Source organism: Gigantopelta aegis, chromosome 6 (genome assembly GCF_016097555.1).
Source record: "Gigantopelta aegis isolate Gae_Host chromosome 6, Gae_host_genome, whole genome shotgun sequence".
NCBI classification, from domain to species: domain Eukaryota; kingdom Metazoa; phylum Mollusca; class Gastropoda; order Neomphalida; family Peltospiridae; genus Gigantopelta; species Gigantopelta aegis.
Window position 1 is genome coordinate 21,405,405 of NC_054704.1, and position 60,154 is coordinate 21,465,558.

The window sequence follows — 60,154 nt, forward strand, 5'->3', positions numbered from 1 at the left end:
GTTATCCACTTTCAGCGCCAATCGCACCTTTAATAAGTGGGGTTTGCCACTACATGATGCTTATCAGGAAAAAGATAATTAAAAATAAATACATCGCATTTAAAATAAAAAGTTACTTTAGTTAAACATCGGCCTTGGTGGTGTCGTGGTTAAGCCATCGGACATAAGGTTGGTAGATACAGGGTTCGCATCCCGGTACCGGCTCCCACCCAGAGCGAGTTTTAACGACGCAGTGGGTAGGTGTAACAACTAGCCCACTGTCTTGGACAGACAGCTCAGATAGCTGAGGTAGTGCCCAGGACAGTGTGTTTGAACCGTAACTGGATATAAGCACGAAAATAAGTTGAAATGAAATGAAAGTTAAACATCGCATACGTTTAATGTTTATTCAGTAATCTTTGTCGACTACCCATGCAGCGGGACTGGGGGAGCAGCAGAAAAGGATAATCTCATTTATAATCAGAGAAAAGTGAGAGAGAGAGAGAGAGAGAGAGAGAGAGAGAGAGAGAGAGAGAGAGAGAGAGAGAGAGAGAGAGAGAGAGAGAGAGAGAGAGAGAGAGAGAGAGAGAGAGAGAGAGAGAGAGAGAGAGAGAGAGAGGGAGAGAGAGAGAGGGAGAGAGAGAGGGAGAGGGAGAGGGAGAGAGAGAGTGAGAGTGAGTGAGTGAGTGAGTGAGTGAGAGAGTGAGTGAGTGAGTGAGTGAGTGAGTGAGTGAGTGAGTGAGTGAGTGAGTGAGTAGATAAGGGGTTTGTCTCTCATTCTGTAGAATTCACACACACAGGATAATGCATAAATCGACCTTTGGTCTACCAGTAGTGGGAAACTGAAATCTGAATCCGAGAATGGGTCCACCGAGAAGGTTCGGTGACTTGTTGATTCTCTTCATGTTCCAACCAATGAACACGACGGGTATACCCTGTTCTGTCTGTGTGATCGTAAAAGGCATGTTTTAAATTTCTGTTATAGATTCATTTCATCTTCTTTTTTTTGTATATAGAATATTTTCTCAACATTAACTGTTATATATCAAATGTTTTAGTATTATAATTCTAACTATTTTATATTGCCCTGTGCTGTTACAAATAGTCACTTAAAACACCCAAAGAAAACCCCCAACAAAACAACAACAATTTCTGCTATAAAAGTATATTGAGTAGCGGAAACGAGGTAATTGTTTTTCAACCTTTAGTCTGGATGACACATTTTAGTGTGGTAACTTTGATAGGAAGAATTCGTTTACTGATAGCGGTGGAGTGGAACTATCCTAAACGTTCGACGACCTGTAATATGCACTCCATCATCACTATGTAGAACAAGTTGTTGTTAACGAATCCACAGGTGTAAGCGGTTTCTTCCACACACACAGGAGCCAGTAATCGGAACTGTACGCTACGTTGTTGGTTCACGTATATATATATATATATATATATATATATATATATATATATATAGGCAGTACGTTATATACCTACGTTCCCCGGTAATACTAAAGGAACACTATTATAATTGTGGGAATAACCTTTCGGGTCAGTTGCTCTGTTCATTGGAGGGGCTCACAATATTTGATCACGTGGTATCAAACGAGGAAGTGAATTATTCCGAAAGGGGTGTCAATTATCTGAACACGGAAGAAGCATAAAATTGTGTCGTAGGTTTTTTGTGAACCAACACAACAAACAACAAGAAATTAAAAGATTACATGAAGTTTTTAATAGGACTGGAACGTGGATGTTTATAATGAAAGTTGTTATTGTTTGTTCAGGAATAATACAGGCGATAACATTATTCTTTCTGTAAGACTGTTTGAAACCTGTGTCTGGGAATTTCTTTTTCATTTGTGTTTGGACAGGTTATGAGAAATGAAGCTATCAATGAACCAGAGGTACTGGTAACATCATTTTAGCACCACATCGTTGTTGACAGAAGCAAAATGTCGGTAAGTTATATTTACGTTTGATGTTGTTTGGAATCTTGACAGCCCTGTGTCTCTGTTGGGAGCGTGAATCTGTGATATAACTACCTGCTGAGTACAGAGAATCACAGTACGGTGCAGGTTACCACTATGTAATATAACTGATAACACATGCACCGTTAAATCTCGTCTGTGCATTATTACCAGCAGTTAAATCTCGTCTGTATATCATTTACATTAAACATTGTATTTTCATTTCAAAAGCAATAAACACTTGCTACTTTTGCTATGATTTAATGTTAGTATTGAATATGGTACATACGTTATAAAGTTTAACGACATTACTAGAGCTTATTGATTTATTCATCATCGCTGTTGAGATGTGAACCACTTGATAATTATGACATTGTTATATAGTCTTGGTTGTGGAATGATGGATTTAAAAGACCATTGCTACTAATGAAAAAATTTAGCAAGTTTCTTCTCCAAGACTATATCATAATTATCCAATAGCCAATGATTAATAAATTAATGTGCTCCAATGTTGTTGTTAAACAAAACAAACTTTAACTTTATATAGTCTTGGAGGAAACCCACTACATTTTCCCATTAGCAACAAGCTAGGGATCTTTTATATGCACATTCCTGCAGACTGGACAGCACATACCAAAGCATTTGATATACCATGGCATTGGCTGGGATTGGGAAAACCCCCATCAGAGAAAGGGTCCACTGAGGGAGTTTACCAAAGCACTTCAGGCATGCGCTGTACCGACTGAGCTAGATTCTACCCAATGAGAGAGAGAGAGAATGCCCCTATACCACTAAGGTTTTGGGCATGTCTATCCTAGGCCGGGCCTCTGAATAGCCAGTAGTCTGGTCTGGGACAGAATCTATCCAGTGAGAGAGAGAGAGAGAGTGCCCCTATACCACTACGGTTTCGGGCATGTCAATCCCAGGCCCAGTAGAGAGAGAGAGAGAGAGTGCCCCCTATACCACTAAGGTTTCGGGCATGTCCATCCCAGGCCCGTCCGGTATCCCCCGTAGTGCTGGTTGCTGGGACAGAATCTATTCACCTGATAGAAGAGCAGAGAGAGGCCTCTGAATAGCCGGCCTCTGAATAGCCAGTAGTCTGGTCTGGGACAGAATCTATCCAGTGAGAGAGAGAGAGAGAGAGTGCCCCTATACCACTAAGGTTTCGGGCATGTCTATCCCAGACCAGGCCTCTGGATAGCCAGTAGTCTGGTCTGGGACAGAATCTACCCAGTGAGAGAGAGAGAGAGAGTGCCCCTATACCACTAAGGTTTCGGGCATGTCTATCCCAGGCCGGGCCTCTGAATAGCCAGTAGTCTGGTCTGGGACAGAATCTACCCAGTACATACATTATTAGGGTGAAGGGGCGGGACATAGTCCAGTGGTAAAGTGCTCGCTTGATGTGCTGTTGGTCTGGGATCGATCCCCATCGGTGGGCCCATTGGATTATTTCTCATTCCAGTTAGTGCACCACCACTGGCATATCAAAATTCATGTGGTGTTGTTAAACAAAACAAAACTGTTATTAGGGTGTATAACATAAGCAGGTGCTGTGCAGGGAATTGTGCAGAGGGAGTGTCTATTGTCCAAACCAAATTGTTAACAACTACAAAAAATTACTCTCCTACCTTTAATTGCCGTTAGATTTCCTCCAAAGTTTGTCCAGACACAAATCGCAAAAAAAACCCACTACAAATATACAGATTCCACACACGAGACTGCAATGATGTCGCCGATATTGTCTTTGCTGAGATTGCATAGGGAAAAATACATGCAGTTTTCTGCCGTCTGCCATGTTGTTTGTTTATGGAATACTCTTCAAGAGGGGTGAAAGCCTCCAAAGTATGTGACACAATTTAATATGAAATCGATGATCTCTAGTGGTATCATTAAAATAATAATAAAAAAAAAAAAAAAATATGACGTCATCACGTTTGCTTTTATTTCATAACATGTTATGACGTTGTTAGATTAAGTCCTATCCTTTCACCCCTCTTGAAGAATATTCCATAAAAAGTCAAAATGGCAGCTGATACAAAATTACATGCTTTTTTCCCTATGCGCTCTCAGCGAAGTCGATATAGATGACATGGTTAGCATCTGGTATGTGGAATCTGTGTCATTGTAATGTTTTTTTTCAAGATATGTGTCTGGACAAACTTTGGAGGAAATCTAACGGCAATTAAAGGTAGGAGAGTAATTTTTCATAGTTGTTAACAATTTGGTTCAGACAATAGATTGTGGTGAGTGAAGTTTCATGAGAGGTTTGGATGATGCTCCTCCCCCCCCCCCCCCCCAAATATATTATATTGAAAAAATAAATTTTGCTTTGAGCATATCATTGTAGATTGATACTCATGTATGGATGTTTTTCCCATTCCAGCCAGTGCTCATGACTGATATATTGCCTTTTATTTTATTTTAGCCTGATTTTTATGCTCCCCAAAATCCTTTGTTTTTTCAGTGTGCTTGGGTGTATTGTTTTCTTTCAAGGTGGGAGTAAGATGTAACTGGCAAAGTGTTTGATTAAAGTATAAAGCATTGTTGACTCTGATATCCCATGTGGGGATGTTTTTCCCATTCCAGCCAGTGCTCAAGACTGCATGTATATTGGGGTTTTGTTTTTGTTGGGTTTTTTTAGGTGGGGTTTGTTTATGTTTTTAGGGGTGTGGGTTTATTTTTTTTTTGGGGGGGGGGGGGGGGGAGGTGGAAGTGGAGAGGGTTAATACAGTACTACTAATGTTTTGTAATTAATTATTTATATTTTTTTTTTAGCATAAGCTATGATATGTCTAGAACAAGGACAGATAGACTGGGAATATACAAATTATGGGATACATTTTCAGTATTACGTCACAATTCACTATGCAAGTTTCTGAGATCACTACGCAATTTTCTAAAATGTTAATTACTATTGCTACCAATATCAACTTTAGATTAGTTAGCAACAAAATGTTCACTGTATATCAAGACTTGTATGTCACCTGGGGCAGGATGTAGCCCAGTAACGCGCTCGCCTCATGAAGGAAGGAAATGTTTTATTTAATGATGCACTCAAGACATTTTATTTACGGTTATATGGCATCGGACATATGGTTATGCACCACACAGATATTGAGAGAGGAAACCTGCTGCCGCCATTTCATAAGCTACTCTTTTTGATTAGCAGCAAGGGATCTTTTATATGCACCATCCCACAGACAGGGTAGTACATACCACAGCCTTTGATATACCTGTCATGGTGCACTGGCTGGAACGAGAAATAGCCCAATGGGTCCACCGATGGGGATTGATCCCAGACTGACCACGCATCTAGCGAGTGCTTTACCACTGGGCTATGTCCCGCCCCTGCTCTCACCTGATAAGTGGTTGGTCTAGGATCGATCTCCGTCAGTTGGCCCATTGGTTTACTTCTCGTTCCAGACAGTGCAACATGACTGGTCTATCAAAGGCCATGGCATGTGCTATCCAGTCTGTGGGATGGTGCATATAAAAAGATCCCTTTGCTACACTAATGAAAAAATGCAGCAGGTTTCTTCTCTAAGACCATATGTCAAAATTTACCAAATGTTTGTCATCCAATAGCCAATGATGAATAAATCAATGTGCTCTAGTGGTGTCGTTGAACAAAAGAGAGTTTAACTTGTGTATATGACACAGGTTTCTTTTCTCAACTTAACACAAGTTGTACAATGTTACACTCTTAATAACCTCTGAGTCTGATCATTATAAATGGTGGGTGTCGTTCAGCAGCATGCATTTTCTTTCTTTCAAAGTAATCCTGAATGCAGCACTACCGAGTTATAGCCAAAGGCAAGGTGTTTTAAATATAACCCAGTTATAATAGTATACATAGAATGACAGATCTCTAGTAATCTGTTACTAAATGCCAGAGGTGCGTTACAATGACAGAATGTTAACTAGTACTTGTACATGTTATATATCACAAGACGATCCCACAGCATTCAGTTTGTTTTGGTGAAGAAGTAACCTAGTATATGAAGATGGTGGCATCATGGTTAGGCCATCGGTCAACATGCTGGTAGGTACTGGGTTCGGATCCCAGTCGAGGCATGGGATTTTTAAATCCAGATACAGACTCCAAACCCTGAGTGAGTGCTCCGCAAGGCTCAATGGGTAGGTGTAAACCATTTGCACCGACCAGTGATCCATAACTGGTTCAACAAAGGCCATGGTTTGTGCTATCATGCCTGTGGGAAATGCAAATAAAAGATCCCTTGCTGCCAATCAGAAAGAGTAGCCCATGAAGTGGTGACAGCGGGTTTCCTCTCAAATCTGTGTGGTGCTTAACAATATGTCTGACGCCATATAACCGTAAATAAAATGTGTTGAGTGTGTCGTTAAATAAAACATTTCTTTCTTTCTTTCTTTCTATACATACCCGATCCTAAAAATGTATTATTCCAAACCACCATAAACACTACACCATTTTCTCTGCAATCTGCAATATATCTTCAGACAGTCGTATCATGTTTTGCTGAAAACTGAATTTGAACATGTGTTTGTCTATGTGTGAACAGTGTCTGGGTGGTGTTCTCACAATGAAACTCTTCATATATACTATCACTGGATCAAATTTAATAGTTTGCCTTGTTTAACAACACACTAGAGCATATTGATTTATTAATCATCGGCTATTGGATGTCGAACATTTTGCAAGTCTGAACTGGCCTCGGTGGTGTCATGGTTAAGCCATCAGACATAAGTCTGGTAGGTACAGGTACCCGGTTTCCACACAGAGCAAGTTTTAACGACCCAGAGCGAGTTTTAATGACCCAGAGCAAGTTTTAATGACCCAGAGCAAGTTTTAATGACTCAGTGGGTAGGTGTAAGACCACTACACCCTCTTCTCTCTCACTAACCACTAACCCACTGTCCTAGACAGACAGCCCATATAGCTGAGGTGTGTGCCCAGGACATAATACTTGAACCTTAATTGAATATGAGCCAAAAACAAGTTGAAATGAAATGAAATAGTAATTCTGAAATAGTCTTAGAGAGGAAACCTGCTACATTTTTCTATCAGTAGCACGAGATCTTTTATATGCATCATCCCAAAGACAGGATAGCACATACCACATCCTTTGATATGCCAGTCGTGGTGCACTAGCTGATTGAGAAATAGCCCAATGGGCCCACCAACAGAGATTGATCCTAGAACAACTTCGCATCAAGTGAGCGCTTTACTACTGGGCTATGTCCTGCATCCCCCCACTCCCCCCCCCCCCACCCCCGATCAAAGTTTGAAATGCAGCATGTAACAAACATCTTGCTAGTAATTTGTGTAATTTTATGTCAGTTAATGTCATGTACCAGATACTATTGTGCTTGAAACATGTACAGACTTTCTGCTAAGATGAAGATGACACTGTTTATGCAGACCTACTTGTAGGGTAATCAGGCCCTCTAACTTATGTGAAACCACGGGCCTAATTCACTAAAGCTGGCCGCACACTGTCCTTGCGGGCTACGGTTTTTGATCGGCACCACGAATAGCAGAGCCACAAGCCTTGGTCTGGGGATAATGTCATAGCCATGTCGCAGTGATTTCATGCCGGCGGTCCTTGGTGCAGCAATGACAGCAGAAATCAAAATAATTTCGGAAGTAACTTACCGTATCGAATGTGATCTTTGCAGACTCACCCACACACCAGGACGCTGCCATATTCAGGTTGGCGTCATTTGTAAATGACGCCGGCGAATAAGGCGCTGATCAACAACCGTAGCCCGCAAGGGCAGTGTGCGGCCATCTTAAACTCTCGCGATCTTGCAGTGCAATGCTAAAAGACTTATAAAAAGGATGCTTTGTTGTCTAGCAGAGCCTAAGAGAGCTTTGTGAATTAGGCCCCAGCAGCTTGATTAACCCCTGGTTTTTGTGTTATTTACTTCAAGGGTGGGGGGTTGTAGTATAACTTTATATCTGTGGTGATGTGTAGGTTGTAGTATAACTTTATATCTGTGGTGATGTGTAGGTTGTAGTATAACTTTATATCTGTGGTGATGTGTAGGTTGTAGTATAACTTTATATCTGTGGTGATGTGTAGGTTGTAGTATAACTTTATATCTGTGGTGATGTGTAGGTTGAAATGTTGCATGCATGTATGTAGCATCTTTAGCCATGTGCTAAAATTGTCATCTATGGGATCTGTTTTGGTGACCCTGGTATGTATATGTATACACTTTAGAAGAGCAGATGTTTTTGTTTCTCATCCATGGCCCTCAATATTTTAATGTCTTTAATACTCTCCATATTAACCTAGCTAGTTTAGTTGTAATGTCTGCCCTCCCTCACTTTTCTAGATGGTGAAAAAAAGAACTCACCACTGCTTTCATTCATTGTACGTTTTTTTTTCATGCTTACATCCATTTAAGGTTCAAGTACTGTGTCCAGGGTACACACCTAAACTATATCTACACAGAGCTGTTGAAACTCACTATCATCTATGGGTAGAAAGCATTTTAATTGCAGTCCACTACTTCACAGTTCTTAATATTAAGCTTTTGGTTAACAGCAGGGAAATGCTCACCTGATGTGCACTCACTCTAGGATCAATCCCCGTCAGTGGGCCCAATGGGCTATTTCTTATTCAAGCCAGAGCACCACAACTGGTATATCAAAGGCCTTGGTATGTGCTATACTGTCTGTAGAATAGTGCATATAAAAGATCCCTTGCTACTAATGGAAAAATGTGGCGGGTGTCCTCTCTAAAGCTGTATCCTAACCGGACGCAGGCGATGCAAGCAATTTTTTTAATAAACCATTGATTTCAACTGCTGCATCCTAACCGCATGCATACGGCACGACAGATTAATTTAGTCGAGAGTGCGACACAATACCGATAGGAATTGTTTCTATTTTTCTCACGCGACACTGCTGACAGACATATATTAACCAATCAAACAACTTTTACTTGGCAGTTTCAACTGTTGATAACAAGTTTAAAAAGAAGACTGTTGTTATGGTCGCGTCTGGTTAGGATATAAATATTATCACGACACATGCATCTGGTTATGATACAGCTTTAGACTAAATCTTAATTACCTAATGTTTGACATCCAATAGCAGATGATTAATTCACGTGGTGTCATTAAAAAAACCTAACTTTAACTTTGTGGTAGGGGTTCATTCATATGCACTTTCTCATAGACAGGTTAATATAAAACATGACCTTTGAATCTGATGTTCCATTTATGAAACTGTATTAATTGTACAACCCTTGCCTTTGGCATGTTTTAAAGAAGGCAATCAGTCCTACTGGTACGGTAAATTATCATATTTATATACATCTAATAGTGATTTCCCTAGAAATTAGGTAAGGCATGGTAGACCAAACACTTTTGGGGCATTTTCACCATTTTCAGGGCACTTGTATTTCATTAAAAATAGACAAAAATTAATTGAAATAAACATTAATGTAATTTATGTATTTGCTTGAATAAATCAATGGCAAAAGATATAAAAGGCATATTTTATTAATTAATAATACCTTTTTGGGTGTTTTATAAGGGCAATTTTAGAATTAATTACTGAAAAAGGCTTGTTTAATCTCAGGGCAGCATGTGGCGCTAATTAAGGCAAGATGGTGCTAGACTACTGAGGCATGGTGCTGCACCATGCTAAAACAAGCTAGGGAAAACACTATCTAAATACAAGTAATAAGTCAGTGTCTGTTTTAGTGACATTTAGAAAGGATGCATGTTTAACACATTCAAAATGCTGCTGATAATATTAAATACAATAACTTGCTCTTGATTAGATTCGACATAATATGGACAATGAACCTATTTGAGGTAGGTTTATACAGTGCTTGTATTTATTTTTAACTTCACTTTTAATTTCAATTCTTTATAATTATTATTGTGTGTGTGTTTTGTTACACATATATTTGTTATTTAACATGTTACAATATTGCACGTGTCGTTAGTGTTGAATGTTATGCATACTCATGACTGAATATATATGATCAGTTCAACTGTCTTTATTTCTTCAGTATCACTTCACTTTGTCAGCAACATTCAATTCAGGGTCAACTGTACATAGCCCAATGGTAAAGCACTGATGTGCTGTCAGTCTAAGATCTAATGGGCTATTTCTCATTCCAGCCACTGTTCCACATCTGGTACATGTATATATAAATAATAAAGGCCATGGTATCTACTATCCTGTCTGTGGGATGGTGCATATAAATGATCGATTATTGCTATTCAAAAATAGTAGGTTTCCTCTCTAGTTATCTGTGTGGTCATGTGAAAGATCTACCTCAATCGGTAGAGCTCTCACTTGAGGTGCTTTGGTCACAGGATCAAACCTTCATGCAAGTGACACATTTTTTTTAAATTTGGGACCAATTCAAGTCTTTTGAGAATCAAACTGCACATCAATTGATTGACATAGACAAATAAACACGTGCAAAAACAGCAAGAATTAACTGATAGGAATTTGTTCCAATAATAGAAATTGGCAGGTACTTCAGACTGACAAGAATGACAAAAATGCAAAGACATGTTTTAAAAATAATAATTTCGGTCTCAGAGATCTTGAATTGGTCCCAGACTGGAAAAAAGGGATTTTGCCCACCCCTGATATCAGTACAGAATTATATACTTAAGGAATAAAATTGTAAATTATCTCTATTAAGGTACCATAACATTTCAGAAAATGTTTCAAATTATGTTGGGTTTTTTAAGTACATATGCCCCTACTACACAACAGTGTACATGTAGACTGTTCTTGTCCATGTTGTTTGATGAAATCTCACGGCTTCTGGTTTGTCCTAGATCTTTTCATCTCGCTTGTATAATAGGAGAACATGTATGTTACTGTACATGTTTTCAACGTATTATGCAGGATTGGGTGGGATTGTCGTTGAGATTGTGAGTGTCAGTTTGTTATTATACTAGAATGAATAACAAATGTTTGATTTCAATTCTTGCTGGATGTAGTAGAGTTCTTTCTCCTTTCACATGCAACCAAGTGGACTCTTTCTCTGTTCATTGCCATGTGGTCAGCTTCATATTCTTTCAGTTACTAAATCATAAAATTTAATGGGTTTCAATCAGTAACTGTTTGTTAAAATGACACCACAGCACTCATTGTTTAATCAGCATTGAGTGTCTAGTGTGTGTGTGTTTGTGAAAATGACACCCTAGTACATTGTTTAACCAGCATTGGGTGTCTAATATGTGTTTGTTTAATGACACCCCAGCACATTATTTAATCAGCATTGGGTGTTTAGTTGAAATGACACTCCAGTACATTGTTTAATCAGTATTGGATGTCTAATATGTGTTTGTTTGTTAAGATGACACCTCATTATAGGCATTGAAATAAGTCAAGAAGGGTCGTTCAGGTTACCGGGAGGTTACCACATGTAAGAAAAGTCAAGAACGGTGTTTCGTTCTCGACAAAAATTTCAATGTAGTTTCGTTTCCGAACTTAAACCAGGCAATGCATTCCGGACTTTCGTGTTTCATTTTCTCGTACGAAATTTCACCGATGTTCGTGTGCACTTGTGCAATTGCAAGCAATTTTGGCAATCCACGTTTAAGCAGCACCCACTAGATAAATTTACTTCCAGATTTCGTTTCTCGTACTAATGTGGTAACCTATAGCAGGGCTTGCGCTGTTGGTAGCCAAATTAGCCATTGGCTAATTTAAAAAAAAAAAGGCTAATAAAATTTGCAAGTGGCTAAAATTTTGGCTAAGCCATTTTCTGTCTTCTGGTGTGAACAAATGGTTACATAATCTATCCGACACCTCAAACATAATAATACTACCAAATATTCAATTAGCGTAATAGCGATCTCGTGACCGGTAACGAGAAACGGTGTCATGCAGAATACAGCGTAGGCCTTATAATGTTTGCTTATTTTAATAATCACGGTTATTAATTTTAACGGCATGCATTCAACATGTATGACAGCAATGTCTGGAAGATCTGTAACTTGTTATTTTTACTTTATTCCAGTTTGTACACAATTAGCTGAAAAAGATACATTTTCATATATAAATACTCTATACAGTACTGCGTAAAACAAATTTGGCTAAAATATTTTCAATATGGCTAATAAAAATTCCATTTGGCTAATATTTTGGCTACAGGTATTTTTGATCCAGGGTGAGCCCTGCTATAGGTTACTAGGCTATATTTTGTGGTAACCTATAGGTTACCAGGCTATATTTTGTGATAACCTATAGGTTACCAGGCTATATTTTATGGTAACCTATAGGTTACCAGGCTATATTTTGTGGTAACCTGTAAATGGGTTACCAGACACAATGCTTATTTTGATGCCTGCCATTACACTGTTTAATCGGAATTAGGTGTTTGTTTAATGTCACATTGTTTAATCAAATATGTAATAGCAAGGCTTAAAATAGCAACCCACAAAAAGCAGTCAATTTGTTGCAAGTAAAATAAAAATTCACCTGCTAAACCACTAAAAAATCACAGGCAGATAGAGCTGTGTGTACAATTATCTCATTTGCTATTTAGCCTGTGATTCTGTTACATTTTAATTCCATAATGCTCTCAAATACATCTCTGGGGACCTAATTTTTCACACATTATGAAGTCTTTCTATACATACATTCCTGTTTGGCTACTGAATAATTTTATCTCTTTGTTGATAGTTTGCATTTATTGTCATCAAAAACAATTTCATTAAGACAGCAATAGTGTGATTACCAATGGAAAGTTAAAATATAGTTTGAACATTGTTTTCAGAGAACCAGGTTAAATCAATGACTTTCCGTTCAACCTAGCTGCCGAGTAACATAAAAAACCCTACATATTTGAAGACAAAAAAAAAAAAAAAAAAATGCCAACAATAATAATGTTTTGACAACTACATGTAGGAAACATGTTTATAATGCATGCACAATCCAAATGTATGTGACACACACATATTATTCTGACCTGTATTTGAACTTGTTCATGTATAATCACAATATTTGTTAATTATACAGTGGATTAACATGCAAAATGGTGTCTAGACTGTGGTGAGTGAAGTTCATGGGGAGAGGGAATCAAACATTCTCCTCTAGAAAATGCATTTAATTTTTTTTTTAGCTTGAGCAGTGGGTGTGTATTTCGACACCAATAACATTACCACGGCACATGCACCAGATTAATCCACTGAATAATTATCAGATATTGTGGTAAATGAAAATAGCCTTTTGGTTTGTAGAATTTGTTTTAAGTAGGTGTAAGCCTTTCATTGTTGAATTTGTGTTAGCTAATTTTAATCCTTAGTTAAGTACTACAAAGCTCATGTTTGACAAGGCACTGAAGTGAAAGGAATGTAAGGTTTAACAAATCACATGTACATCACATATTTTAACTGGCAGGTCAAACATACAGTAACCTTGATCTAGAGAAAAGAAAAAAGTTGCTGTTACCACATAGCTATCTTGATTAATAATGTAATTTGTTAAAAATATGGGAAAACCCAAATGGCTCTGTCTGTCATAAACCATACCTACTTAGGTTACCACTGTCTATCAGGGGGGGGGGGGGGGGGGGGGTGTCAATTTTATAAGTCATCAGACCTATTTAGGCAAGCATTCTGCCACTGTCTATCAAGGGGAATTAATCTTATAACCTGCAATACATACATAATCAGGCAAGTATTCTACCACCGTTTACCAATGGGGATCAGTTTTAAAATTCATCATACCTACTTAGGCGGCAAGCATCCTTCCACTGACCTGTCACCTAATTACTATTGGATTACATTTTTTTTCAATTGTTAAAACATTTTAAAGCTGCTAATAAGGGTTCTTCATATTGTTGTTGACCGTAGATATATGACACATTTAAGCTGGTAAATTGCATGCCTCAGTGTTTGCAGATTATCTCTCATCCGAGTAAGAACAGGAGCTGAAGACTATTTATTTTGATATCGGGGAGAGTCAATGTTTCAACGTGCTTATCACTGTAGCTACTGTGGACTTTGGATCGTTGATTTATCATGTTGTTGCTTTCATCATGGTAATAGTCACTGAACCTATCCCATTATATTTGGCATTCTAAAAATCATATATACTGATGGAATGAAATAAAGGATCACACAGATACACATGTAGCAACAAGAAATAATGACTGCATCAAAAATCAATTCATATTGTCAGACGTTGACTGGGAACATATAGGCAGCACATTCAACACTACAGACATTCAATCCCACATTACAACTTGGTATGAAATACAGACACTACTACGCTAGTTGTGAATTAAATTTGGTCTACAATTCCATGTGTTCCCTTATTTCTTTCCATCAGTATATATGACAAGCTGTTTAATTACTTTCAGGCATACCTAGCTGTATACAATAAACATGTATGCATATTTAGATTTATTCTTTGTATATGCATGCATAGATAAATATATATACATGTATATATCTAAGGCAGGATGTAGAGCTGTCAAAGGTATAGGACTTGCCTTGAGTACATTGGGTCATAGGGTCAGTGCCCTATGATAGATGAACGTCTGGTTTCAAACAATTCTCCGTGTGCTGTTCTGTCTGTGGATAAATGCCCATTGTTATTAGTTTGACTATAGGTCCTAGTAATGAGCTACTCTTGGAAAACTAAGTTCCAAATCCATATATAGCTCCCCCTTTCCAATTCGGTGGACCGATCAAAAAATGCGCCAAATTTCCTTCATTCAAATTGAACACTTTTTTCCCTTTGGCATTAATCCAACAGGACATTCCAAATTCCATAGCACCAAAACCAATCCCTTCACCTGTTACCGACTCTGGTCAGGCTGCTGGTGCTCTCTTGCACCTGCAAGTGCAGGCGGTCCCTTTTCTGTCCTGGACGGAGGAGCTGGCCGAGGCCAATACCTGTGCCCATGACAGGTGTGCGCTAAAACAGCTTGTTCTGAATATGCACGTTAATCCATATACCATACCATACTATAGTTTGACTATTACTGAGGCTGGCTATTATTGTTAAAGAGGTTGATTGTGAAATGTAATGCATTGAAATATATATTCACTTTTCATAGAGAGTGTAAAATGAAAGTGGTAATCATTTATGGGAAGCTGTGTAATGGTTCCAGATATCTATGATTTGCTTATAGCAATATCCATGCAAAGCATAAATAACTGGTATTAGACATGTTTCCCTAAACATAGTTTTCAGATATCTATGATTTGTTGGTAGCGATGTCAGTGCAATGCATGAAGCACTGGTATTAGACAAGTCTTCCTAAACATAGTGGATCCCAGATGTTTTACTTGGCCCCATAGTTGTCCTATTTGAAGGGATTTCATTGTAGATTCACTTGGCCCCATAGCTAGTTGTCCTATTTGGAGGGATTTCATTGTAGATTCACTTGGCCCCATAGTTGTCCTATTTGGAGGGATTTCATTGTAGATTCACTTGGCCCCATAGTTGTCCTATTTGAAGGGATTTCATTGTAGATTCACTTGGCCCCATAGTTGTCCTATTTGGAGGGATTTCATTGTAGATTCACTTGGCCCCATAGCTAGTTGTCCTATTTGGAGGGATTTCATTGTAGATTCACTTGGCCCCATAGTTGTCCTATTTGGAGGGATTTCATTGTAGATTCAAGTGGCCCCATAGTTGTCCTATTTGAAGGGATTTCATTGTAGATTCACTTGGCCCCATAGTTGTCCTATTTGGAGGGATTTCATTGTAGATTCACTTGGCCCCATAGCTAGTTGTCCTATTTGGAGGGATTTCATTGTAGATTCACTTGGCCCCATAGTTGTCCTATTTGGAGGGATTTCATTGTAGATTTACTTGGCCCCATAGTTGTCCTATTTGGAGGGATTTCATTGTAGATTCACTTGGCCCCATAGTTGTCCTATTTGGAGGGATTTCATTGTAGATTCACTTGGCCCCATAGTTGTCCTATTTGGAGGGATTTCATTGTAGATTCACTTGGCCCCATAGTTGTCCTATTTGGAGGGATTTCATTGTAGTTTGTCTTGAGAAATTAGAAACTGGTAAAATACACCATTTACTACCTCACAGATTTAGGGGTGGGACGTAACCCAGTGGTAATGCGTTTGCCTGATGCAAGGATGGTGTGGGATTGATCCCCATCAGTGGGCCCACTGGGCTTATTCTCTTCCAGCCAATGCACCACAATGGTATATCGAAGGCTGTGCTATCCTGTCTCTGTGATGGTGCATATATAAGATGGGGAAAATGTAGTGGGTTTCCTCTCTAAGACTATATATCAAAATACCAAATGTTTGACATCCAATAGCCGATGATTAATAAATCAATGTACTCTAGTGGTGTCATTAAACAAAACAAACTTTAACCAGACAGATTTATTCTTAACAATGTGTTGATTTAGAATCATTATTTGTATTTATGTTCCCCGCCAAGTTTAAAATCCTCTACATTGTTGATTTAGAATCATTATTTGTAATTATGTCCCCAACCAAGTTTAAAATCCTCTACATTGTTGATTTAGAATCATTATTTGTATGTATGTCCCCCACCAAGTTTAAAATCCTCTACATTGTTGATTTAGAATCATTATTTATAATTATGTCCCCAACCAAGTTTAAAATCCTCTACATTGTTGATTTAGAATCATTATTTGTATGTATGTCCCCCACCAAGTTTAAAATCCTCTACATTGTTGATTTAGAATCATTATTTGTATGTATGTCCCCCACCAAGTTTAAAATCCTCTACATTGTTGATTTAGAATCATTATTTGTATGTATGTCCCCCACCAAGTTTAAAATCCTCTACATTGTTGATTTAGAATCATTATTTGTATGTATGTTCCCCACCAAGTTTAAAATCCTCTACATTGTTGATTTAGAATCATTATTTGTATGTATGTCCCCCACCAAGTTTAAAATCCTCTACATTGTTGATTTAGAATCATTATTTGTATGTATGTCCCCCACCAAGTTTAAAATCTTCTACTTTGTTGATTTAGAATCATTATTTGTAATTATGTCCCCCACCAAGTTTAAAATCCTCTACATTACTGACTTAGAATCATTATTTGTATGTATGTCCCCCACCAAGTTTAAAATCCTCTACATTGTTGATTTAGAATCATTATTTGTATGTATGTCCCCCACCAAGTTTAAAATCCTCTACATTGTTGATTTAGAATCATTATTTGTATGTATGTTCCCCACCAAGTTTAAAATCCTCTACATTGTTGATTTAGAATCATTATTTGTATGTATGTCCCCCACCAAGTTTAAAATCCTCTACATTGTTGATTTAGAATCATTATTTATAATTATGTCCCCAACCAAGTTTAAAATCCTCTACATTGTTGATTTAGAATCATTATTTGTATGTATGTCCCCCACCAAGTTTAAAATCCTCTACATTGTTGATTTAGAATCATTATTTATAATTATGTCCCCAACCAAGTTTAAAATCCTCTACATTACTGACTTAGAATCATTATTTGTATTTATGTCCCCCACCAAGTTTAAAATAATCTACAGTGAGCCTAATAAGTGACAAGCAATGCAGCCTGAGCCCATACTATAGTGTCTCGTTACACTGGCTATGACTTACATCTGAACAAGGAAGTCCTGTGCTGTCACAGCTATCTACACTGTTATGTCAGGTTGATGGACTTATGCAGTCACATGCAGACAGATACACTGTTTACAGCCAGAACTTTCCATAGGAACATCGTCATTCACTGTTAACAATGTGTTGATAATGGTTGCCATAGATACAGAGTTACTGGACAGGCTTCACTCCTTTTAAGGTTTTTTTTCTGCAAGCAGACATGAATTCAAATGTTTAGTGCGAACAGTGAACATCCTTTTCAGCTAACAGCATAATTCGCATGAAATTTTACAGTGAAATTTTGAGTGAGTATGGAGCAATGGGCAGCTAAACCCCAATAGTTATATCCAGTTTATTAGTATTTGTTTTATCTTTAAGAAAGTGTAACCACTCCACCACCACCACTACAAGCCCACTAAAAATAAGTAATACAAATCTGTATGCTGTATGATGAAATAAATATCTGGATATAGACATGGTGAGTTTTAGAAATTTAATTTTTTTTTTAAATTTTTTTTTCATATATTTAATACTTTGCTTTATAGATTAAGCAGATAATTAGAAAACAGCAGTAAATTCCCAATGGTATGTGTTTGCTTTTGCATTAGGTTTCCTCTGATGATTACGTGTCAGAATTACCAAATGTTTAACATCCAATAGCCGATGATTACTTAACCAATGTGCTCTAGTAGTGCTTGGTGGAAACCGACTGTTGGATTTCAGTAGAACCCATTCATTGCAGTTGGCACTATTTGTGTTCTATGTGTACAGTGGTAACTTTGTATATGGAAACCGACTGTTGGATTTCAGTAGAACCCATTCATTTGCAGTTGGCACTATTTGTGTTCTATGTGTACAGTGGTAACTTTGTATATGGAAACCGACTGTTGGATTTCAGTAGAACCCATTCATTTGCAGTTGGCACTATTTGTGTTCTATGTGTACAGTGGTAACTTTGTATATGGAAACCGACTGTTGGATTTCAGTAGAACCCATTCATTTGCAGTTGGCACTATTTGTGTTCTATGTGTACAGTGGTAACTTTGTATATGGAAGCCGACTGTTGGATTTCAATAGAACCCATTCATTTGCAGTTGGCACTATTTGTGTTCTATGTGTACAGTGGTAACTTTGTATATGGAAATGCTTCAGACACCAGATGAATTTTTCCTGTTAGAAATAATTAAAAGTCACCATGGATAATACAAATAATAACATCTCACTATGAGGAGTTCTAATTAATCTAGATAATCCTGGTTAATTAAAACGGCTCAGTTTTGCACTATTAATTAACAAAGGGCAGATAATCCCTCACCCCTCATGACTCATTAGTTCCATGTAATCTTTAAATCCGCCTTTTTAAATTACAGTGAAATAGTATTAAAGTCTGATAATTGGTGTCACTTGAAATTGTATTGTTAGAAAGGTTTTCTTGGTTAGATTTCCATGTCTTTGGTTTAGAACTGCAGTCATTACTGTTTCAGGAAGGAAGGAAAAGTTTTATTTAACAACGCACTCAACACATTTTATTTACAGTTATATGGCATCGGACATATGGTTAAGGACCACATAGATATTGAGAGATGAAACCTGCTGTTGCCACTTCATGGGCTACTCTTTTCGATTAACAGCAAGGGATCTTTTATATGCACCATCACACAGACAGGATAACACATACCACGGCCTTTGATATACCAGTCATGGTGCACTGGCTAGAGTGAGAAATAGCCCAATGGGCCCACTTGACGGGGATCGATCCCAGACTGACCATGCATCAGCCGAATGCTTTACCACTGGGCTACGTCCACCCTCCACACCACTGGGCTACGTCCACCCTCCACACCACTGGGCCACGTCCACCCTCCACACCACTGGGCGACGTCCACCCTCCATACCACTGGGCTACATCCCGACCTACATCTGTTTCAGTGACCACCTATTGAAAGCAGGCACCCAGTATAATAGGCTGTAAACATATTAGTTAAACAGGTCTGTGTGCAGAGCGGTGGGTTCAGGGGTTGAAAAAAAAACCCTATTCAAGCAATTTAAAAAAAAAAAAAATTCAGGGGAGACTGCATCACTTGAACCCCCCCCCCCCCCATAAACTTCATTCACCACTGTCTAGACCCACCCCTGCTAACATTCATGCCTGTTAATATCCTATTTAGAACTAAATACATTTGTGATTTGAATCTAAATGAAATTATCTGACACCGTATAACCACAATTCAAATATGTTGACTGTACATCATTAAATAAAACATTCCTTCCTTCTAAATAAAAATGATACAGCATTTATAAAATAACCCGTGGTTGGGCGTAGCCCAGTGGTAAAGCAGTTTGGAATCGATCTCCATCGGTGGGCCCATTGGTCTATTTCTCATTCCAGCCAATGCACCATGCCTGCTATATCAAAGGCTGTGGTATGTGCTATCCTGTCTGTGGGATGGTGCATATAAAAGATCCTTTGCTACATTAGGAAAAATGTAGCAGGTTTCCTCTGATGACTACGAGTCAGAATGACCAAATGTTTGACATCCAATAGTTGTTGATAATCAATCTAGTGGTGTCGTTTAACAAAACAAACTTTGTTTGTAAAATAACCCAATCATTGTTGTGTTTTGCATGTATATAGACAACCTGTGTTTCAACACCATACACTAGTGAATGTGAATGTATTTATACGCATGGCTAACCTATACATGTGACTGCTGTGTGCATGGTGCTACATAAATGTGTTGTAGATGTAGGGGAAAACGCAGGTACAGGTCTGAGCGACCTGTATCAAGTACACAGGTATTAGCTTTCATTCATGTACTTTTCTACCTACACTTATATATTACGTAAATCACAGGATCTAATCATATTAACAGGTCTTTTGGTAATGGGATATTCCTATAATGTATTCTGTAACCAAAATAAATATCTTATACAACTTTTTTAGCACCAAATTGTTATAATAATTTTGTTTTACACATCTGACTTTTCCAGCTGTCTGTATGCCAAGCAAATGTTTTGTCCATAGGCTACTATGGTTAGATATAGTTTACACAGGGTCAAAAATAGTGTGTGGGGAAGAGGGCAGGTGGCCCCTACAAAATAAAATAAAAAGTACCCCATCTTAGTTCCCTTTTTTGTCTACCTAGAGAAGACCCTTTTACTGTGCCCTAATTATGTTTTTACTTTCCCACACCCTTCCCCAACACCCATTATTTTTGGCTAGATATAGCTGTTTGGGTAGACTGTGCACTGTTTGTAATTAGTACATACAGTGAAACCCCCCTAAACTGGACATGCTTGTTATCAAGTAAAATATCTGGTTTTAAGGGGTATCCAGTTTAGAGAGGTTCTCTTTTATACTGATAATTAAAAGGGGACTGTAAAAAACATCCGGTTTTTCAAAGACAATTTCAGTTTACAGAGGGTCTGGTTTTGAGAGGTTTCACTGTATTATGTTTGTCTATGTATAGCATGCCAGGATAATGCTTTTCTTCATACTTGTAACCACCTTCAGGTTCATGGAGTATTAAGCAGTTATGTGCTCAGTGGATTCATTTGTATGGCCGTTGTTCCACATACAGTAGTTTATCAGTTGTTGTGAACTGTCTGATGTGGGGACATCAAGTGGTGCCTCCAAAGGCAAGAGGCTACATCACACAGGTAGTCATTGTTTTAACTATACACCTGGGGCCTAATTCACAAATGTCTCTTAGGCTCTGCAAGACAACAAAGTATCCTCTTTGCAAGTCTTTTAGCACTGCACTGCGAGATCACAAAGTTGCGAGTGAATTAGGCCTCTGCACTATAAGCAGCAATCAAAGTGATGTAAAAAAAGAGAAGTCCTCTATTAACTAATTCAGTGGCTACATAATGCAAATCAGTTTATGCTAACAGCAAGTTAAATTATTTTAGATGTTAGTAAGGTGGCCTCTAATGGCAGGTGGTTTCATAAAAAGGTGGGTTTCTGATCATGTTTAACTGGATTTTACTGATATTAACTACCATAATAATGTTATCTTTAGAAATGAGATTTAATGTGTAGTGAGTATTGAGTGGATGACATTATTATGACATACATCAACATGAAGTTATATTGTCCTTACTTTATACGTGTAATGTTATTAGTAAACAGATTATTACTGCCATTGCTATTATTACTGTTTATTTTTATTTATTTTTTTATATTAAGGTAGGTTGCTACAGAATAACATGCTGAATGAATTTATATCTAATTAATGTTCAAACATATTGAGCACACGTACATCTCAGCTATCTACATTATTATTAACATTTAAAATTTCCACATGGCCGCATTTGAAAAAAAAGAGCATCTAAAAATGTAGCATTTAATTTATTATATGGCCTTAGTAGGAGAAGTCAAAATATGTTGTCAGAGTAAATAACTTTTCACCTCTTTGTTGAGCTAGTATTTGCTCGCACAAACACTTGGTCAGAGCAGGTACTGGGATATGAACCCAGCACCCACCACCCTTAAACCTGATGACTTAACTAACCACTACACCTCTGAGACCATCAAAACAATACTGACAGACAAAAATAAGTGATCACATCAACACTAATAGCAAAGAATGACTGCCACCAAAACCCTTATCTAGTGTGAGGACGTCAGCCATGTTACTGGGAGTTAATACAACATCAACACATTAATATCAACAATAATACAATAATATAAAACAATAATATCAACACATTAATACATGGCGATTCCACCTTAACACTACAAGAAAACAGTGTCATCTGCAAAGCAATTCACAATTTCATTGCTGAAAGCAAGCGTTTTGACTGATAAAACCATTCACCTTCTCCTTTATTCTTCTTGTTTCTCTGTTCTAATCCATATACAAATATTTATATTTTGACAGGTTAAATATACAGTAGTTTTACATTTTTCAACACTAAATGCACATTTTGTACTTTCTAAAATGTCCATGTTGACCAGCTAATATTTCAGTTGTTTAATGTAGGGAAAAGTCTTTATATAGGCTATGTCTGTTGACCATCTGTTAATATAAACAGAAATAAATATTGTTTATACCAGTTAATTCAATGCTGACTACATCTTTTTATGCAGACAGTCCGATACTAATAGTGAATTAAATTTGCTCCACACTATCAAGTGTTCCCTCATTTCTTTCTCTCGGTATGTAATGATCCCTGAGCGAGTTTGATGTGAGCAAATAAGAGCCAACTGACTCATGTCTTGTGAAAATAATAGTCGATCCATCGCGGACACCTACAACCTGTGTCCACTGAAGCGTGCTGACAGAAGCTGTCACATTCAGGTAACTGCCAGTGTCACTGACCCATCAGTGTGAATCATCACTTGGAACATGTCAGTTTTTACTGGTTCGTATATATTGTGCAATAATATACGGATGACAAAATATTTGTTTTAATATCACTAGAACACATTGATAATTAATTATTAGCCATTGGATGTCAATTTGGTAATTCTGACATGTGGTCTTAGAGAGAAAACCTAAAAAAAAATCATTAGTAGCAAGGGATATTTTTAATAAGAACATAGCACATAGCACATACCATGGCCTTTGATATACTAGACATGTTACACTGGCTGAAGCTAGAAATAGTTCAACACACCGATGAAGAAGCTTTGTTTTGTTTAATACCACTAGAACACATTGATAATTAATCATCAGCTATTGGATGTCAAACATTTGGTCAGTCTTCAAAGGTAACTCACTACATTTTCCCATTAGTAACAAGAAATCGTTTACATGCATTTTCTGAAACACATTACTAACAGCACTTACCATGGCCTTTGATATATCATTCATGGGGCCCTGGGTGGGATAGGGAAAACCCAATAGGTCCATCTAAGATGTTCGATACTATGACCTCAGACATTTCATTTCATTTCAACTTATTTTCATGCTTATATCCAATTAAGGTTCAAGCACGCTGTCCTGAGCACACACCTCAACTATGTGGGCTGTCTGTCCAGGACAGTGGGTTAGTTGGTTAGTGGTTAATAAAAGAGTAGAGGGTGTAGTGGCCTTACACCTACTCACTGAGCCTTTAAGAACTCGCTCTGGGTTGGAGCCGGTACTGCGCTGCGAACCCTGTACCTACGAGCCTGTAGTCCGATGGCTTAACCACTGCGGACCGGCCTCGGTGGCGTCGTGGTAGGCCATCGGTCTACAGGCTGGTAGGTACTGGGTTCGGATCCCAGTCGAGGCATGGGATTTTTAATCCAGATACCGACTCCAAACCCTGAGTGAGTGATCCGCAAGGCTCAATGGGTAGGTGTAAGCCACTTGCACCGACCAGTGATCCATAACTGGTTCAACAAAGGCCATGGTTTGTGCTATCCTGCCTGTGGGAAGCGCAAATAAAAGATCCCTTGCTGCTAATTGGAAGAGTAGCCCATGTAGTGGCGACAGCGGGTTTCCTCTCAAAATCTGTGTGGTCCTTAACCATATGTCTGACGCATATAACCGTAAATAAAATGTGTTGAGTGCGTCGTTAAATAAAACATTTCTTTCTTTCTTTCTTTCTTTCTTTAACCACTGCGTCACCGAGGCTGGTGACCTCAGACAAGTGCTCTACTGACTAGGCTGAATCCCAGTATCACTAATGAATGATCCTCAGTTTTACAGAATCTATAGATGGCAGGCAGTGATTTTTAGTGTCTGCTGCTGCTGCCAAAACCACTACCTACTTTTCACACTTACAACTACACACCTCACTGCATCCCTGCATCCAGTAGATATTGCCGCCTAGTTTTCTCAGCCTCCTACTTTTAAAGATAATGAACCTCTTCAATCAAACCTATAGTTTTATAAGAATAGGTGTTCTTTATAGAGAGGTTCCATTACAATGTGTTTGTAGTAAGGGATGAATCAGAGCTTTAGATAGACTCCTGTTGTTAAAGGTGTTCTTGTTAGATGGTGTAACTGTTTTAAGAAATTGAGATATGGAGTATTATTAAATATTTGATTCAATTGTTCCTCCATCCCCCATTCCCATCGTTACTTATTCCCCCTGTCTCTGTCTGTTAATTAATGTCCAGGTACTCTATTAACTTGTGTTTATTTGTTGATTCATTTGTCAATGAATAACTTTTTCTATCTTTTCCTCCATCCATTCATCGGTTCATGTAATTGTCCAATCCTTAATTAATTTAGATGCTTCATTGGCTGTTATTTGCTGATGAATTTATCCAATCTCTCTTAACTGCCAGTTCTCAATTCCTATTTTCCACTGACCTCTGTTCCATTCTTTCAGATGATGCCATGGTAGTGATCACTATATTATTTTCTTGTGTGCTTATTTCAAGTTAAAGTTCAAGCATACTGTCCTGGGCACACACACCTAAGCTATCTAGACTATATCTGTGCAGGACAAAAGTTAGTGGTTAGTTATTAGTGGTTAGTATGAGATACTGGCCGTACATCTACCCAATGAGTTATTAAACTTGCTTTTGGTGGAGGCCGGTACTGGGAGGTGAACTCGGTACCTACCAGCCTAAATCTGATGTGTTAAGCCTATACTCTGTGTACAGATCACTTTCATTTTTTAATTTACATTTGTTTGACACTCAATAGCTGATGTGTTTTTCATACTAATTCATTCATTCATTCATTCATTCATTCATTCATTTGTATTATCAATGGATGAACAAATTCACTGAACAGAATGATGAAATGCTAACCCCATTAATTAACCTGACTGCCCACAAAGTGTGTATGTTGTATGTACATCAATCAGCCCACTAAACTCTGTATTTAAGATCCAAGATCCTTGTGTGTCAGGACAAATGCGTCAACAAATAACAGGGCACAATATTTCACGTGAACTGTTATTCTGTCTGTGTGACATCATGCAACTTCATATTCAAAAGAACTGCCAGTTGATTATGTGGTAAACAATTATATTCAAGAATTAAAAGTTGTAAATTTAGGATCACCAGACTTTTATTTAAGTATTTCAAAACTTCAAACAGAAAAATACTATCTCATGGCAAAATCAGTTTAAAGAAAAAACATTTTTGACTTTCATTGTAGTGCAGAACAGGAGCCCAAGTGTGTTTGTGAGGTTTAGGTAACACACCAACAATGAAAAAAAGAACATAAACTGACTTCTGGCCTACGTTTAGCCAGACCAAGCAGAAAAACATCCATTTCATGTTAAATCAAATGGCCACGTTGGGAACCGGTCAAATAGTTCACAAACGTTAGCAAAACATTCGCGGGCTGAAATTTGGGCTGGTTACATAAGATTTTGAAATATTGTCCCCTGAAATACCCTCTAATAGATCATTGGAATGAATTATGGATTATCCAAACAATGTGATAAACAGAGGGATGGATGAAGAAACAGATGGAGGAAGAAATGGATGGGGGGAGGGGAGGGGGATCAAGTAAATCAACAAATACACAGAGAAGGAAAGAGAATCATGTTAATGTCAGCCACTGATGTCAATAATGACGTAAACACATAACCCATGGGTTATCCGTATTACATACATCATGGGACAATGATCTGGTTACCACTACAATAACTTGCCTTATGTCCGGTTGCATTTCAAGCTTCAAATTGTCAACTTCCTCTTTGGATCTTTACAATAGATTGGACTTCCTGAAATAAGCACGCAGCTATACTTCATAGCAGTGAGTGTACAGCTCTACTTGATAGCAGTAAGTGTACATGATTCAGTCTAGTTGGTGGATGAAGGGATGAAGTTTATAAAAAAATATTACATTACTTGTGTTGTAATGTCAGCAAATTGATAGTGTACATAACAAATAAAGGAAGTAATGCTGTCATTTAAATATATTTAAGGTTGTTCAGTTGCATAGTACATGCAGTATATATATATTTTTTAAAATGTAGGTGTGGTCAGGTTATTAATAGCAAAAAATGCTTTCTGCAACATTTTGGTTTAAACAATATTTATGCAGCCTCTCCCATAACATTTTTCTGTAACATTTTGAATGAATGAATAAAAGGATAGATGGATGCATGGATGCATGGATGGATGCATGGATGGATGGATGGATGGATGGATGGATGCTTGCATGAATGAAGTTTAATGACACCCCAGCATGAAAAGCTGAATTAGCTATAGGGTGTTAAACAAAGATAAACATAAAAAACAAATTGCAAAATTATTAACAAAATACAGTGTAGACACAACTGTGAAGATTTGCATAGGCACAAAAAAATGAAATGTTATGGTCAGACGATTAAAATAGTATATAAAGCTCTGCCTACAGATTTTTGAAGCTATCTTAGCACTTTGATATCACAAAACCATCACAACAAATACCATAGCCTATGATGGTTTTATGATAGTGCTAAGATAACTTAGAAAATCTGGGCCCTTGTATACAAAATATAGTACATGCAACAGTATTCCAGTACAACGTCATTCATCCTAATTGGCTCATTCCAGCCAGTGCACCACGACTGGTATATCAAAGGATGTGGGATGGTGCATATAAAACATTCCTTGCTGCTAATCGAAAAGAGTAGCCCATGAAGTGGCGACAGCGGGTTTCCTCTCTCAATATGTGTGTGGTCCTTACCCATATGTCTGATGCCATATAACCATAAATAAAATGTGTTGAGTGTTTCATTAAATAAAATATTTCCTTCCTTCACCATAATTGGTTGGAATCTTAATTTCTGAAAACATCATTTTAGAAAAATCACTTCATATTCTGTTAAGTAGTGTACTGCTCTGCTGTTGGTCCGTTCTGTGGTCAGTGTAAAAGCACGAGTTGTATTTTTGTTTACCCAATGACATACCTATATTTAGTACATTTCTAAAATTCTTCTTCTGGCCCTATATTCATAAACATGTTTCAGTCAAAGTATGTTACTTACCTATGTACTTTAAGTATGTTGACAAGTATTATACAGACTTGCATACATTTATGAATATGGAGCCTATCTGGTTAATATTGAAGTTTGTATAGTCTACTTTATTGTTTATGGACCAAAGTTACAAACTGATTTGATATGCATATTGCATTGTAATTTTTATTTATTTATTTTTTTAATTATAAGATTGTGCAAACTTACATGAAGTGTGTGTCACAGTTTGCATGTTTGATGAAGTCAGGTGAGTGTGCAGAGGGTGGTATTGGGGTCAGGGAGCATTACTTAACCCCCTTAAAAATTTCACTTGATACAGACTAGACCTCCTGTGCACAATTTCCTGCACATGCACGTAAACTGACAATTCTAAAAGAAATATTTCAGGGAACATTTTATTTTCAATTCGTAATTAGCAATATTTCTAGTCAACTAAAAATTGATTACCAATTACCGTTTAATGTTTTTAAATTGTGTAGCAATCTCTGAAACTTGCATAGCAAATCACATGGTGATACTGAGCAAAATGTTCTGTTTAATGTTTTAAGATTGTGTAGCGATCTCTAAAACTTGCGTAAATGATTCCTGTATTCCCTATATTGTATACTCTATACCTATATTTCAGGCTGGAGATGATAAAGGACCGTCCGTGGATGTGGGCGTAACACGCAGCGCTGTCAAAGATAAAGCAGCCATGTTTGGAGCCACGAAGCCAGCCGTGGTGAACAGGCCTGGCAAATCGGTCCTCAACAGGTTTCCACAGGCCATGGCAAACGATGATAACAACGAAGCAAGCAAAACCACACCCGGTTACCGTGGTGTTAACAAGTTCCAGGCATCACCACCGGGAGTTGCTCCAAAGACTTCCCAGAGTGCAGAAAAGAAACCTCCACCTGTCTTCAATAAGACTTCACCTGCTATAGCTAACAAACCTGTTTCGAATAATTCAACATCATCATTTGCTAATAAGTTAACACCCATTTCTAACAGTTCAACACCTCCTGTTGCTAACAAGCCAACACCTTCTGTGGCGAATAAGTTCACCCCCCCTGTTGCTAACAAGTCACCCCCTTCCACTGCAATCAAGACTACGACAGGTTTGGCCAACAAAAAGGTATGGACTCCACCAAATAAAACAGTTGAGGATCATAACCACAATGTCAAAGGTGTAGCAGACACAAACAAAACTTTTCAGAGTAAGACATCAGGTCCTCAAAGCAACAGTAACACTTTCTCTGGGAGTAAAAGGGTGACCAGCGTATCGTCATTTCAAGACAAGACAAACACTTCCACTGATTCCGACAACCGCAGGTCATCTTCAGATGGTACGCTCAAAGAGCTTGATAATGACAAAAATGGCAACCTTCCAGAAAGCAATGAAATTCTGAGTAACCTAAGAAATCAGCTCCGGGCATCAAAGACTCGCAATAGATCTGCTGACCCAGGTAAGGTTGTTCTTCAAAGCAACAGACAGCGAGCATCTGATGACGTAGCTCCTGTTGGTTCACCACCACAAACAGGAGAACTTCCTGCTAACAGCAACAAGACCACAAGTCCAACAGAGATTCTTAGAAAGACGAACACAAAGAAAAGGATTTCAGTAGTAGCCAATATCAAAAGCAGACTTAGTGATGAAAAAAAGTTTAAACTGATCAGCAAAGGAACATTGATATCAAGTCATGATGCCCCCAACAAGCCCCGCAGACCTGCTGATATTGATATCAGTAAGATTGTACAGGAGTACGAAGCAGCTGTCAAAGAATTGCTTGGTATGTTTGATAATAGTCTGTGTGTATCAGCAGAAAAATCTGTAATGGAAAATATCAAACTGACTAGGGATTTTTTAAACTATCTTAACGCTATGAAATCATAAAACCATCTTAGGCTGTGATGTCACTACAGCACATGCCATAGTGACGTCATAGCTAACGATGGTGTTACAATTTCATAATGCTAAAATAGCTTTGAAAATTTGTCCCTGGACCTTAGGTAAAGAGTTTTTAAAGTTTTATGTTGCAGAAGAATGAAAATACTGTTTGTTTATTTACAACAGCAGAAAAATTATGAGAATACTATACGAGTGTTCATTGGATACTATTTATCTTAAAACCAGTTGTTCCAAAATGTAAGCAGGTAATGAGTGACACAGAATTCAAGCAAGTTAATTTCAAGTTAAATAATATTTTAACATAAAGGCATGAGTTTAGTGTTTTAGTTCTTGCACATCCCTCAAAATTAGATTTAAAATAAATTTAAATGTCTTTACCAAGTAAAAATTATTAACTTATAGGTGATAGGTAAAATCAGTTTGAGAAGTGTTATGACGTTTTGTCATTCAGGTTTCAATGGATGCTTTCGCTTTGATGTTTAGGTCCTCATTAGTGATCAATCTGATGTCTTTATATACATGTAGGTCATCCACAATACATGTATGTTAAATATCACCATCATAAATAGCACATTGTTGTTTGAAACAGGTATATGTAAGAAATGAAATTATTACCCATATGGGCAAAGAGAAGAAAAATTATCTTTCACTAGAGAAAAAAACCTTCTTGTGTGTAAGAATAGTTTCCATGGTGGAAGTCATGTCAACAACTAACTTACCTCATCAGCGATATATACGTCACATCTATGGCGCGACAATGTCTCTTGTTCTGAACTTGAAAACTTGTTTTCAACAACAGTATCATTTGAAAATCTTCCATAAAATGATAAATATTGATAATGGCTAATAAATAGAATACCCAACTCGCTACAAGGCAATACTGTTTATCTTACATGATTGAATTGATGTTGTCCTTACGTGACCAAAGGCTTGGAGAAGGACAACATCAATTCACTCTTGCAAGATAATGGTATTGCCTTGTAGCTCATTGAGTATTCTCTAAATATGACACTGACCATTCTACATGGACAGTTTGTTAAGTCTAAATTTCAGTAGAATGAATCCAAGTTAGATTTTGTTTTTTTATAACAAAATGTTACCGAACTACAATTTTTAATTAAACTTTATAACAGTTTGCATATTGATTTAGTTGAATACTTGGCATTGTAATTTTAAGTGCATAAACGTATTTTTCTTAAATGCATTGAAGATGTTTCAACATTAGGTAAAGTAATTTTACTATATATGTTCCAAAGACTGTTTTGCTAAATGCATTACTGTGAATGTATTTTTGTTGAATGCATTTAAGTATTCTTGCTGAATGCAAGAAGGTAATTTCACTTTCTGTAATAATTACTACTGTTATTAAAGTTAATGTTTATTTTGTGTGCATGTTGTGTAATGATCTTATTTATTGTGTTGTTATTTATTGTGTGTTGTTATTTATTGTGTATTTATTTATTGTGTGTTGTTATTCAGAGGAAGAGGAAGACCTATATGATGACGTGGAAAGCTTTGCCCGTGGTTCCTGTCTCGCAAATCGCGTCTCATTCATGTAAGGCAACCGTAGAAAGTAAAATTTCAAAGTGATTGTGCTAATAGTGACATATACAGGGCTCGAACCTAATGACAGCACCAACAGCAATTGCTGTTGTTGAGATATAAATTGCTGTAGGTAGAGATCATCACTGACAACACAAAAATGCTGTCGGTAAAGCTCCTTAACAGTGACAAAATGTATACACCTGGTGTATATTATCTGCCAGTATTCAACATTTGTGCATTTGAAATATGTCTACATAGAGCAAAATAACCTTTTGGTCATGTTTATTTGCTGCAAATGTCACTTTTAAAAAACAGTTGCCATAGGCAGGCTCAAAATTGCCATTTCACCCATGGCATTTCATTACAAAATTGCCATGGGAGACAAATTCTTAAGTTTGAGCATATATTATTTCTCAGATTTCTAGTTGTGTCTGAAATATAATATTTGACATGTAGACCAAAATGCTGATTTTAAAATTCCATTCATTTACTCTAGTTTTTATCACCAATATTTCTTGATCTACTAACGAACATGTACAACTGAGAAATCATAATGAAAAACAGAAAAATTGCCTTCTAATGATGAGTACCGTGTATACACCATGTATACAATTTTATTAATTTATATTGTTTTTATTTTTACCACGATTACCACAGTAAAATGCCAAAATGGAAAAAGACTTAACTAATATATAGGTTTTGTTTAAAAAGATATTTATTATGCAAAAAATCTTGTCAGAAATTTGTATGAACTATTTGAAAAACCTTTTGATACATTTTCAAAACTACAGGTACCTACCGTTTTGTTCTACCACATCGAGAAGGAAAATTGACATTATTAATGCATGTGCATGTGTGATGCAGTGTAGATAGTAAAGTACAATATGGTGGTGTATTTCAGACCGGACATGACGGAAGAAGAAGAATTGGGATCAGACCAGACGAGTGGTTCGGGATCAATATCAGCATCAGGCTCTGGTACGATTCTAGTTTACATGTAGGGTATATTATCGTAAATTAGAAATTGGCTGCAGAACTGGAGGACAGTGTTCTTGATGAGGTTACAGAATCACCTGACACCTGATGGCTTTATATATATATATATATATACATATATATATATATATATATATATATATATATATATATATATATATATATATATTATATAATATACATATACATATACAGTAGAATCTCGGAAGAGTTGAATACACCACAATGCTCTTACATCCAAATGGTTAGGTTGAACTACCTGATGAGTCAAACACTTTCTCGAGCACCGATGGGATTCGATCTAACAGGATTCAACTCGTATATATATATATATATATATATATATATATATATATATATATATAAGTTAACAAAAGAGACCTGACCTTTGAGAGAGAGAGAGAGAGAGAGAGAGAGAGAGAGAGAGAGAGAGAGAGAGAGAGAGAGAGAGAGAGAGAGAGAGAGAGAGAGAGAGAGAGAGAGAGAGAGATTGGGAGAGGGAGAGAAAGAGAGAGAGACACACAGACAGACAGAGAGTGAATGTGTGAGTGAGTGAGTTATGTGTCCATCATATTCTTTGTCCATCTTTTACACATACTATAGTAGCCAGGATTTTATAATGGGGGGCATCCATGCTATCTATGTGTTATGGGATGATTTTAAATATAGGGTGGGTAGGTGGTGCTTTGATATACAAGCCATGGGGCACTGACTGGAACAAACATAGAGAAATAGGATGTTAACTAAGAAATCTTTGAAAGTGATTTAAATGTACATTTTTCAGATTCCACTTTTAGCTTAGTATTAAAGGGTTCACAGGTTGTTATTAAAATTTCTTTTATTTTATTGTTATTTACAGGTGGTGGTTTCAAGCAGATACTAGATGACACACCAGTTGTGGTTAGTTGTATGCAGTATATTATTAGTATTTTATTCTTAATACAGTGAAACCCATCTACACCTGACAGTCTTGGGACCAAGTAAAATGTCCGGTTTTAAGAGGTATCCAGTTTAGAGAGGTTAAGTTTTTTACTGATTTTTAAAAAAGGTCCGTGAAAAATGTCTGGCTTTGAGGGAATTCTGGTTTACACAGGGTCTGGTTTTAAGAGGTTTCACTGTAGTTATGGTGTAGCTATTCATTAATTTATTTTCTTGCTTTACAGTCCAAGCATGCTATCTTGGACAGACATCACTGTAACTGTCTGGGCTGAGATTAATAAATAATAGTGGTCAGTGGCGGACAACTCTCTTATCCATGGGTATATAGGACAGAGCTATCCCATGTCCTGGACGGAGGAGCCGGTGAAAGTTGACACCTGCGCTTATGATGGGTGTGTCCTACAACAGCTTGTTCTGAATGTGCATGTGACTTGAATTGATCTGACCACGAAAGACAGCTATAAAAAAATGTCTGTCTTTCATGGGCTACCACGTGATTACGTTTTACAAGGAGGGGAGTAGAACATCACTGGTTATATTAATGCAAGATGGTGATGTCAGGTCATCGGACAAAAGTTTCAAATTGATTTTTTGTTATTAAAATATTCATTGTAAAAGCTTTCTTGTTAATTTTAGTATTAAATTGTATTTAACACATGAAAAAAATGATTAAATATGTTAGTGTACTTTATTTATGATAAAATGGTCTTTTTAATAAGAAAGTTACTTTTTCAGCCATCTTTGTCTGTTTGTGTACAATAATAATTTATGTACTGAATGGATGAGAGATAAAGATTCCATCATATGTGGTCACGTAGGATAGAAAAAGTACACCCTTGGTGGTGCCAATTTCGACCCTCGGCAAGTCTTGTCCCAGGTTCCACTCTAGGTGTTCTTTTTCTGCCCCACATGACCACATATGATGGAGTCTTATAGTCTGTGTAGTTGTCCATGCATGTGCTCTCACTCTTGGTTGGAACTGATACTGAGATACAAACCTAGTATTCATTTCCACTTATTCATATATCAGTTTATAGAATAATTTGCTTACTACATTGCTGCACAGAACATTAAAGCATTAAAACAAGACAAGTTATATCATATAAGTGAGTGAAATTAAAAACATACATTTCAGTTATAAATAACATATTTATAAACATAAAAATATAAACTGTTTCTATTAAATGTTCAAAAACTCTTTTAAAGTTCGTTTTGAATGTTTATTGTTTATTGTATCATGCCTGCAGTGAGTCAAGCATTTTTATTAATTGTTTACTGTGGCATATGCAATCATTATTTTGTTTGGGGCCAGTGTATTGTAAACCTATAGTACTTTGTACCTTCATGTTGTGATTAATCATATTTTACTAGTACTTGTTACAAATGGAAATTAATTCAGCACCACCAAGTTTTGACCATGTGGTTTATACTTTGTGTATAATTGTCACCATTTTGTGCATATTGAAAAACATTGACAGGGACATTGTTGTTACATCAATATTTAATGTATTCTTGGGAAAAAGACAGTTAAAGTTTGTTTTGCTTAATGACACCACTAGAGCACACTGATTTATTATTCATAGGCTATTGGAAGATTTGGTTATTTTGACATATTGTCAGTCCACCAGACAAATACATCTGGAAATCTACTTGTCCACCAATATTTTCACTCGTCCAAATAAATGGTTAATTTTAATCAATAACAAGGACAATGGGGTTTTTTTGCTGCTCAAAATGAAACTGCATTTTTACTTGTCCACTGGACTGAGGTACATTTTGCTTGTCCAAGCCGATTTTCACTTGTCAGGATAAATGAACAAGTGCTTATTTCAAACACCGGCAAAATTAAAGAGAAAACACACTACATTTTCCCATTAGTAGCAAGGGATCTTTCATACGCACCATCCCACAGACAGGATAGTACATACCACAGCCTTTGATATACTTGTCCTGGCAGGATTTAGCTCAGTCGGTTGAGTACTCGCTTGAGGTGCTTGTGTCGCAGGATCAAACTGTCTCGGTGGATCCATTCAGCAGATTGGGGTTTTTCTCGTTCCAACCACAACTTGACAAAGGCCATGGTATGTGCTATCCTGTCTGTGTGGTGGGTGGGATGTAGCCCAGTGGTAAAGTGCCCTCTCGATGCGAGGTCGGTATGGGATCGATCCCCGTCGGTGGGCCCATTGGGCTATTTCTCGTTCCAGCCAGTGCTCCACAACTGGTGTAACAAAGGCCGTGGTATGTGCTATCCTGTCTGTGGGATGGTGCATATAAAAGATCCCTTGCTGCTAATCGAAAAGAGTAGCCCATGAAGTTGTGACAGCGGGTTTCCACTCTCAATATCTGTGTGGTCCTTAACAATATGTCTGACGCCATATAACCGTAAAATAAAATGTATTGAGTGCACCGTTAAATAAAACATTTCCTTCCTTCCTGTCTGTGGGAAAGTGCATATAAAGATCCCTTGTGCATTAGGAAAAATGTAGCGGGTTTCCTCTGATGACTAAGTGTCAGAATTACCAAATGTTTGACATCCAATAGCCGATGATTAATTAATCAATGTGCTCCAATGGTGTCGTTAAACAAAACAAACAAACTTTGATATACCTGTCATGGTGCACTGGCTGGAGCCTGGAACAAGAAATAGCCCAATAGACCCACCAACAGGGGAAAGACAGAAACCATATATGAAAATGTATAGTAATTAACTGTGGAGCTGGAATCACACTGATGTGCTTCTCCTCAGTAATGTATTCATGCCATCTTTGTAAATACCCAGCAAATACAGAATATATTAAAACTTTCAATATAATTTTTAAACCACGTTGTCATGGACAACAACGCCTAGACACCTTTTGGGCTGCAGTACCATTCAGGTGGTGCTTAATTAAAATCCAGGTTTACAGTTAGTTCACTTGTGGTTATTGATGATTCAAATATTATCTTTTCACTTATTTTATTTTTATTCTCTGAAAAAGGAAGGTGAAATGGAAGACGTGTATGAAGAATTTATTGAAGACATGCTGGAGTGAGTACCTGTTTGATGATTTAAAAACAAACCAGTTATAAACTTTGAAATATATTTAGCAGTGTTGTGATTTAACATAGTAAAAATAAAGTAACAGAAAACAGAAAACAGAAAAAAGTGCTTGCTTGATATGTGGTCAGTCTAGGACCGATCTCCATCATTGAGCCCATTGGCACCACCACTGGCATATCAAAGGCTGTGGTATGTGCTATCCTGTCTGTGTGATGATTCATATAAAAGATACATTGCTACTATTGGAAAAATGTAACAGGTTTCCTCTCTAAGACTATATGTCAAAATTACCAAATATTTGACATCCAATAGCCAATGATTAAACAAAATAAACTTTAACTATTTGATGATTAAAAAACACCAGTAACTGTTTAAATATATTCAGCAGCGTTGTGATGTAATATAGTAAAAATAAAATTAAAAAACATTTGTAGACAGAAATTCTTTTTTTAAGCAGCATGAATATACATAATATACATGTATGGTGCCCACACTGTTAGAGAAATATATTAAATGCAAATCTTGTTTTCTACTAGTTCTCCGTCAGCAGCAGAATTGAAAGAAAAGGAAAAGGCAGCAAATGAGAAGGAAGAAAAAGAAAGACAGAAACGTGAAAAAGAAGAGAAGAAGAAGAAAGAAGCAGCTCGAAAGGAACAAGAGAAGAAAGAAAAAGCTGAAAAAGCTCGGCAAGAAAAGGTTTGCAATAAGTTATTCCATTCTTATATGCAGCACTATGAAATGGTACTAATGGCTGTTTTTAATACAATCTCTCATTTTCAGGGGCGAGATGTAGCCCAGTGGTAAAGCACTCGCTTGATGCGCGGTCGGTCTGGGATCGATCTCCGTCGGTGGGCCCATTGGGCTATTTCTCACTCCAGCCAGTACACCATGACTGGTATATCAAAGGCCGTGGTATGTGCTATCCTGTCTATAGGATGGTGCATATAAAAGATCCCTTGCTACTAATCGAAAAGAGTAGCCCATGAAGTGGCGACAGCGGGTTTCCTCCCTCAATACCTGTATGGTCCGACGCCATATAACTAAATAAAATGTGTTGAGTGCATTGTTAAATAAAACATTTCCTTCCTTCCTCTCATTTTCAAGCATTAATACTCTGTTACACCAAATATTCACATACCAAATATTCACATACCAAATAAAACAAGAATGACAATGAGGTGTATGTGCAGGTGCATGAATGTATACAGGTGGGAGGTCTAGACTGTGGGGGGTGCTGTTTCTATGGGAGTCAGACACGTGGCCTGGAAAATACATTAGCTTGAGCAAGGGGTAGGTGGGTAGGTGGTGTGGTGTTAAACAGTTTGAACCCCTCCAGAAACCCCCCTACACACGCACCTGCTAATCTTTTGTTGTGCCATAAGACTTTTCACCTCCTAACCTCAACCCCATTCTACATACTAGAATGTCGTTGTTTGGAAAATAGGGCCCTCTGTTGAAAGTAATGCAGACATTAAAACAAGTTTTAATTTGTAATTGTTAAAAATAGGGTGGTGGGACGTAGCCAAGTGGTAAAGCATTTGCTTGATGCATAGTCAGTTTGGAATCGATCCCCATTGGTAAGTCCATTGTGTTATTTTTCATTTCAGCCAGTGAACCATGAATGGAATATCAAAGGCCATGGTGTATGTTATTCTGTCTGTAGGATGGAAATGTTTTATTTAACGATGCACTCAACACATTTGTTTTTATTTTATGGTTATTTGACGTCAGAATCTGTAGGATGATGCATATAAAAGAACCCTTGCTACTAATAGAAAAATGTATCGGGTTTCCTCTCTAAGACTATGTCAAAATTACTAACTATTATGTTTGACATCCAGTAGCCAATGATTACAGTGCTCTAGTGGTGTTGTTAAACAAAACAAATCAGTTTTTCTGACAAGGACCAGAGCTAGCATTGAATCATTTATTAAAAGAGCATCCAATTATCTTTTTTATATAAATTTGTTAAAATTAGGTTTAAAATTGTAAGTATCTATAATCGACTCATAGTAAACACATTGGAAATTTGTTTTCATTCTATATTAATATTAGACAAATCTTTACAACTCTGTTATGTTATAGTAAAAATAGTAAACTAGTTATCATTACATAGAAAAATACTCTTGAAATTCCAGGAGAGGTTAGCTAAGGAGAAGAAAGAAAAGGAGAAAAAGGAAAAGGAAGAGAAAGAGAAAGAGAAAAAGAAAAAGCTTAAGGTCAGACTAGGTTGTGTTTTGTTTTAGCTCCTGTATGATGTTCATCAGTGAAGCTTTTCAAATACTCATTTGTCCATCCATCCGTCCATCTGTCAACTTTTCCTTTGTCCATCCATCCGTCCGTCCATCTGTCAACTTTTCCTTTGTCCATCCATCCGTCCGTCCATCTGTCAACTTTTCCTTTGTCCATCCATCCGTCCATCCATCTGTCAACTTTTCCTTTGTCCATCCGTCCGTCCGTCCATCTGTCAACTTTTCCTTTGTCCTTTGAAGTCTATCTTCATTAACAGTTTTGATTTTATTGTTCTGAAACTTGGTACAATGATCCAATAGAGAGAGATTTTGGAAAGTTTGAATTTGTGAATTTTTATTAAATTTAAACGTTTTAAATAGAAATTTAACAAGGACAATTTAAAAGTCTATCTTCTCCTTGAGTTTTGATTGAAATGTTTTGAAACTTAATATACCAGGCAGTAAATATTCTCAGGGGTAGCCTTCACAAACTAACAGAAACATTTTTAAATATTTGGAATGTTTTAATTTTGATCATAGATCTGACCTTGTACTTAATCTTCCAGTGCATCACAACTGGTATATCAAAGGCTGTGATATGCACTATCCTGTCTGTGGGATGATACATATAAAAGATCCCTTGATACTAATGAAAAAATGTAGTGGGTTTCCTCTCTAAGACGTATTTCGAAATTACCAAATGTTTGACATTCAATAGCTGATGATTAATAAATCAATGTGCTCTAGTGGTGTTGTTAAACAAAATAATGTTTTTCCCTCGTAATCTTGTATTAGGTAACTACTGGGTACATTATACTCATTTTCTTGTTTTGTATAGAGTGAATCGGCTGATGAAACCAGCACCAAGGGAAGCACTAATGGAGGTGAGTGACACTGAATGTTATTGGTTTGTGCTGTAACATCGATGCAGTAATTTAAATAGTATTCAAAAAATTTATTTTAAAAAGTTAATGTAATGAGGATAAATAAAGCATAACAATTCATTAGTTTTTTTATTAGAAAATAATAAAACAAATAATGAAACCAGGATAAATGAACAATATCACTCAGTGTATCGTGTTTATTGCATTAAAAAGTGGTGTTATATAGTCACAAGTGAATAAAACATCTTTTTCACTCTAAAAAGTAATAACATCACAGTGCATGGCTGGACACCTATATAAGTAAACATATCATGGAACAAAATTAACAAAATGACCCGGGATAGTTGATACATATATGGGTATTTTTTTTAAACAATTAAAAAAAATTGTCTTTGTTTTGTCACCAATATTTTTAGAAACAGTTTAATTCCCAAACTTTTCACAAAATGAATTCATATGAAATTCTGTGTATAATGCACATCCTTTTATTTATATAGAATTTGTCAGAATTAAAAGAAACATTGCTGTCCAAAGTTGGAGACAATATTGCCCATTGAAGTATTCATTATTGACTATTTTATTATTTAAAAAAAAATTATACTTGGTATGTGTATATATTGCTTAAAACACAAATAGTATTAACAGCAAATAGAGACTTCAACAAAAACCTTCCATCCATAATGACTGTGTTACTGGCAGTCAGTCCCACATTACAACTTTGTGTGAAACATAGACATTCCTATGCTGGTAGTGAATTAATTTGGTCTACAATGCTATGCTTTCTATTATTTCTTCCATCAGTAAACTAAAAGGGCATTTTTACACCCTTGCTAGTTATGGCTCTGAGCTATCATTACTATCTAGACCAAGCATATGTGCAGGCATTTTAGCAAGGTGGGTGGTGGTTGGGGGTGGGTAGGGTCTAGACTGGCGAGCAAAGTTTATGGGGGTGGGGATGAGACTGCTCCTCCGGAAAATGTATTGTGAAAAAAGGAATTTGCTTGAGCAGGGGTGATTTTAATCCCTAAACCCCCCCTGCACATTTGTCTGTAGTCGTCACTGAATGAGAAGTTAGTTTGTATGTGATAAAAAATGTAAAATATCTTCCAGTTATTTCTGTTGTTTTCTGATTGCAGAAGCCGCCCCTGGAGAAGAGGAGTATGATGATTGTTCTGCAATGGTGGTTAGTGAATATTTTTATCATCTATATAAATTGAATATTTTGCAATATACATAATATTGTTAGAAAATATCCCTCTTAGGATAATGGGTGATCCTTAAAATAAGGGATTGAACATTTTACATTATGCCAACTAGTCCCGATAACCCACAATTACTTGCCACCTAAATTTTTTTAATACAAATACATAAAATACATTTCTTTAAAACAAAAAGAAGATATAGCTTCTGTAAAAGACCTATATTTTACTCGTCACTTTTCATGACTAGATTGTTTTTGCTGTAATATTGAAGAAAAAACCCCCATGGAATAAAAATTGTTACATTTTGACAATCTCAGTTTATATTTCGCCTATCCCTAAAATTATTTGATTATTCTTGCTCACCCCCAACTTTTTCTTGCTGTAATTTAATGTCTTCAGCTTTGATATTAACAACATTGTCAAAGTCAATAAAGAACAGGACTCTTTATCTAACAGTTTTATTCTTGTTTCTTTTTTTCCTACCAAGGATGGCGTGATGGAAGAGGAATATGCAGATGTTGACGATTTCGTTTCCAGGTCAGTTCATAAAAATCTGAATTTAAATTATTATAAATAATTGCCTTTTTTAAATAGCAGTGACAGGTTCGTGTTCGTAAATGTATATCAGACCATGTGCCTTTATCTTACTAAGCAGTTCATCATCTGAATGAATAATTTCTATAATCTTGGGCCATAGGTGTAGAAGATGGAGGAGGGGAGTATGGTTATTGTGTCTTGTGAAATTGGAATATTCCAAGGTTGTTTTCAGGCAAAACTTTCAACGCCTTGGGCAAATGCTATATTGCAGAGCTCTGTCCTGCTCTACTCCAGTCTTGTAAACTAGATCCTGACCATGTTTCACTAAATGTTTGAAAACTATTTGACTTGTTCTCAAAGTAATCATTCAATGTAAGGTGTAGCATAAAAGCCAGCCTAGCAAGCTGAACGTACCCCAGGCTATAGAGTCTGCACTTTTAACAGTCTACAAGTTGAATGCAGTTCATGTTTGAGTTCAGATTCTTATAAATGTTTGATATAGGATTAAAATACATTGTAGAATGTAGAATATTTTTCCACTGAAATGTAGTTTTTCATAGTACTTTGTCTGCAGCATGTTGGTCCTTTTTTAAATGATATGAATTATAAAATATTTCTCCATTAATTTGTAGTTCTAGTACTTCATCTTTGCAAACTACAGACAAAGCAAAAGAAGAGAAAGCAAAACGTGATAAAGAGGACAAAGAAGAAAAAAAGAAGAAAGAAGCAGCTCGCAAAGAGGAAGAAAGAAAGAAAAAAGAAAAGCAGAAAGAAGAAAAGGTATTCTGTGAACTATTTTACACTGAAGCAGTATTGTTAGTACTTCTATTACTAACTTTAATTCTCTGAAGATTTAATTATAACAGTTAAATAATTATTTGGTTTGGAATGTGCAAGTATTTTTATAGTAGTGTATATGTAACAATAGAGACTAGACAAAGAAACTTATTATTAATTAATAATGACTACCGGTATTTGTATTTTAGGAAAAGTTAGCCAAAGAGAAAAAAGAAAAGGAGAAAAAAGAGAAGGAAGAAAGAGACTTGAAGAAAAAATTTAAGGTAAAACTGTTGCTAAAATAAATGCAACCTAACAAAATAACTTAGAAGTAGAGTTAATCATGTGTTAATCAGACCCAAACAGGAAGGAAATGTTTTATTTAAGGACACACTCAACACATTTTATTTACGGTTATATGGCATCAGACATATGGTATTGAGAGTGGAAACCTGCTGTTGCCACTTCCTGGGCTACTCTTTTTGATTAACAGCAAGGGATCTTTTATATGCACCATCCCACAGAAAGGATAACAAATACCACGGCCTTTGATATACCAGTCGTGGTGCACTGGCTGGAGAGAGAAATAGCCCAATGGGACCCAAACAGAGTCACAGAAGGTAGCCTATTAAGACAGTTGACTGCTTTGTGCAGGTCAGTTTATAATGTATTTGATTATTGCGTACCTTTAGCTTGTAGAGTTTCAGACTCTTTTTTTTTTTATAAATATCCTAGATGTAACTCATCTTTAGCATGGGAACGTTTAGATGGGTGTGGTGGCTTTACACTGGGCTTTTCCCCCCAAAAATATAACTGCCAAGTAGATAGCCAGTCCTCATTAGCTGAACCGGCCTCGGTGGCGCAGTAATTAAGCTATCGGACTACAGGCTGGTTGGTACAGGGTTCGCAGCTCGGTACCGGCTCCAACCCAGAGCGAGTTCTTAAGGGCTCAATGGGTAGATGTAAGGCCACCACACCCTCTTCTCTCTCACTAACCACTAACCCACTAACAACTAACCCACTAACAACTAACCCACTAACAACTAACCCACTGTCCTGGACAGACAGCCCAGCTAGCTTGAACCTTAATAGGATATAAGCATGAAAATAAGTTGAAATGAAATGAAATCATTAGCTGAGGCAAAGATGGCACAGTCCATTATATTTATGTAATTCAACTTTGTATGCAAATATTTAGCACAATGTATGTATGGCAGTTGACATGAGTGCAAAAATATCCTTATTAAGTGTGGCATAAAGTAAGTGCAATGAAGGCAGTCTGCAGTACAGATCAAAAGATCAGAATGGTCGGAAACTGTTAAAATGGCCTTGCATATTATATTACAGATATATATGTTTTTAGATAACTGGAACAGAGGAGAAAATGAGCAGTGGGGTTATCCTTGAAGATGTAAAGGGAGGTAGACATGACCTGGCTGTAAGTAAAGGAGATCTAGTTGATATTATGCGGATGGACAGCAATCCAACAGGAAAGTTCTTAGTCAAGTCAGAAGACAATAGATGTAAGTTGATCAATTTCTTTTTTTTGTCAATTTTTAGAAATTGTGCAACACTAAAATTGGTTAATAATGTATCTAGAGACTTAGTATTAGAATAGTCAATTACAATTTTTTTTCTTTGGAACATTAGTGAGTATTTTGTTCAGCATTACATCTGTATTAAATAGTAGCTGCCGGTCAATTTTCAAATTGATTCACATCTGTTGCAAATTAAAAGTTTGAAAACAAAATGTTCACTGACATTACTTATATTTATTTAACCAGCATTATTTTTACACAGAGAAGCACACAAACATTAGGCCTAAGCTATATTGTAATTAAACAGGGAAAGCAATGTTTACCTTTCTATGTTAAAAGAAGGAAGGAAATGTTTTATTTAACGACACACTCAACACATTTTATTTACGGTTATATGGCGTCATGCGTATGGTTAAGGACTACACATATATTGAGAGGGGAAACCCGCTATCACCACCTCATGGGATCTTTTATAGTACATACCACAGCCTTTGTTACACCAGTTGTGAAGAACGAGAAATAGCCCAATGGGTCCACCGACAGGGATCGATCCTAGACCAACCGCACATCATGCGAATGCTTTACCACTGGGTTACGTCCCGCCCCTATGTTAAAAGAAAACAATAGCCCTGTGATGCCATTCTACTTAAAAAATAACAAATTCACAACCTGGAGTTTAAAATATTACCACGCTTTACTTCGAAGGCGGCAGAAAAGGGAAGTAATTCTGATTAAACCTCAGTAGACGGGCAACACACTACATGCTATGGCATTCAGTTCTATAGTCTGTCCCATCCTCCTACAAACATGTTTTTTGTAAATAATTTCAGTTTGTTTTGATGTGAGAAGAAAAGTAAAAGTGTTTTGAAAATAACAAAAAAAACCCTACTATTTTTGTGTGAAATTTAGAAATAAATAACTTGTAGTAAATTCCATAATATGAAAAAAGGCATTTCCTGCGAGAAGGAATCAACCCTGTTTTTACATCTTGATTATGGGAGTGGACTCTGTTTCAACACTGCATTACTTAACGGTTAAATCAGTTCTGATTGCAATGAAATAAAATAAAGAATAGGGACACTCTTTTCAATGGAACTATATTTACTGCCTACAGGTAGGAAGGTAACTAGTTTAACGTACTCATATACCACTAGGGTTTCGAACACGCCCATCCAGAGTCCGACAAGCTGCTCATTGGTTGCAATAGTGGTGTAATCCATTCCTGCATGTTGCTTAGTGAACATTTAGGACAAAAAGTTGGAATTTCAAAATGTATTGATCTTATATTTTAACTTATTTTTGCAACTTATAATTAAAAAAAATAGTTTGAAGTGAAAAAGGGACACACAACGTCTGGTATTAGTAGTGTAAATAGATACATCAGCCAAGTGAGCACCAAGTGACAAATAGGGATCAGTTGAGCAGATAGCATCATGTACATTGACGGTGTTTGTGCAGATGTCGGCTGGGATATAGCCCAGTGATAAAGTGCTTGCTCGATCCCCATCGCTGGGTCAGTTAGGCTATTTCCTGTTTCAGCCAGTGCACCACAACTGGTATATCAAAGGCTGTGGTATGTGCTATCCTGTCTTTGGGATGGTATATATAAAAGATCCCTTGCTACTGATGGAAAAATGTTGCAGGTTTCATCTCTAAGACTATATGTCAAAATTACCGAATGTTTGACATCCAGTAGCTGATGATTACTACATCAATGAGCTCTAGTGGTGTCAATAAACAAAACAATTGTGTTACAATGCCAAGTACTTTTATGCAGCTCTGTAAGTTGGACTTATTATATGATTGTGTTTTCTAACTCATTTCAGGGGGATATGTAGAATCCAGCAACATCCAAATAGATACAGATTGCATTAAAGAGGTGAGAATACAACTTTTTAAAAACAAACTTTGGTTGTATTCATTATTATTATTACATTATGTAACGATTTAGTCTTTGGTATTTTCTTTTCTATTATAGAAGCCATACCACAGGATGTTTAGTGATGTGAATTACTTTAATAATAAAAGATAGCAATCAAGTCATGTTTAACTTATTTAATATGGATAATGTTATTGTTTTGGGGAGAAATAAATCTATAATTACTATACTGTAAGTAATAACAGTAATAATGATGATGATGACAGCGATGAATTGATGGTGATGGTGATGATGACCATAACAATGATGACTGTGATGATGGTGATGTTTATCACTATTAAGGTCTGCTTTGTTTTTTTGTAACCAGGTTATGGGTGTATATAAGCAACACATTGAGAAAATCCTGGTGCCCTTTTCAAAGTATTTATGTGTTGTTGTTGTTTAGAGAATAGATCTGAGCTGCCCCTGCCTTGCTTCATGCCATAATGTATCCACGTCTTCTGGAAGTAAATAATCTTTGTCTTTATCAAAGCCAAATCTCTGGCATGGCCAGTGGTTAAACTTGGGATAGAAGGGTATTTATTTTCATGAGACCATTTTAATTCAATTACCAGTAATCAAAAGACTTTATCAAATCAAACCAAATATATCAGTCAGACTCATTAGTCTAAAAACATTTCATGAAAAAAAAAAACTAAACCTTTTAAGTGTAGTGTATGACTGTGGGAATGTGCTATCCTAATTGGAAAGTGCATAGATCAAATACTATTTTGACGCTAATTGAAAAGAGTAGCTTATGCAGTGGCAGCAAGTGTTTTTTAATTTTATATCATTCTCTGTTCTCTGCATGCTGGTTAGTAGGCATAGTCTGTGTGGTGGTAACATGTTTTTTCTCTCACTCTAGACCAAGTGTCATAATAGCTGTATGTTAAACAACACATATCCATAGCTTAAAATGTACTGAGATATTATTAAACAACTATTCCTTTCTTTTCCTATTCTTACCATTTGTATTCAGATGTGGGGAAGGTGTATGGCTCAGTTTCTTCTCTCATTCTTACTCTAGGCTCAGTGTCACATACTACTTTATACGGTAATCAGATGTGTGACAGTAGCTGATTAAATGATGTAGAGTTGCCTAGAGTTGTTAAGTACTGTGATACTACATACACATACAGAGGTGGAAATTGGCTGAAATTCCATCCGGACATTTGGTCCGTTAAACTACAAATTCTACTGGACCGAATAAAGACCTGCCAGACCAGACATGATCATAAAATGTGAATGCAAAATAATTGCCCGTCCGATGGCAGGCAAAAATATCTCCTGGCCTGTGATGATGTTGACTGGCAAAAACCAGTTGGAGTAGCAGTATTTCGACCCCTGACATAATTATTATAAAAATAAAGATGTGGATATATTATGATATGGCTAACTGTTACCCACAACACTTTGTCTTACTACATGCATGTGTTGTGCAGAATTATGTTTCCCCTACCTCTGAAGCTTTGTGGTATTGTTAGCAACCAAAATTAATAATATATTCGCTGGATTCTGTTATGACAGGCAGTTACCCATTACATATTGTGTTACTAACTGTATTGTGCCGAGTTATGTTACATGAACAGTTTTTTTTCATTGTTGTTGTCCTATTTCATAATTTACAACCAAAATTAATCAAATATAGTCAGTGAATTCTGTTTTGACATGATATCATACATGTAGTTCAACAACAATACTTACAAATCCTGGTTGAAACCTTTTTCTGCTAGTTCTAATACAGATTTGTATGTTGATCCAAATTTAACATAGTTACTATACTATTTTTTCTAATTAATTAAAGAAATTAAAAGTTTGTACTGATTTATCTTTGCTTCATGATTCTATCTGATGGTGATCAAGTTGATAGTAGTGTTTAATTTGATTTGTTTTGTTTTTATTTTTTGTTGTATTATAACAGTACATGTATTTATTATCAAATATTAATGAGCTGAATTTACAATAATGTATACTGTTATAGTAGCCATTTACAGGCCTCCAGATTTCATGGAAATTAGTTTCTGGTAGCGCATTGGCAAAATCATGGAACCTAACTAAAGTCTGTTACCCATTATCTTGTAAAATGATCCACCATGACCATGGTTAGAGAAAAACAAGTTCCAATATGTTGTGATAATCACATGGAACTCAAAAGGTGTTGCCCATAAAATTTGAAATCTGGAGGCCTGCACTTAATAATGGACTGAATGATGATATGCCGAGCATGATCAAAAACATGCATATGCACATGAATGAATGCTAGGCTATATATGTTTTCTATCTAAAATGTAGGAGTAACCTTCAAGTTTCTCCTTAATTTTTTTTTAAATCAAAAATTCAATTTTTTTATGATTAAAATGGTAAGAAGTTATTTTACTAGGAACCAAATGCTGTTTAACAGTACTGTTTAGATATTACTAGTATATATACAATTTTCTTCGAGTGTCTTTTTTTATATATGGACCAGGTGCTCATTTGTATTAAACGGCACCCCTAGCATTAATTATTTCTGGATCTGCCTTGTTTTTCATATGTCAGTTAATGTTGATCTTCTCTCTGCATGTTTTGTCACCTAAATCTTTAATACACACATTAGTTTCAATTTGAAGTAGAATTTGTATAAGCAACGTGTGCATATATATCACAAGGATGTGTATATTGTGATCAGCTGTCCATCTATTCATTTAATTTTAAACCAGTTTAACATTTGGTTAACATTTGATTAAAATATTTTATAAGATGACAAGTGCAGCTGTACATGTAAGTGGTGGTTTTGCATTGTGTATAATTATTAATCTGAACACTTGTGTGAATGCTTTGATGTGCACTTCATTAGGCCAGTGGTGGTGGAAGATGTTGTAAGTTGATGGAGTAAAATTGAATAATATTGAGGTTCCAGTACACACTGTTTTGTCTGGGTGATTGTTGGTAATTGAAAAAACCAAAAACAACCCAAACCCCCCCCCCCCCCCCAAAAAAAAAACACCCCAAGAAAAAACCCCAAAACAACCCCACCCCACCATACACCGTGCATACACACACACACAGAGACAAACACAGACAGACAGACAGTGAGACAGACAGACAGTGAGACAGACAGACAGACAGACAGACAGACAGACAGACAGACAGACAGACACACACACACACACACACACACACACACACACACACACACAAGCACCTACAAACAAAAGTTTAGTATGGTAAATGCTACACTTTATCTCTCCTCCCCTTAGGTCCTACTCTAATGTATTGGAATTGAAACAACATAATATTTGTGAAATGTTTGTGCACCTGGGTGTTGTTTTTGATTTTGAACTCTTAGCTTAAAAACTAAAAGAGATTTTTGTGAAATGAACCAAATACATTTTTGAAAAAATAATATCAGTTGTATGCACATTTTCTACTATCATTTGTTTGATTTGCTACAGTGTTGTATAAAATATATATATCCTGTATATTAAATGATCTTTTGAGCAGTTTATTTCATAATTAATGATTAAATAATAGTATAAATAATAATAATTAGTATTATTATCATAAAATTCAGTGATAACATGAAATCTTCTTGTTTCTCTAGGTTATGGTCAAGTGTATTACTCAGATAAGAACTCTCCAGTGGGTGTGTTGACACACATTTGTAAATGTTATTTAATTTTTTATTTTTTTATTTATTTATATTCCATTATACTTAATTTCCCACCCACAAAGCCCCTTGTATTCTATCACCCATGGTAAAACTGGAATGGGTTACTAAGAACAGTTTTTGTTGTTATAAAGACAGTTTCTGTACATGTATATTGATCATTGGTGGTTTCCAGTATTTTGAGATTTCATAATTAGTAAACTTTTTTTTTTATAGTGGCAAGGCAGATAAGAGTTTTATTGTTAACAAAGATATACATATCAGTATGTAAATTTAGTTTTTGTTGGTAAAAGTTGATGACGTATCATTTATTATTTTGTATGACAAAAAGATAATTATATATGTTAACATTATGGTAAACTGCAAATATTTCTCTCTTATGTTTAAAGTATTATACATGTAGATTTGGAATTGACTGCACAACATAAAAAGCATATATAGTAAATATACAGAACGTCACTTCTGTTGTTACCGCTTCCTAAATATTGCAGATTATTTTGCGCAAGAATATATACCATGAAACTGCATAGCCATCGAGTGTATGAGTTACATACCTTGTTTTTTTACCCCAAAAAAGTTTTTAATTTAATGTCATAACTACACTTTCTTAAATCTATGATCAATACTCCTTTTAATGATTGACTTAAATTTAAAAATCGGACTCTGCAGCAATTTTATGTAATGTTTCAAATATGATGTAACATAATTTGTAAGTCATATATGATATAAGTAACAGGAAGGTGCTAACTCCAGTAAAAATAAAAAGGGGAATTCCCCATTTGAAAGTCTTTATCACTGTAGTAAGATTGAATAGGTATGTAATAAATATACTTCTTTCTATTCATTGCTTTATGGAATGCTTTATTATACATGTACTCATTACATGGCCACTTTCAGCAGGTACTGTATTTGCCAATAGCAATACTGACTTCATCTATATATATATATATATATATATACTCTATCAAAAAAGAAACGCATAGGTGATAGGGAAAGAAGAAAAGTGTTTGATTTTACAAAATATTGTTTTTTTGTACAATGTTGCTGAATGACCATGTTTGTTAATGTTCCTGGAATGGGACAGCATGCCCAAATGCACCATAAAACAAATTTAACGCACATTGTGGCACATTGTGGCATGTTGTGCGACAATTGCAGGAAATCGGTGTGAAATGGTGAAATTTTGACGAATGCACGTGAAACTCGGAGAAAAGATTCGGGTAGTGATGGGTATTTAAAGCTGCAATGCTTGCAATGATGCCTCATTTCCATTTTGACGTAGACAAATTACAAGATGCCAAGACAGCCTGTCGAGTCGAAACATTGCAGTTAGGTGAATCGCAGTCAGCAGTCGCATGCCACATGAATGTCCATCAGAGCACCATTTCTGGGACAGGTACCAGCAGTTTCAATCAGCTGAAGACTGGCCCGGAAGTGGAAGACCTCGCATAATAACTGCCACACAAGATCGCTACATCCGGGTTCTGCACTTGCATCACCAAACTGCCACAGCAACGAACACTGCTGGACGCATACCTGGTTTGAGAAGGGTGTCTGCACAAACCATTCGGAACCGACTTCGAGAAGCTGATTTACGGGCTAGGAGACCATATGTTGGCCCCGTCCTGCGACGTCAACATTGACATTTACATGTTCGCTGGTGCACAAATGTACAGGGGTGGAACTTGGGGAAACTGGCGGCGAGTATGGTTCAGCGACAAATCACGTTTCCTTCTACAGCGACGTGATGGATGACAACATGTTTACAGACACTGCAATGAACGTTTTGCCAACAACTGTGTAGCCCAAGTTGACAGATTCAGTGTCATGATGTGGGGAGCCATCTCATACACCGGCAGAAGTGAACTTGTGTTCGTACAAGGCAACCTAACAGCTGTACGCTACTGGGATGAAATTCTTCGCCATCACATGCTTCACATTTTAGATCGACATATAGAACTCTTTCAGCAGGATAATGCCAGGCCGCATACGGCATGTGTAACAATGGATTTCCTACAGAATGAGAACATTAATGTGCTGCCATGGCCATCAAGATCGCCAGATCTCAACCCCGTTGAACATCTATGGGACAAACTGGACAGACGTGTATGTCAGCATGACCCGAAGCCTCAGACCCTTCCACAACTGTCACATGCACTGCAGGAAGAATGGGCCGGATTCAAAGACTCATTCAGTCTATGCCAAGGAGATATCACACAGTGATTGCTGTTGCTGGTGGCCACACAAGGTACTGATTTCAGCGCCCTCGTGGGACGCTGTTTGGTGACGAAAACGCCTTCACTGCCGTCAGTCCATAGCAAGAACATTGTCACATACTCATGTCAAATTTGACTGTGATACGATCATAAATAACGAAATTATTCCACTTTGTATTAAAGAGATAATTCCATGAATATTTCGCCTATGCGTTTCTTTTTTGACAGAATATATATATATATATATATATATATATATATATATATATATATATATTGGGTTTTTTGGTCTGATTGTAAAACTTTACTTTATTAGAATTACCGTTCTTTAATTAGTTCATGATCTGTTTACTGAACACCTGGTGTGGGCATTTTTATTCAATCAATCTTATTCTGTTTATTTAGGCCAGAATTGAAAATCCACCCGTATCTAATTTATCAATGTAGGCCTACACTAACGTCCAGTGTTCCCTTGATATGCTGTTTTACTGTAAAATAACATTGATTCAAAACAGTTATTTATTCCTTTCAATACAGTTTTCTTCTATCTTTTTTTTAAATAATAAACATTTATATATACAATTTTCTTTCATGTATTCTAGTTTTCATAAAGCATGCAAAAGTCAGTTCTTGCATGAATTTTTATGTGTACTTTGTATTTGAATCTATTCATGCATGGTCTTATTTTCTAAACCACATTTTCCAGTTGCCTTGTGTTATGATCCTAACAGCTGTTTATATTAAATGATTTACCAGAGTGTTATTACAGAAGCACCCCTTTCTTTCTATGCATACATGATGCACTTAGCACTAAAGTTAGTAGATTTTAAATACATGATTTTTTTTTGTTTCTTTTTTTTACATAATTTAAAAAAAATGTATGGTATGTAAAAAGTAATTTATATTTAAGATTTAATGATTAAGTTATTTAAAATATACACTCCTACGACTTGCTATCTACAGGTCATGAATAGTAGTGAAACCTATGTGAACGTAGAATCACCAATCACTGAATCGGGGTGAGTCATACATGCATGCACTTTTTTTTTTAAATCATATAAATGTGCTTGCATGCAGACTTCTATTTGATTTTCATGTTGCTACATCTAAATTCATTTAGTTTTACAAAATGATCTCTCTTTGAACGTAGCAACATGTGCCTCAAGTAGAGTCTCATCTTGTGATAGTAATTTGCCTCTTCTAACCCTTGCCGTTGGCAAAATTAGTTAAAATCTTTTGGATAGATTTTAGTGATTTTAATTATTAGTATGATAGTGAGTAGGTGCTATTTTAAAATTGAAATAAGGGACTTCCACCAGGCAGTGTCTTGGGAAGATGAGGGCCCTAACATGTGGGCTTGGTTATCATTCTGATGTTTATCATATTTATTATTGTTACCATAGACAATGTCATGACTCTTTAGAAAAAGCAAGGTAGAGAGTTAATGTGATATTCAGAACAAGCTAGTTTTAAGCTCACCCATCATGTGCACAATTTCTGCTTTGGGATGTGTTCAAGAGAAGTCAAGGATGAAGATGTGCTGTAGAACAGGATTCTTGCTACAATCTGGCAGAGTACAAAAGAGTACTAGGCAGACTCTTGGTGTTGGTTAAAACAATATTTATTACGCAATCAAATAGAGCAGTTTGGGATTGGCCAACAGGCTAATGTATATTATTAGGCAGGCTGTTACGTGTTAGCTTCATAGAGCTGTTTGGGATTAGCCAAAACACTGATGTCTATTATTAGGCAGGCTGTTATGTGTTAGCTTCATAGAACAGTTTGGGATTAGCCAAAACACTGATGTCTGTTATTAGGCAGGCTGTTATGTGTTAGCTTCATAGAACAGTTTGGGATTAGCCAAAACATTGATGTCTGTTATTAGGCAGGCTGTTATGTGTTAGCTTCATAGAACAGTTTGGGGTTAGCCAAAACACTGATGTCTATTATTAGGCAGGCTGTTATGTGTTAGCTTCATAGAACAGTTTGGGATTGACCAACAGGCTGATGCCTATTACTAGGCAGGCTGTTATGTGTTAGCTTCATAGAACAGTTTGGGATTGACCAACAGGCTGATGTCTATTACTAGGCAGGCTGTTATGTGTTAGCTTCATAGAACAGTTTGGGATTGACCAACAGGCTGGTGTCTATTACTAGGCAGGCTGTTATGTGTTAGCTTCATGGAACAGTTTGGGATTGGCCAACAGGCTGATGCCTATTACTAGGCAGGCTGTTATGTGTTAGCTTCATGGAACAGTTTGGGATTGGCCAACAGGCTGATGCCTATTACTAGGCAGGCTGTTATGTGTTAGCTTCATAGAACAGTTTGGGATTGGCCAACAGGCTGATGCCTATTACTAGGCAGGCTGTTATGTGTTAGCTTCATAGAACAGTTTGGGATTGGCCAACAGGCTGATGTCTATTACTAGGCAGGCTGTTATGTGTTAGCTTCATGGAACAGTTTGGGATTGGCCAACAGGCTGATGCCTATTACTAGGCAGGCTGTTATGTGTTAGCTTCATGGAACAGTTTGGGATTGGCCAACAGGCTGATGCCTATTACTAGGCAGGCTGTTATGTGTTAGCTTCATAGAACAGTTTGGGATTAGCCAAAACACTGATGTCTGTTATTAGGCAGGCAGTTATGTGTTAGCTTCATAGAACAGTTTGGGATTGGCCAAAACACTGATGCCTATTATTAGGCAGGCTGTTATGTGTTAGCTTCATAGAACAGTTTGGGATTGACCAACATGCTGATGCCTATTATTAGGCAGGCTGTTATGTGTTAGCTTCATAGAACAGTTTGGGATTGACCAACAGGCTGATGCCTATTACTAGGCAGGCTGTTATGTGTTAGCTTCATAGAACAGTTTGGGATTGACCAACAGGCTGATGTCTATTACTAGGCAGGCTGTTATGTGTTAGCTTCATAGAACAGTTTGGGATTGACCAACAGGCTGGTGTCTATTACTAGGCAGGCTGTTATGTGTTAGCTTCATGGAACAGTTTGGGATTGGCCAACAGGCTGATGCCTATTACTAGGCAGGCTGTTATGTGTTAGCTTCATGGAACAGTTTGGGATTGGCCAACAGGCTGATGCCTATTACTAGGCAGGCTGTTATGTGTTAGCTTCATGGAACAGTTTGGGATTGGCCAACAGGCTGATGCCTATTACTAGGCAGGCTGTTATGTGTTAGCTTCATGGAACAGTTTGGGATTGGCCAACAGGCTGATGTCTATTACTAGGCAGGCTGTTATGTGTTAGCTTCATGGAACAGTTTGGGATTGGCCAACAGGCTGATGCCTATTACTAGGCAGGCTGTTATGTGTTAGCTTCATAGAACAGTTTGGGATTGGCCAACAGGCTGATGCCTATTATTAGGCAGGCTGTTATGTGTTAGCTTCATAGAACAGTTTGGGATTGACCAACAGGCTGATGCCTATTACTAGGCAGGCTGTTATGTGTTAGCTTCATAGAACAGTTTGGGATTGACCAACAGGCTGATGCCTATTACTAGGCAGGCTGTTATGTGTTAGCTTCATAGAACAGTTTGGGATTGACCAACAGGCTGATGTCTATTACTAGGCAGGCTGTTATGTGTTAGCTTCATAGAACAGTTTGGGATTGACCAACAGGCTGGTGTCTATTACTAGGCAGGCTGTTATGTGTTAGCTTCATGGAACAGTTTGGGATTGGCCAACAGGCTGATGCCTATTACTAGGCAGGCTGTTATGTGTTAGCTTCATAGAACAGTTTGGGATTGGCCAACAGGCTGATGCCTATTACTAGGCAGGCTGTTATGTGTTAGCTTCATACACGAGTTTGGGATTGGCCAACAGGCTGATGCCTATTATTAGGCAGGCTGTTATGTGTTAGCTTCATAGAACAGTTTGGGATTGGCCAACAGGCTGATGTCTATTATTAGGCAGGCTGTTATGTTTTAGCTTCATATATTTATATGAGATTTCTATATTTGTATGTGCATCATTATGTGGTACCTACAGACTCAATATTTGTGTCAGTGGATCATTATAAATTGTCATTATCTAATGATAGTAGGCCTATTCTTGTATTACTACCATTTTTCAACATCAGGCTTTGACAGACCTGTAACAACTGTGATTACTTGTTAAATGTCAATAGGTTTTCATGTATTTTTTCATAAAATAATGTACATGTAAAAAAACCCTGCTTGTAGACTTGTTAGTTTATTTTTCCATACCATTTCTATAACCACCCCCCCCCCCCCCCCCTTCCAATATTTATTCAGTAAATGAAGTGGATTGGCAAACAGGCAGTAGGCCTATATAAATGTCATTTCAAGTCAGTTTCGTTAAACATTTACTGGGGGTGTTGTTTAGGAAAACAATATAATTGTTCCTTGTTGTGTTGTTTATTTATTTTATTTTTTTCTTACACCGATTTTGATAATGTTATTTACATGTTTCCTTTCAGATCAGCCAAAATTTCTGATGAAGAATCATCAATCCAAGAGGGTAAGATTTAACCCATTGCAGAATTGTTTTATTGCAATAACTCTAGGCCTACATTTGGTTTAAAGATCTGCGGTTTGCCTTCCCATTTGATAACATCATCTCCTAATGCCAAGGTCTGCATGCTTGAACCTTAATTGGATATAAGCATGAAAATTGGTATAAATGGTTACGATTAATACGATAATACGATAAATACGATTAGTATAGAGAACGTCCCATCTTTTGTCATGCTTGGCGAGTTAATGTGTTTTATCCTGTAACCACTGTTTCTATTCACAGTTTATGATGACTGATTAAAGCAAAGTCATAAACGTAGACTAGCAGATTATCACTTTTGATGTCACTCATGTCACAGCATACGCATAGCTACATTACAAAATTGCTCATTTGACCTCTAGGTCATTATACAATGTGGCTGAAATAACAGAAATAATAGCTTTTCCCCTTAATTTTTATGGTCTGCAAATAATAACTAGTTACTGACGTAGGATATCTGCTTCATCCTGTTCAGGCCGAATAAGAAATTCTGCTTGGCAAAGCCTCGTGGAATATCCCATTCTGACCTTCACAGGATAAAGCAGATATCCGACGTCATTAACTAGTCATTCTCTACTTATGTGACATGGAATGTCATCTCATGAGAAGAAAAATAACATGCATGATCTATCCTAAATGGCTGAAAAATAACATGCATGATCTATCCTAAATGGCTGAAAAATAACATGCATGATCTATCCTAAATGGCTGAAAAATAACATGCATGATCTATCCTAAATGGCTGAAAAATAACATGCATGATCTATCCTAAATGGCTGAAAAATAACATGCATGATCTACCTAAATGGCTGAAAAATAACATGCATGATCTATCCTAAATGGCTGAAAAATAACATGCATGATCTATCCTAAATGGCTGAAAAATAACATGCATGATCTATCCTAAATGGCTGAAAAATAACATGCATGATCTATCCTAAATGGCTGAAAAATAACATGCATGATCTATCCTAAATGGCTGAAAAATAACATGCATGATCTATCCTAAATGGCTGAAAAATAATAAAAAATATATTTTCAAGAATGTAATTTCAGACTCGTAATATATATTGTGCACTATGAGGATAATTTGTTTTCACATGTGAATTTGGAGATGCAAATTAAATTTGTGTTTTTGTTATTTTCAGAAGTGTACGAAGACTGCTCATGACAAAACAACTGCTCAGTTACATTCAAGAAATACTTTTCCAGTTATATACTGGAATATAATGGAGAGTTCCACTGCTTACAAAGACTACAGTACAATTATGTGTTCACGCAAGACAATGTACCACGATTCCATTGTTCTTTCTGATCATTCCATTCATAAAGAAACATACTTCTTAAACCTGTGTAAAGATTCTTTACCATTCAATTTTTTCCTTGACTGTGATGTTAACAATGTTGATACAAGAATGTTTAATGCCCAAGGTTGGCACCAGAAATGTATATCCTAGAAACTTTTGATGAGACATTTTGGTCTTCTAGTTGATGACTTGGTTTATCTAAAAGTAGCACCAACCATTGATACGACAAAGTAAATAAGCCATTTACTTTTCTCGTTTTGTTGCCTAATTCATTTCTTGGTATAGACTAAGGTATCTGTTTGTTTTGTTTTGTTTTGTTTTATTTCTATTTGTTGTTTGTTTGTTTTGTTTAATGAAGAACTTCTCCAGTGCTATATTTATGTAGGGTGATTTAGTTCTGAAATTAAAACTGATCAAATCAAAGATGTTTTGTAGATCTATGTACAATTAACATGTAAATGTCACTGCATAATATAAGTATTAATAGGAGACAGGGCACAGCCCTGGGAATGAGAAATGGCTAAGTTTAATATAAGTATTACAAGGAGATGGGACATTACCTGGAAAATAAGATATTACCAGAGAAGTAGGGCATTTACCTGTGGAACAGGACGTAACTGAGTGTAACCTGGTAACATTGTACAAAAGAAGTGCCATATGATTTTAACAGTGTTCATCATGAGAAAGTCTCATATTTGTTATCATTGTTGTTTAGTGTCTTTTGCAGACATTTTATTTTATGTATGTACTCCTAACATCACCTTATTTATCAATGACTCATAACCTAGTTTTAGTCTCAACAGTGAACTTAATGGCTTTAGTTGCACATGTTCTGTGATGTAAAAAAACCCAATTGTTACAGATAGTACAAATGTGTTTACTGTATTTTTCTATTCTGTGACTTTGGTCAAATGAGCACAAAAAGGATGAGATTTTGAAGCATAAACATTTTAAGATAAAGCTAATTTAGTTAAGTATTTTTGTAGGTGTCATAATGCATGTATATATATATACAGAGCTTAAACATCACAGCTTCAGAAGGTTTTATCTTTCACACAGTGCTCTCAGCCATTGTGATATCTCTAGTCACATTTCATCGGAGCTGGAACCCAGCAATTAAAATCTTAAGTTGGTTTTGTGGAAGAGAGAAATGTAGTGTAAAATAGATCCGAAGCACTAACTATCACATGCCATGATCTTGCTTTAAGTATTGTATTTTTAACACTTTTTGCTGAATATAAATCCAAATGAATGATTAACCCATAATAATGCCTCTTTTGTTGGAGACCATTAGCAGTTACTCTTTCATGGATCCCATTCTTTAGTACTCTATGGCTAAGGTCAGTGCTTCCAACCATTAGCCTGCTTTCCAATAACATTAAACATAATTCCTTGCACATTTTTTCAGGTGCAGAAATGTGATTTTCTATATGTGCATTTTCGCAATGATATTACTACCCAATATTTGACGTTGTCAAAGTGTACTTTTAAGTCATTAGTAAACACATCATGTTATGATGTCACCATGTGAAAAACGCAAGTGTGGTGAAAAATGCTCATTGATTGACTTTTTGCCTGAATGCCTGGAAACGTGAAGATGGAAAAAGTGCTATACATATGCACTATATCAATAAACTTGTGTGCAGAATCGTGTTAATGGAAAACAGGCCTATAGGGAAGGTAGGGACTCAAAATGTCAGTCAGATGTTATAATAATGTCACAATTAAACAATAGAAATGTCTTTTGTTAGTAACATGTTTTGTGGAAACAACTGACTTTAACATAGTGTCACAATGTAACTAGTCATACTCAATAAAATAAACTCTTGATGGGAAGATCAAAGGCAGATACTGGTCTAAGAAATGGCTGTAAAACTGACTTAGATCCTACATGTTACAGTTTTGTATTTCAACAGTATACCTGTACATATTACAATCCTATCAAAAAATATATTTTTTAATTTGTAACTATATGATGTCGTGTACAGGTAGCATGATATAGTCACTCATGCCTTTAATATTCTATTTACCAGTTCAGAATGTTTTATTTTGTACATAGTTGCACATACAATCACTTAATGATACCCTTTGTACAAAATACAAGCTTTAGTGCCTTACAGTTTTTGTCTCATTTGGTAACTTACTTGAAGAAAGTTTAAAAATATTCCTTGTATAATAGTCGACTTTAATACAATCTTTAATAAAAATAACTTTTATTTCTTGTATAATATTAAGCTGTAATACAATCATTAATAAATGACCTCTTGTAATCGTGAATATTTTCTGTCACTGAAATATTGGAATTATTTTTTAATTCTTCAATTGTTTTTAATTATAGTTAAAAACTTGACCAATATACATGTACTAACTGGCATAAGAAACAGAACTTAACATACCAGTTTATTTTCTCTTATTCGAAAAGAGTTTCACAAAATTGAAAAGAATGGCTACTAATTGTCTGTACTGTTTTACTCTTTTAAATGTCACTAGTGGCTGATTAAAGTTATTTCATCAAATTTTCATTATTATAATACACATTGAAAGCAGTTGAAATTCCCTTGGTATAAACTTCTGCACCACAGTGTTTCAAACAATAGCCAATGACACCTATCATTAGCCCAGCAGCTAAACCAAATAATCAGTCCTATATTTGGGCCTTACATGCATGCTGGACTATTAACGTAATGTCTCTAGTTTATAAATGTCTTAAAAGGGTAAAACATTTACTGTTTTTTTTTTACCCAGAATGTTTTTCATTTCTAGCGTTGAATCGATAACCAATGATGCTTGCCTACTTAATGATTTGAATTTGTAAATATGTTAGGGACCGTTCACAGTTATCAACATTTGTACAAGCATACAAACCATATGCTGGGTGGTGCGTGGGGAGGCGGTAATGATAGCATATGCTTGTAAACAAACTACAAGAAGTAAAACAGTTTGTACACAATTGTAAATGCCCCTTAAGAGGGTAAATATTTTAATTATGTAATTTTTAATCATTATGTTGTTTTCCGTTTCTGTTTTGTTATCAACTTATTAATTTGTGCACAGAATGAAAATTAGTATATATTTTAACATTATTCAAGATGATGATGATTTTTTTTAAATGTTGTTTGTATTACTATAAAGAGGAATATATATTTCCATGTATATTGACTTACTGGGGACTCATGCAGTGTACATACATTATTTCTTGAGGTCACCAGATGTTGTAATAATACAGAAAGCTTTATGCTGTGTTCATACTGGAAGTGATTTGGGACAGATTTCCCCAGGTTGGATACTGGTAATCCAATGCATTTTCACTGGTTTCAAAATACACCGTATTCAGCTGAAACAATTTCAACTTATTTTCATGCTTTTATCCAATTAAGGTTCAAGCACGCTGTCCTGGGCACACACGTCATGCTATCTGGGCTGTCTGTTCAGGACAGTTAATTGTTAATTGTTAGTGAGAGAGAAGAGGGTGTAGTGGCCTTACACCTACCCACTGAGTCGTTAAAACTTGCTCTGGGTGGGAGCTGGTACCGGGCTGCAAACCCTGTACCTACTAGTCTTTTTGTCCGATGGCTTAACCACG

General features: G+C 36.5%; 1 protein-coding gene across 1 annotated transcript; it reads left to right on the forward strand.

The window, feature by feature from the left end:
- Positions 1–1,644: 1,644 nt before the first annotated feature.
- Positions 1,645–57,531, forward strand: LOC121374416 (axoneme-associated protein mst101(2)-like). Its single transcript, XM_041501517.1, has 19 exons — positions 1,645–1,934; positions 27,998–29,141; positions 30,740–30,815; positions 31,707–31,783; positions 32,661–32,701; positions 35,719–35,768; positions 36,317–36,476; positions 37,919–37,999; positions 38,850–38,895; positions 40,032–40,078; positions 40,585–40,634; positions 41,267–41,414; positions 41,621–41,695; positions 42,775–42,934; positions 44,776–44,828; positions 47,607–47,627; positions 51,696–51,751; positions 55,188–55,228; positions 56,413–57,531. The coding sequence occupies exons 1-19, from the start codon at positions 1,929–1,931 to the stop codon at positions 56,433–56,435; spliced, it is 2,355 nt and encodes a 784-aa protein (XP_041357451.1). The 5' UTR covers positions 1,645–1,928; the 3' UTR covers positions 56,436–57,531.
- The last annotated feature ends 2,623 nt before the right edge of the window (positions 57,532–60,154 follow it).

What these genes read in the sequence shown, in the direction of transcription:
- LOC121374416 (XM_041501517.1), top strand. An exon ending in AATATCAGCATCAGGCTCTG is followed by an intron (nt 31,784 to 32,660) that starts GTACGATTCTAG and finishes TGTTATTTACAG; the next exon opens with GTGGTGGTTTCAAGCAGATA. An exon ending in AGAATCATCAATCCAAGAGG is followed by an intron (nt 55,229 to 56,412) that starts GTAAGATTTAAC and finishes TGTTATTTTCAG; the next exon opens with AAGTGTACGAAGACTGCTCA.